Below are 72089 nucleotides of genomic sequence, written 5' to 3'. Positions count from 1 at the left end.
GCTTTTGTTTATATTGGCGCTCCCACAGAGACTGCTAAATGCAAACCCTGTTTTACACGCAGTGTGTTAAAAATTCAGTTTATTCATTGAAGAGACTGGCCAGGTGTACATGTACGCACACTCTCAAGCAATTTCGCTTGCAACCTCAGATGAGCATAGTAGCTGTTGAGACACAAGGGGTGCTTAATTTGTAAAAGGAGGAATTTCAGGTCTTTGAAATCTGTCTAAAAGCCCTCAGCTGAGGTGTATGAGGGCTAGTTGTGATTAGTCATTGGCGAGGCCAATGCACTCTGTACATGCTCAGAAATATGATCATAGCTAAATCTATAGCCAATCTATGGGGATGAGGAAAATGCCCCAGATAATGTTTAAATGGTCAATATAAGTACTGATATTTAAAATACGTTCGGTGTCTGAACTCTAGTCTGCTTTACCTCATAGTCAATGTATGTGTCATTGCTTCTTCACCAGCCTTTGCCTCCCATATAGACACCATTCACTTACTCATTTATTGTAGATTTGTTCTAGAGCATCCAGAGAAATGTTCTCCTAAGCCACTGCATTTTTTGTTTTAAAATCCTCAGGTGCCATCCCATTTTGAAAAATTGCTGGGCTTTAGCATTCTGGGGAGCTTTTATTGAAAGTGTAGTACAATCATTTCAACCTGAATTGGCCTAAAGCTATTGCCTCACCTGGTCTCGAGTGGGTGGCCTGTGATATCATTTGTGATGGGCTGAAAGTTCACCTTCCTCCATTACCTGGCTGACCCTCCACCTTCCTCTACCTGGTGCCTTCCAGATGTGCTAGGTTGATGGGAGTTGTAGACTAGTACATCTTGAGTGCCCCAGGTTGGGGAAGGCTGTTTTACACAGTGCTCCTCTGTTAAAGAGTTCCTGAAACAGAGTTCCACTACAGTTTGGAGATAAAAAATGCGAGAAAATTGATACATGGGTGTTAACTTCAATTGGTTTGGTTTTGCCCTGAAGTTGCTCTTGCTGCAGACCTGGGGGCTACATTTTATTTATTTATTTATTTATTGCATTTTTATACCACCCAATAGCTAAAGCTCTCTGGGCAGTTCACAAAAATTAAAACCATTCAAAGTATAAAACAAACAGTATAAAAGCATGATATAATATACAATATAAAAGCACAACCATAATAAAATCAGCAGCAGTGCAGAAATACAAATTTAAAACACAAAGTTTAAACAGCAAAGTTAAAATTAAGTTTATGGACTATTAAAATTCTGAGAGAATAAAAAGGTCTTCACCTGGCATCTGAAAGAATATAGTGTAGGTGCCAGGCAAACCTCCTTAGGGAGTTCATTCCACAGCCAGGGTGCCACAGCAGAGAAGGCCCTCTATATGCCCTGTATACCCCGTGGTGGCTGCCTAGTAGCGCTGCATAGTTTATACGATGCAGTTGCCAACTCACACCTACCATGGGCTTTCCCGTGGCCCCCGAAACTGTGCACTTAAAACATTGCTGACTTACCACAGCTTTTTCTTTTACTCTGGATTATCTGTCGGCATTGCAAAAAACTCCAGTCTGGAGAAGGAAGCTGTCTCTTGCTGGGATAGGAAAGCATGGGAATGCAGGACAGGGAGCGGGCTTTTCTAGCCAGATAGCCTGTGCGCCCTCCTGTCCCCATCTAGCTTTATCAGGTAACTTCATAGCAGCGATGCTGCAGGCTTTTGATCTGACACCCTTCCAAGGGGGCATTGTATAGACACCCCCTGAAGGCAAGCTTGCTCAGTTTCATTATCGTTACTGCTGGTGCACACACACTGGTTTTAAGCTTCCATATTTTATATTTTATGCTTGTGGTTTTAATTTTTGTGAACCTCCCACAGAGGTCCAGTTATTGGGTGGTTCAGAAATGAAATGAAATGAATAAATAAGTAGTTTATTTATTTATTGCATTTCTATACTGCCCAATAGCTGAAGCTCTCTGGTGTGGGGGAGAGGGAACAAATGTTCTATGAAAAAAGAGTGAGCAGATAAAAATTTCCCAGAAGCAGCTGCAGATGAAAATCCAGTTAAGGGAAGAATGACTTTTCCCGTTCCTAGAGTGGCACCAGCAGCAGTGGTGGCAATGGGCATTCTTTATAGGGAAAAGAATGTTAAGTTCCCACATCAGAAGTGGATACTCTGGTTGAAGTAAACATGTACACCGTCCAGACAGACAGTTCATAGTGCTAACAAATCGTCCTCTGTAAACTACAAGTGGAATGGCAATTGGCTTTCCACACTCTTGGAGGATATTGTGCATTTTCTGTGTGTACACAGTCCACCACGTTCTGTGGGTAGTGACTTATTTGGCAACTGAACCTACCATAACTCAGCGCACATTCCCTATAGTGCCAAAGGCATCAATGCCTGTGGAGATTATGATGTTCTTTCATCCTTCTCAAATAAATAAAGATATTTTTTTAAAAAAAATGCAGGGAGTACTTACAGTTAGCACTGATTCAGGTGTGTGTAGAATAGCAATAGATTTCATTCTGTGTTATCCTCTGGGGGAAGTAAGTGTGTGTGTGTGTGTGTGAGAGAGAGAGAGAGAGAGAGAAGAGAGAGAGAGAGAGAGAGAGAGAGAGAGAGAGAGAGAGAGAGAGAGAGAGAGAGAGTCTATAATCTACAATTCTTAAATATCTGACATCCTTCACCCCATTTAGGCAAATAAGCCATTTTGGGAACAGTTTTTCAAGTCTCATTGCATGAACATGTGGTCGAGGAGAGTCATGGGGGTAATTATACAGATAATTGCTCTCTATGTATTCTTCACCTCCTCATCAGAGAGAGAAGAAGAAACCCAGCAGCAACTCCACAATATTTTGCACTGATGATTCATAGATTAAAGTCCACTGCTACACTAACCATGAGAAACTCTAGGCCCAGATACTGCCCAGCTGTCCAACACAGCCCTGGAGTAAAAATCCTGTCTGTATGGGGCTTGAGGGATTCCTGAATGTTTTTATTTCTTTATTTTTTTTTTTTGAAATAAACATCAGAAGGATCTGAAACAAGATAAATGGACCAGCTCATCCTTGCATGAAGAGCTCGTAGCTGATTGGGAAAGGAAACTTTCCATCAGAATTATGTATTTAATTGTTTTAAAAGGGGCTAAGGTAAGGATTTGCTCCCATCAGTGGAAAAGAGTTAGGGGTGGGAGTTTGTCACATTAGTCAGCTTACTGAGACTCGAGACTTCTCAAAGCCCACATGGGCTCTAGGACAGGATCTACACTACTGTTTCATAATGGTTTATAACTGTATTGGCAACTGTTGGGGTCCAGGACACATTCGATATACCATTTTCAAACCACTTTCAAAGTGTTCTATCCTGCTTTGTGCTGATCCAGTGAAATGGCATTTTGCAGTCCCTGAAATAGCAGGTGCTTCCAGATAAGAGTTTATTCTGGGATCGCCATGACCCATTCATGTCACATTCACAAAACATCCATTTGTAATCTTCCGGTGTCTTCCCAATGCTGCTTCCACCTTTTTTTTTTTTTTCCCTTACTGGAAAATGCCATTAGGGTTGTGGGGTTTTTTTGAGAAGGACAAAACACCATCATAATTTCCACAGCCATAGATGCCCTTAGGACTATAGGGAATGTGTGCTCAGCTATGATAGGTTCAGTTGCTAAATAAGGGGTCATCTACAGCAAGCAGATATTCCACTATGAAAACAGTATATAAAAGGCAGGACCTACACTACTGCTTTAGAGTGGTACTGAAGTGCACTGACAACTGTTGGGGCCCATTAACACATACCATAAAATGGTTTCATACCACTTTCATAGTGTTATATCCTGTGTCATGGGCCCCAACTGTTGTCAGTTCACTTCATTACCACTGTAAAGCAGTAGTGTAGATCTTGCAGTGCACTTCAATATCACCGTAAAGCAGTAGTGTGGCTCCTGCCTCTTATATACCACTTTCATACCACTTTCATAGTGGAATATCCTGCTTGGTGTAGATGAGCCCTAAGTCACCGATCACTGAACGTAGTAGGCAGTACAAACAGAAAATGCATAGTACCTTCCAAGAGTGTGGAAAGCTGAACGTCATTCTGCTTGTAGCTTACACAGGATGATTTATTAACACTACAAACTGTCTGTCTGGAAGTATCCAGTGTTGATATGTTAGGATTGGACAGTTGGAGCAAATCCATGCACTCATTCTTCAAAACAGATCTCCAGGTATTTGGATTGTAAAATGGACTGCCATTTCTTACCTCAGCAATATCTCTTTTCAAGCTGTAAACCTTGTTGTTTTGGAAATTGAAGTGTGTTCATTAAGTCTTTTTTCTAACTCCTTCATTGAAGAAAATGTCTTTAGCAGACTTTACACACACACACACACACACACACACACTTTTTATAGATAGGTATAAGGTTTGGTTTTTTAAGTTCACTGTTATCTATTTCAGTGACCAGTATTGCCATTTTAAAGGATAAAAATGCCACAGTTTAAAAATAATTATATGGTGTTTTCCAAACATACCCATCACAATTATTCCAAACAATTATTCCAAACATACCCGCCACAATTATTGAAAAAGATAATGGAATGACAGCATCTTAACATATAATGGTCTTCTTTGAAACTTAGCTCAGCATTTTGAAATAGTTGAGGAGCATGTCATAAAAAAAGAGTTAGCAAACCTAATGTAGCCCTAACATGACTGAATACACAGGGATTCAAAACTTAAGTTCTTTCCATCCCGAAAATGAAGAAATTGGTGAATTTTGGTAAATTCTTAGCAAAAACAAACTGAAATTCTCATCGATCCTTGTAACAAGCCAATATCTTCCTTCTGTCTGAGAAAGCAGGGAGTAAAGAGCCTGGGCCTTATCGGCAGATACTTTGGATTGGGGCCTCTGGCTAGTGCTGTGCCAAAAATTTCAACCATTCCATTTTTGGAATTTTGTCGGGGGGGGGGACAAAAACTTGGGTGAAAAAGGTTGGGAGGTGAGAATTTTGGAGAATTTTCTCCTTGGGGAGGAGGACAGGGTTTCCATATATCTTTTTAAATGTAGCCAGTTGTTGAGGGATCTTCTTTCTTTTTTTTAAACACCGCAGCATTTTTAGGAGCCCAGGAGTTCTTCCTGAATGTTTATTGGAGAGGGAAAGGACATGGTCTCCAATAGGCATTCACTAAGAACTGCTGGGCTCTTTGAAATGATGAGGGGAAGCGTTGTTGTTAGGAAGAAGACCCCTCAGCAATTGGCTACACTTAAAACAAAAAGGTATGTGGAAACCATCCCCCTCCCCATGGAGAAAATGCTCCGTATTTTCCCCCCTCCCTGTGAAAGAGGCAGGAAAAAATGCCTCTTTCGCAGGAAGAAAGAAAGTTCCCCAAAATAGGGGGCAAGATTCAGCACAGCACTACTCTGGCACTTTGCAATGTCCATCTTGCATGTAGGTGAGCAGAAACAGGTGTTGCTCACTGTAGGGATGATGCCAGCTGTATGGAGAATCACCACCACAATGCCAGCAGATGCCTACTAAAAATGCTGCAATAAAGATGCTCTACATGGTTAGAGCAAGAGAAAACCCAAGGAGATTGGAAGAGGAAATACAGAAATTAGAATCAAAGCAACAAGCTCTATAAGGTTTTGCAAGGCAGGAGTAAAGAGTTAGAAGCAGCAGGAACTTATAACATGTCAGTTGTCTCTCAATATTGCAAGTTCAGTAATATAATTTCTAGACCATTTTGTGGAAGTACTCGTGCAAGTAATCAGGTTCTATTTGTGATCACAGTGATTCCCATAATTGCAGCAGCTTCTTCAAAAGTCTGATTATTGCAAGAATCTCAGCAGTAGTGGCTGGTTTACATTGGGGCTAGTAGGGCAGAGGACAGGGCAAATATTAAATATTCTGTTGAGATTTTTGGAGAAGGGAAGAAGATAATGTGTGGCCATTGACAGCTGCATGATGTGTATTGGATCAAATGTACCTGGTTGTAGGGGGATTTCTGTGCCAGAAATGGGTGGAGGAGAGACAGAGGGTTGCCACTCCATTCACCCCAAATATAGAGCCACCTCTGGCATCGCATGTTAGTCAATACTTATATATTTCCTGTTCCACTGCTACTTCCTCCATGGAACACAAGAGAAGCAAGGCATTCACCTGTCAGAAATGTCACTGCATGTGTAACCTTTGCATGTAACTTTTGAGGCATTCAAGAGGCAGCTGGATAGCCATCTGTCAGGGATGCTTTAAGGTGGATTCCTGCATTGAGCAGGGATGGACTTGATAGCCTTATAGGTCCCTTCCAACTCTACAATTCTATGCTTCTATGCTTCTATACCTCAGAATCAGAACAGAAATGTTGTTTGCAATAAGCCATTGTTGAATAATGTATCTGCTGGAGAGTATTAGAAATATTTTAAGATCTGAAGTTAAGAGGAAAGATAGCAAAAATGTATGTTCTGTTCTCAGTAGTTAGAGTTAAAATTGATCTCGAGATATCCCTGTGACAATTTACGACAGTTGGAAGTGAAGAAATAAAATGATAAAGTCACAGAGGGGACATTTTTATGTTCAAAACGGGGAAGCAAAACAATTTTGCAATGACATCTGCTATTAACATGACCTGTTACACTGTCTCTAGGTGCAGAAGAATGCTTGTAATGCACATTTTTCCTCTTGACATTTGTAAAATATACTAGGGGGTAAATTAAAACTTACCTGACTTGTACGATAAATGCTTTTAGATCTTTATTCACAGGTGAAAAAATTCGCTTCCTTGGTTGTTGGGTTTTTTTCTTGCCATGGGAAATTATCTTCCTTGTCTTGCAGAGTATGTTTTGTCTGAACACACTTGAGACAGAATACAACTGCAAACTTTAAACAGGACCTTTATTTAATATTAACCTGCATAATCTTCTTACAATTAAAGTGGACAAAGTAGGCAAAAGTAAAACCAAAAACCAGCCCCCCAACTCCCTACATGTATTGACCATTTAGTGGTTTTTCAAGCAGTTATTTCTTCCCCCATACAGTAGGTTTGAACTAATGCCTGTTGCATATTCAGCACCTTGATCATTGTTGCAGAATGATTTATTTCTCTGTGATCTAAAGAAGTCTGTGAAAGAAGCATGAGGAGGAAGCAAGACCCTGAAAGAGAAGGAGAGACAGTGAAGAAGTTAAAATAATTCAGATATGGGCAGGATCTACACTACTGCTTTATAATGGTTCGTAAAGGTATTGACAACTGTTTGAGCCCAGGACACGTTCCATATACAGTTTTCAAACTGTTTTCAAAGTGTTATATCTTGCTTGGTGTAGATCTGGCCAGGGTGTTGTGCCTTTATCTCTAATTCAGTCATGTAGACGGAAGCCTCAGATTTGAATTTCTTCCACTTCCCCCAACCCTTTTATAGTTCAGGTGGCTTAGCTAATCAGGCGGCAACCTAGAAACCAGAAAATCAAGTGAATGGATGTAAACATATGTCCGGGATTCCATTTTGCCACAAGAGATCACTTTCACGTTGTGATAAATTGGAGGTTGATAGCTGACCCACCCTGTAGTAATCAAATCCACCTTGCATGAGGTATAATTTTAATTACAGCTCTTGAGAATCATTTCTGTGCTCCAGTTGACATTGCCTATTCTTTGGATTTCATTTTTTTAAATGAAGGTCATGATTAAAATTGTCCTCAGAATTTTTAAGTAAAAGTAGGAACGTAAGTGACTATCTCATTTCTCTCATAACTGAGGAAATTCTCAGCATGGGCTCATCTACACCAAGCAGGATATTGCACTACGAAAGTGGTATATAAAAGGCAGGAGCCACACTACTGCTTTATAGTGGTATTGCACTGACAACTATTGGGGCCCATTGATGCATATCATATACCGGTTTCATACAACTTCCATAGTGTTATATCCTGCTTGGTATAGATGTGTCATGGGCCCCAACAGTCATCAGTGCACTTCAGTACCACTATAAAGCAGTAGTGTAGATCATGCAGTGCTCTTCGATACTGCTCTAAAGCAGTAGTGTGGCTCCTGCCTTTTAAATACCACTTTCATACCACTTTCATAGTGGAATATCCTGCTTGGTGTAGATGAGTCCCATGTCTGCTCTGAAGTAAGCAGCATTAATGGGGCTTCCTTCCAAGTAAGTGGCCATAGGATTGTAGCCTATGGCCTTAGCTAGACCTAAGGATTACCCCAGGCAAATGGAGGGGTCGCCCCTCCCTGCTCCCAGGATCCCCTGTGTGTCATTTGGATGTACAGGGATGATCCCGGGACGATCCTGGGATATAGGCCTGGTCTAGCCATGGCCTAAGTAATGCATATGGTGTATAAAAATGTGTCGAAATGTATTTTATCTTCTCCTGGCTAAGAGAGGCTGTTGCATCAGTGCGATTCATTGTCTCTAATTTGTCTGAATGAATGGAGGAGGAGAATGCCTGAAAATGAGGCACTATAAAAGTTCTATTCTTCAGCTGCATGGGTTAAATGTAAAATAATCTGAGCAATATTTCTAGTCAGGCTGCACAGTTATTTAAAATCTAGAGATACACCACCCTTCTGCTCTCTGAATCAGGCTTTGCTTGCATGAGTAGTGGCAGCTGCATATGGGAGCCTGAAAGGAGTAAAATGAAAGGAACTAAAGGAGGAGGAGCAAGTTCCAGGAGGGGTTCAATATGGCGCTACAATGAGAGTCATGGTAACCTTCATTGCGTAACCAAGAGAACTGGCTGAAAGGGTCTCTGTGCCTCCCTGCTGCATTATTTGTGGATAAAGGAAACACTGCAGACTGTCATTGTGGAGACGTATTGAAGGAAGAATATGATGCTGACGCAAACATATGAAGAACAATCCTCTACTAAACCAGACCTGTGATGCCCCTGGACATGCTGGGAGTTGTAGTCCAACCCTTCTGGAGGATTCCAGGTTGGGGAAAGTTCATCCAGCCCGGGGGTCTCTAAAATGGCACCCATGGACACCTCTCTTGCTGCCTCTTTGGTTTTCTTTCTTTCTTTTTTTTAGAAAAGATTTTTTAAATCATTTTAACTGGGAGGCTGGCATATTGCAAAGAGAAAGGTTGCTTTCCAGCACCATCTTTATTTGGATTGAAAAGTGTGGTTTTGTATTTTGGAGCTCAGGCCACACATATGTCTTGTATGTGGGTTCTTCTTGGGCAAGTTACTTTTCTTTTAGTCTCAACAGTTCGCCAGTTTGAAAAATGAGTATTTTGTGATTGGAAAATGACCATGGCAGTCATGAATGGGCAAGTTCCCCACCTATGGCACCCAATTTGTGAGAGCACCCACAATATTCTCTCAAAACTTCAAATGTGCCCACTGACCTAAAAAGGTTAAAGACCCCTGATTTAGCTCAATACCCTCTGTTCTGGCTGGCAGAAGCTCACCTGATTAATTCACATCCAAATTGAAGCAGATGCAGCAGGAATTATGGAAGAGATTGAGCCCAAGTTCTTTGATATGAAATGCAAATATCAAGAAAGAATGGGGTGGGGGAGAGAGAACCTGTATGTACAGCCTGAAAAACTGACAATCTTGGAGCTTTTCGACACCAGGCTGTGTGGCTGTCTACACTTTCTGGATACCCTGAGGTGGCTCGGTGGTAGCGCTGCATCGATTATACGACACAGCAACTACCTCGAAGCCATCATGGGGTTTTCCAGAGAAGCTCTGCATTTTAAAAGTCGGGGACTTACCCCCAAATTTTCAGGATGGAGCTAGGCAAACACGGCCCTTCTGGCATCTAACCTCGCTCCATCCTCGATGCGGAGCCGTGGCCAGGTGGATGGCGACCTCTGATTGGTCACCGTCTGCCCGAGCAGAGGGCAGGGGGTGTGCCCAGCTGCTGGAAACCCCGCACTTTCGCTGTGCGTCGGGATTAGCCACTGCCACCCTGATGCAGCAAAAGCATGGGATTTTGCTTATCGCTGCAGCAACCTGTATAGGAGGTCCAAATTAATCAGCTGTTAATCCACTGTATCTACTTTTGCTAAATACAGTGGATTAACAGATAATTAACAGCTAAATTGAGACCTTCCATGTCCACTACATGAAGAATGTTTCCTTTCCTGCTTTTCTTCTATGTAACTTCTGGGTGGCACTGTGATATAGCTGAATAGCACAAACACACAACAGGAAACTGTGTTATCTTTCACTGCCAAGACTGCTCTTTAAGACACAGAACGAAACTGGAGGATCATGTCGTCATCTAAAGAACCTGGAAAAACCATGGATAGGGAATGATGAGCACCAGATAAATGCCTCGTGTACAAAAGCCCTTAGTATCTTAGATACTAAGATCAGAGATCCATTCTCCGAGTCTGGATGCTCTTGTAGTCTGAGGATGCCCAGCGGGCTTGACCTATCGACTGAATGCTGGAGTGTGGAAAATGGAAAAAGGGGGAGGGGAAATTAAGTGGAGTATCCTGGAAGTGGACATGGTTAGCTTTGAATGCTGAAAAGGAGCACTACCCACCACAACACTTTGTCGAAGGTCCCACTTATTATTATCATCTATGTACATGCTTTGTTGCAGAGTAATGTAAACAAAACAAAAATACAAGTCCCTTTCCCAAGGAGTTTACAATCTAAATTAAGACAGGAGAAGAAGACAACAGAGGGAGAGGAAGGGAGGAAAACCAGAAGCCAGAGTAGTAAGAGAAGAATAGGCTCAAGCGTTTATACGAAATTGGCTCTGGGTGGTTAAGCTGAATGGAAATTAATGATATTTAATACGTGTCATACTTTTTTTTAAAAAAATAAAGGAATAAATTATGGACTTATCGTGTGAGTTCAGTGACATTTTATCTTTATAACACAGCCCTCTGCAAGGACCCAGGCGGACAGGGTATTTCACAGTTTGGGTGATTCTAGCTATTGAGCAGGGTGGCTTTATTGTATTTTCTTGTCACTAGACTTGCTTAATAAATCGGGCCCTTGGGAGGCAGTCAGTCATTCTCAGATAATGAGCGTGAGCAGCAATAATTTAGGATCCAAATTAATCAAACTGTAAATGTTAATGGTAAAACGAGACAGAGAGATGAGCTCACGCTGTGCCTTATCAGGCAGCCCTTCCAGTGCCAAGCGTTTGATTTGCAAAATCTCCAGATATTGATTCAAGCCACCATTATTGAAATCCCACTTCCCTGTCAAAGTAACAATAAAAAAAGCCATGTTGATCCTATAGATAAGTTGAAGCAATTCGGGGAAAGAAGAGAGGGGATATAATTCCCTGTATTTCCAAATTTAAGAAGGGACTATACTGTCTTATCTAACCAAAATGACGCCATCCATGTGCAATGTGGTCAAATAGTGCAGACCCAGTTAATAATTTTGTGGCCCTGTTTTGGACCAGCTTTAGTTTCTGAACCATTTTTCAATGCAGCCCCACATACGACGCTTTGCAATTGTTCAAATGGGAAGTTGCCAGAGTGTGGGGAGCTATGCTCAAGCTATCTCCACCCAGGTAAGGTCTCAGCTGGCGTATCCGCCGAAGCTGATAAAAGGCGCTTCGAGCTACAGAGGTCACTTGAGCCACCAATGACAATGTTGGGTCAATAAGCATCCCCATGTGAACTGACCTCAGGTGGAGGTCAAGCTACTCAGCTAGATTGCATTTCTGCAGCAACCAAATATTGTACTTAGGAACCTGGGAAAACAACTTCTTTGAGAGAACAGTGTGCAGAGTTTGTGCAATGAAGGGGGAACAAACACACCTTCGAACAAGCATCCGTGATTGTGCAAAAGTCCCAGCACAGCACTACTGCCAGCATACTATATATGTGTAATCAGGGCTGGCCCAAGACACGTTGCTGTCTGAGACAAAGGGTAGGACAGTGCCCCAACCTCCCATTCTATGTCCAAAAGCCAGCTAGACTGGCAGTTAAATCTTTCTTCAAAAATGATGATGGAGCATCCTCCTCCACCACATGTGAAGGCAACAGGCTAGCTTAGGAGGCAAAGGGTAGGCCTCGTAGGACACAGATTGCTTCTCCAAAACCTTGCAGCCACCTCTAAAACAAAGGGAGCAACTGCCTCCCTTTGCCTAATGGTATGTTTTCCTGATATGTTTTCAATGCCAATCCAATACTTCATATTATGCTGAAGCCTGGCACCTTATAGCATTGGACTTTAGATCATTGAGAAAGTAGGGTGACCCTATGAAAAGGAGGACAGGGCTCCTGTATCTTTGACAGCTATATTGAAAAGGAAATTTCAGCAGGTGTCATTTGTATATATGGAGAATCTGGTGCAATTCCCTCTTCATCACAACAGCTAAAGCTGCAGGTGCCTTGCCCTCTTTTAAATCTGGTCACTCTAGTATAGCTCCTGCACCTTTAACTGTTGTGATAAAGAGGGAATTTCACCAGGTTCTCCATATATACAAATGACACCTGCTGAAATTCCCCTTTCTATGCAACTGTTAAAGATACAGGAGCCCTGCCCTCCTTTTCATATGGTCACCCTAGAGAAGGGCAAGCAGAGGTGGAGTGTGAAAATTAATCCGATTTCCCCCACTCCTTATTCCCATTTCATTTCCCCGGCTACATCATTTGTCTGTGGAAGACTGGTGTGAAATACTCTGGCTCCAAGCTTCCCTTTCTCTGTCTATTAAAGAAGTCCATTATGTCAGTACAAATCTGCTAGTTTCTGGACTTTTCTTTTCTTCTTCAGGTCACCTCTAACAGATTACTTTAAATAAAAATAAATACATCCATAAATGGATGAGGACTCATTCTACTAAGTGTGTGTATGTGGACAGGGGGCATAAATGTTTAAACATCATACAGGCCCTTCTCTGTGCCACAGAACAACAATACATTTGCATTGGAGTTTTCCCCATTAGTGGATAGTGGAGATTATGCAGAACAAAACCAACAATTTCCAGTGCAACCTTAAGTATGTCTACTTAGAAGCAAGGCTTGCCAAGTTCAGTGGGGCTTACTCTCAGGGAAGTATATGTAGGATTGCATCCTGAAATACATCTGGCTATATCTGATTGGCTGGAATTTCAGGATGTTTTCATGCTGCCAATGCTGTGACTAGGGTTTATTTTTATTTATTTATTATAGCACTTTTATCCTGCCCTTTAGCCGTAGAAGGCTTTCAAGGCAGTTCACAATAATAATTCTTAAGACAGTCCCTGCCCACAGGCTTACAATCTAAACAGCATGACACAAAAGGAAAGGGGTTGGGAGGGAAGAGGAAAAAAGCAAATTTCGGCACTAGATTCTTAGTTGCAAAGTTCAGAAGGTCATGAACACAATGGAAGGGCTGCTGCTTCCTCTCCCTCTGATGGCCAAAGAGAGACCAAAGTCCAGCACCCTGCCGTCCAGAAGCCCACCAAACTACCACCCAGAAAGCGGCAGGTGCTGAGAAGCAAACTCTACTTTATTCCTGTGATCATGATGATGCTATGATTTTAGAGCTTTTCTACACGAGGCATTTATTGTGTGTGATTCCTTACTGATAGTTGTTCACATGTTCTTTAGATGACATTGGGATCCTGCAGTTTCTCTTGTGTGTTTTTCAGAGCACTTTCTCAGCTTTTTTTTTTTTTTACAGTGGGGAAATTGGGCATTATTATTTTTTAGAATGGAGAAAATGGTGCTGTTTCTCCTTGTGTATTTGACCTAGTCTGCTATATGTAGTGGAAAAGCAGGAAAGGAGAAGCTCTTTGTGTAGAGTTTGGATCTCAATGCTGCAAGAAAACTGAAAATAGATCGATCAATCAACAGCTTCGCGTAGAAAAGCCCTAAGTGTGTTTCAAATGCAAAACTGCACATGTTCCGAGTAATATAGGGTTGGCAGACAGTGTTCTTGTCATTCTAACATTTCAGTTGTAAAGCATAGAAGCGGGGTTATGGAGGGGGGAGAGAAATATTAGTTTAGTGTTTCACAACAGAATAGAATAGAGTTTATTTAAGTAGTCTGAAGGCCATATCAAAGAGCACAAGGTAAAATCCTTTTTTAAATTCCACACGAAAGTAAAACAGATCCATACCTTATTAAAAGAGAACAAATATACATTTTATATTGTATATTAATATACATTTTAAATGGCCACATAAATTTATACATATTACAGCATTAAATATTTGGGTTTTACTAAACAAGATGAGGAATTAAGGTTAGAAGTGTGTTCTAACAGCAATACAATTTAAAATTGAAGAGGTACATACCAGCGTAGCTTTTATAACCTCAAAATTCAGAATCTCTGCCACAGTTAACTAAGATGGGCTCCAAATATCTTTTTCTAAGACTCGAAGCTTTTGCCATAAAGGAAGATGATCTCGGAGTTAAGTGCTGGTTAGTTCCTCATGATAGTATCCTTATTTTTTTTCTTTCACATTCCAATATTTCATTTTCTTTGATAAAAGCTGTAGATAGTATTCTCTGATATTAGAATATAGCCAGCATTTGAAAATATAGTAAGACAAATCTTGCGGTACTGCTGCTGCCCAAAAATGCATCATCTCTCTTTAACTGGTATGTTCTGGAATCTCCCCAATTGAACTATTGATTCCATCTGTTCAAAACAGAGACAGGTAAAATCTTTCTGATATTCTGTTTCTCGGCCTTTGGACTAAGATCAAGTGTTGTGTTTTACACCTGAAGTAATATACATGGCTGTCTAAAGGCCACCACCCCCATAAGATAATTAAATCTAAAATTACCTAGCTGCAGCACTACATGCTGCAAGGCTGTTTTACATATGATAGGAGGCTTCCTTATACCAGATCAGACTATTTCCTCCCGCAAGCCCAGTATTGTCTACTGTCAGCAACAACTCTACCAGAGATCATTATATTTTCCACACAAGGCTGTTAATCGCCTGTAAAAACGTTTGGTTTCATCGCAGAATTGAGAAACAAGCACTATACAAAGAGCATTTCCTTTCCTACTTTTCCACCTCATAACCTCCAGGTGGCACTGTGGCATAGCAGCATAGCACAAATACACAAGAGGAAATAATTCTTTCTTTCACTTTCACAATTACATGCTCCATTTTTTCTGCTCTAAAAAACTTTGTTGAAAGGTTAGACACCAAAGTGAAACTGAAGGGTCTCAGTGTCATCTAAACAACCTGTAAAGAACTATGAGTAGGGAACGATGAGTGCAAGATAAATGCCTCATGTAGAGAAGCCGCATCTCTCCCTTTACTGGCTATCCGATCATTCTATTGATGCCAGGGATTGAATGAACCACAGCCCTCTACCACTCAGCTGTGGTTGTCTCCCAGCGATATGTTTGACTTAATAGGTGTAGCCATGCAGGCTGGGGAAGATGGAAACTTTAATCAAATGTATCTGGAAGGCACCAGCTTGAAGAAGGCTGATTTAGAAGCAAATCGGGAAGAAGAGAGAAATCGTTCAAGGACTGCTGAACTGTGTATGTGGCATTTTGAAATTAAAGCAGATAAAGCTATAGTTACAACAGGTGTAAAGTCAGTAATAATAATAAAAAAGAAAGTTGAAAATACACCATGGAGAAATGCTTTTCAGTGAATTAAATTCACCTCTAGTGGGAAATGCAGGAACATGGAGTTCTAGAAAGGTAGTGAATTGGTTTCTGCTTTCAACGGAATACTAATACTCCCATTCTACATGCATATGAAGAAGTGGGACTGACAAAGAAGACCAGCATTTTATGGTTGACCAGGAATTTCAGTCAAATCCAAAAAAGATCAAAAGCAGCTCCCACCCCACAGATTGCTGTTCCTAGAGTTCTCTGTTGGGAATTCCTCTGGGGTCTGCTTCTTTCTCTAGGTAAATCCATAGGGCCCAGCTGGAAATCTCTCCCTCTGTGTGAAAGAGAACAAATCCATGGTAGGTGTGGGAACTGGAACCAACTCCCTGCCGTAGCTGATCTTCTTGTAGGCCTTTAGCCCAGGCACTTCACACATCCTCACCCACAGCTGGCCTCATTTCTTGGGTCAGAAGAACCCAACTAGGGTGAAAAAGGACCTGAAGCATCAGACTATGAGATCTAGGGCTGGCTCCAGGTTTGAGCGGGTCCTTCCAAGGCCACTTCTCCTGTGTGTGTAAGTGTTTGTGTGTGTGTGTCCCTCTTTTGGTGGGCCCCCATCTGAAAACGTACCTAGTGTCAGCAGCTGGTGAATCTGTGTCGCTACTTTCAATTTCCCACAATGCCCCCTAATTCTTTGACTATGTTTTTACCACGGCTTTTGAAATTGTTTTACTATGTTATGATTTTTATTCTCTGAACCTTTTGTAAAACACCTTGGTTAGCTTCAGAAAGGTGATACACAGGAAGCCAATAAATCAATGAACAATTAACAAACGAACTGCACAACGAGCATAAAATCCAGCAGTCGCAGCTTCCCCCATTGCTGTATCTCTATGCTGAGGAAAGGTTTACCCCTTGAATTCCTTCCTGAGGTGCAGTGGTTGACAGTGCAGCCATTCTGCCAGAATGATGCTACCTGCGAAGGTGAGCTTTTGGTGTCAAACATTCCAGTTTGCACACAAGGTCTCCCATTCAACGTCTCCCGATGTCACTTTTTCACCTCACAGGGAAAGTTAATGCACAAGGATTGCTGCTGAACTGAGGGGAATTTTGTGGTAGTCAGACAGCTGTCAGCATCAACTGTGTATTGCCATAAAATATAATTGTTTAAGTGAGAGGCTCTTTGAGACGTAATATTTGAGTTCTTTGAAAAAGCAGCTTTATCTCTGAATATTACATTGTCTGTCCGTGCCCCCCTGCCGCTAATTCCCACCCACCCCCAGCCTTTTGCACGCCACTTAGCTTTCAAGTGATTTGGCTTCTTTCCAGCTCCCTTTGCTGGAGCCTGTTTTTCGACACAACCTTTGTGTTCCTGTGTGGGTTATGATAATGCAGTGAACATTCAACAGCAACGCCTGGAACAAGCTGTACATTCAAATCTCCGGAAGTTTCCATTTTAAGCACTGATAATATTTATCCTCCCCCACCCTCACCACACCCACATTCTTCTTCATTTTAACAAACCTTATTCTAGTCTTTTGTGTTCAATTATAAAAGGTTTACCTCTGAAAAGGAAGCCATTGATGGTGTTATTATGTGACGCCAATATGACCTGCATTACTTCAGTTCTATTAATAGAAAGCAGAGAAACGGAGTGGCACTCTGGAAAGTTTTCACCCCCCAAAGGTAGATTGCTTTAATTATGGCCTGGGCCTAAGATCCAAAGCTACATTTTCAAAATCCGGTGATTGACTCTGCAGGGATGTAGAGTATCATGTGGGCACACAGGGTGCAGCATTTAGCGATGATGCTAACTTTCTGCCAGTTCATATTACCTGACTGTTCATGCTGTGGAAGTCTTTCCCATTATAGTACAACGCCTCCTTATCTGCAGGTGCCACCATAATCCTGTCAGTTATTTTTAATAACTCACACAGGCTGACATCGGGCAAGCAGCAAGAAAAGAAATAAAGTGGGGATGGATTCTAGAGTGGGGTGGGTGTCTAAAACAGCTGTAGAGTGGTCCCAGTAAGTCGGCATTAAGAAAAAAGAAGACAGCAGTACCACTCACACTTGCTGTGATAATACTCTTCCAAAAAAATAAATAAATTATTCGTTCAGTTATGTATGTACATAATGCCATTCTCTAAGAAAAAATATATCAGTATGATTCACAACAGAGGTTGGAAAAAACCAAACAAATACAATAATAAAAATCTAAAACCCTAAAGGTTCCTCTAAATGAGAGATTTATGGCACGCTTGTGACTGGCCACTCATGGAATTTTGGGGTTGATTTCATGACGTTGTCAACAACCAGGAAGTCTCCCGTGGAATCCTCCAGGGCAGGATCGACACTACTGGTTTATAATGGTTTATAACAGTTTTGACAACTGTTCGGGACCAGGACACACTGAATATACGGATTTCAAACTGTTTTCAAAGTGTTATATCCTGCTTGGTGTAGATTTGGCCCAGAAATCCCTAGGTAAAAAGAACCACTTTTAAAGTGGTAATAGCCAGGAAACATCAGGATCTTCCGCCAGTAGATGACACTATTTCAATAGAACTGAATGAAGGGCAAGTATTCAGTTCAAACCCCTTGACACCCCTCTCCTCCCATATAATGCAGCTCATAACAATTGCACCAAAGAACCAAGAAGCACAAAAGCCCCAGGTAAACAATTTGATTTCCCTTAATGTAGAGACTCTCTAAAATGCCTGCGAAAGGAGAAATATTTTTGTCTAGTGGCGAAAAGACAACAGTGTGGGTATCAGGCAAGCTGGCTTGGGAAGGTCATTCCATAAAAAGAGTTCCACAAATCAGGTGCTGAGTAAGGGGAACAGAAGAAGTAAAGGAGCAATCATTTTAAAACAAAAAGAGACAAGAGGCTCCTTTGGAAGGGGGAAAATCATGTTTCCTTACCGTGGCTCTGCTTCCTGCTTCTCTTCCGCATTTGCAATGACCTGAAATTACACGAGGAAGACAGCAGCAACCATGTAGCTTGTGCAGTTCAATGGGACAGCAACCTCTAGTGGGCATTTTATAGCGCAACTTCACCTGCACACAACAGGAAATCCCAACAAATACCAATATATCTCAGAAGAGTCAAGTTTTCTGAGGTTTATTTTTTATCAGTAAAACTGGGAAATGGAGGGCGAGACATGCACAAGGCTGACATTGTCAACATGTCTGAATTAAACTGACTATGGTAGTTGGAAGCAGCACCTATTCTGTAATGGGGCTTACACATAGTAAGTCCTTGCCCACCAAGACTGGCAGCTCTTAGCACCACCCCCTTAGGCCTCCCTTATGAAAGTTCCTCCTCCTCCCACAACTGTCACCCCCAGCAGCCATTCCAGCAGGCTGAGCTGAGGGAGATGACAGAGGGAAGTAAGGCCATTCCACTAGCCCTGCTGATAGAATTAATTTTGTTTTCCTCTTCCCTCCCCATTCATTTTTCCTTGTAGGTCATGTCTTTTCAGATTGTAAGCCTGCCGGCAGGGACTCTCTCATTCAATTGATTATTTGTAAGCTGCTCTGAGAGCCCTTTTGGCTGAGAAGCAGAATTAAAATACTTCAGATAAATAAATAAATAAATAAATAAATAAATAAATAAATAAATAAATAAATATCCAGTCATTGCTCATCCACTGTAACCAGCATGTGAAATTGCAATTGACTTCTGAGTGTGAATTCTGCTATGCTCGGTGCACATGAGTGGGAATAGCATAGCCATGTGGGTGGAGAAGGAAGAAAAGTATCCCATTTTTAATCAGTTTCCCCTCCCCCCATTACTTCATTTATTTAATTTGCATTAAAGCAGTTTATTTTTATTTAGGTGCTACTGTGCAATTACAATGACTTTTTTAAAAACAGGTTAAGAGTGCAATCTAACATTTGTGTTATATTATCATCAATCTAGAGGTATTAAGAGACTGGGAAATTATGGCTTGGATCCAGATTTAGGCACGTGCAATTGGGCTGGCAGAAGCAGACTCCCGCTTCCCCATCCCATCTGCCCCTGGTAGCCCTTACAGCCCCCTAAAAATGTTACACAGAGGGCAAGGGGACCCTGATGAATGGGGTAAGCTGTGGGGTGTGGACCAAAAAGCAAGTGGAGGTGCCTTCTGTGAGCTGAAGGCAGATCCTGGATCCAACGCATGAACAGAAGGCAGATCCTGGATCCAACCCAATGACTTCCAAATTCTGTTCGCTGCTTGAAACACCCTTATTTGTATGTGAAGTTATATTTATATCTATTTTGTTAAATTCTGAGTAAACCTTGACTCCTTATGGTGGGTGGAGGGGAACCAGATGAAGTCAAAATAAGGAAATGTGTTGTGGGCTTGTTTTTCTCAGTTTTGAACCTCCTGCCAATCAATTTCTTTGGTTGGCTCCCAAATACTAGTATTATGAGTGGGGGGGGATCTATTCACTAATCAGAATTTTATAAATCTATAATGTCTCCCCTCATTTATCTTTTCTCTAAGCTAAACAATCCGAGATGTTGTAACTTTTCCTTATAGGGGAATTGCTCCACTCCAGCCCCTTGAACATTTTAATCGCCTCTTTCTGCACCTTTCCCAGCTCTGCAATATCCTCTGTAATATATTCTTATTAATGCCAGCCTGAAATGAAATTCTCACTCATCCCTAGCGGTCCTCAGACCGAAGATTTCATCAGAACACACATTTCCAGTGTTGCTGGGATTGCATTTCCAGGCAATCCCAGACTGAGCCTGAACAGAGCTGCAGCTTCATTTGAAGGCCTACAGTGGGAAGAGTTACAGCAGTCTAGCCTGCTTTAAGAGCCATTGACTCTGGTCTTAGCTAGACTTACCAGTCTAGCGGGATGGAGGGGTGAAGATCTCACGATGTTTTTATCATAAGATCTCCTCCTCTGTTCACACACAGCACAATGACCTCAGAGGGAGAGGTGTCGTACCCGCCATTTTGTTTTTTCGTAAAGAAGAAGATGCGCATGAGCACTCGTGCGCAAAGGGTATTTTTTTTAAAAAAAAATTCCCCACTCACCCCACCCCACCCCCGATGGGTGCAGTGCTCCTGAGGAGCTCTGCACCCCGTGCGCAGCTCCCGGCTCCTCGCAAGGAACCACGAGGAACTGGGACAAACTGCGACACCTGCACACACGTTCCACGGTCTCGGGCTCAGCCTGTGGATGCACAGGGACGATCCCAGGGATCGCCCCGGGATTTTTCCCCATCTAGCTAAGGCCTCTGACAGAACAGGGGAACCATCTTCTGCTGAGGCTTCAGGACTGGTGTCCTTGGAGTTAGAGGAGGACAACGCAACCTCCTCAGCCAGAGAAATGCTGGCACAATGGGCTCCTCTTGTGCTCGTGCTTGTCCGCTAGGAGGGACTGTGGCGTTACACCCCACAAGTCAGTTCCCAAATGTATGTCTGCAGTTTGTAAGTATGTGGTTTTTAGAATGTTGGCCTGAGTGGGCGGAGTTAGAATGTCTGGGGAGGGGCAAGGAGTGATATATAAGGGAATGACTGAGGGGATTGGGAGAGACTTTTTAGGTACTCTTAGAGTTTTTAGCTCTTTCTGCTTTAGCTCTCTGTGTTTAGAGTACTTAAGTTCTGGGAAATTAGAGGTTCAGTGTAGAGAGTGGTGTCTTTGGAGTGTGGTGTGCACATAGTTGATGTATATTAATCAATACAGATAATAAAGAAAGCTCAAGAGTGATTGCATGAGAGAAAGGAAAGCGCGTATGTGAATGAGTGAAAGGATTGGATGAAAGGTTTCAAAAAGGTTTTTAAATGTTTTATTTGAAACAAAGCTTGTGAACTTTTTAAAATAAATTTTAATTATTTTGTTTTTAACTGCCACAAAAATCCCACGTGTCTGTTTGCCATTTATCATCTGAAGTTTACACATTTAGCACCCACTCTGACAATAATTCACCTCAGCACATATAACTCACAGTGTTTTATTTTATATATTGAAATCCTTCTCCATTTAACCCCTTTCTCCACATAGTTTGGAGGAAGGTGGTTTTTATCCCTTGCCTCAGGCGTATCAAGCAGTGGTGCTTGGCTTGAGCAGGGAGCAGCCGCGGCCAGGCCTGGTGTTCAGAGCCTGTGTAATGGCAGGGACATCCATGGTTGGCTCTGAAGGCAACTCCTCCAGATCCACTGCTTTCTCCCACAAAGCTAGGGGGTTAGACCTATGGATCATGACACACTCACACAAACCTGATTTCTCATCCTCCTAGCTGAATTTGGCTCTAAGAACATGCATGGATTTCACTTTCATAGCACTTCATTCGCTCAAGGAACCTTGCATGCAGATGAGTTGTGGAATGTGGTCTTCTGTCTGCAACAGCCTTCCTCAACCTGGTGCTCTCCAGATGAGATGAACTATAACTCCAATCATCCCCTGGCCAGCATGGCCATTGCCTCTCTGAGAATGTTGGAATATCTAAGTGGCAGAGAATGAGACCTTGACATGGCTCCTTTCTATGATAGCTTTGCTTCCGCTTCCCAGAAAGCACTTAGAAGGTCCACGGCCCTGGGAAACACCCCTGCCAGCAGAGTAGCACACCTGGAAAGGCTCTATGTTGTAAGCTGTTGCAATATTATGGGGGCAGTATGAGAAGGTCTCGCTCTGCAGAGGCTCCCACAGGACTACGGCAATGTCTTGAAGGCACTATGTTATTTCCTCTCTTTTCAGTACTCTTAAGGCTGCAATTCTAATCATACTTGAAGGGACTAACTCGCAGTGAGCTCAATAGGTAAACATACATAAGATTGTGCTATAATGAGGTTGTTGGATTGCTATTCAGTTGCTCCCTTAATAGTAATCCAATAACTAGATTGTGCTGATGCAAGTCATGGCACAGGGGTGGATATGATGTTACTCTGGTTTATGTCAACTCCTTCAGTTATTATTATTATTATTTATATAGCACCAGCAATGTACATGGTGCTGTACAGAGTAAAACAGTAAATAGCAAGACCCTGCCGCATAGGCTTACATTCTAATAAAATCATAATAAAACAATAAGGAGGGGAAGAGAATGCAAACAGGCACAGGGTAGGGTAAACAGGCACTGGGTAGGGTAAAACTAACAGTATAAAGTCAGAACAAAATCAAGTTTTTAAAGCTATAGGAAAAAGAAAAGTTTTTAGCTGAGCTTTAAAAGCTGCAGTTGAACTTGTAGTTCTCAAATGTTCTGGAAGAGCGTTCCAGGCATAAGGGGCAGCAGAAGAAAATGGACGAAGCCAAGCAAGGGAAGTAGAGACCCTTGGGCAGGTGAGAAACATGGCATCAGAGGAGCGAAGAGCACGAGCGGGGCAATAGTGTGAGAGGAGAGAGGAGAGGTAGGAAGGAGCTAGACAGTGAAAAGCTTTGAAGGTCAACAGGAGAAGTTTATATTGGATTCTGAAGTGAATTGGAAGCCAATGAAGAGATTTCAGAAGTGGAGTTACATGGTCAGAGCGGCGAGCCAAGAAGATGATCTTAGCAGCAGAGTGGTGAACAGAAACAAACGGACTGATGTGAGAAGAAGGAAGGCCAGTGAGAAGAAGGTTGCAGTAGTCCAACCGAGAAATAACCAATGCATGAACAGGAGTCTTGGCAGAAGAGAAAGACAAAAATGATCGAATCCTGGCAATATTATACAGGAAAAAATGACAGGATTTAGCTACTGCCTCAATATGAGGAATAAAGGAGAGCGAGGAATCAAATATAAAGCCAAGACTACGAGCTTCCTTGACTGGAGTAAGAGTAACATCATTGACAGTAAGAGAGAATGAGAGATGAGGAGAAGGTTTAGGAGGAAAAACAAGCAATTCAGTCTTTGCCATATTAAGTTTCAAACAACGATGAAGCAACCAAGCTGAGATATCTGAAAGACATGCCGAGATACGAGACATGCCGAGATACGATTCAGTTGAGCCAGGGATTAATTTTGCCATTATTAAGAAGAAACTGAAGTCGACTATGTTCAGCTACTAAATTAGCGCATATAATCCTTCATTTCCACAGCAATAAGAGCTGCATAAAGTCGATTGAATCATTTCTCATTCCAAATCAGTGTGCATCCTCTTCCAGCACTGTAACTAATCATACAATTTATCTCTTCAAATTTCCATTGTACTAAACAATATATGGAATACTTTTCTTTTGCCTGAACAAATAAGTGAAACCGTATGCACACTAATTTAGGAGGAAGCTTCATTGAACTCTGTATAGGACTGGCGTGTAAATGGATACACTCTTTCTTTCATAAGTGGGTAAATTTCACGTGTTGCCCTGTTTTCCCTTGGTGGGAACATTTAGCATTTAAAAATGGGGAAGAAAGAACAAAAGTAACAAAGATTCAGCTATTCACAGTATGGTTTAAATTTCAGAAGGATCAAGAAGATTGTTGCAAAACTCAGAATGACCTGGACTAGTTTCCCCATTAATGCCAGAGTTTAATGGGAGCCATGATCTGAACCTTGAATGCAAGAACTACTTCTTTATTTAATGTATGTCTTCCCTTTCCACTATAAATGGTGCTCAAGGAAACTAGCAACAATAAAATACAAGATAAAATAAAAATATATAATCAAAACATAAAAGTAAATCAATTAAAAACACATCATTAAAGAAATCAACAACACCCACCAATCAAAACCCATTTTTAGCAAAACTGAAGTTCAATTTAAAGCTCAAACACCTGTATGAAATATATTTGTCTGCTGGAGGAAGGCCATCAAAGATGGCGCTAACTTGGCCTTCCATGGCAAGGAGTTGCAGAGCCTAGGAGCAGCTACCAAGAAGTACAGAGCACTACTGGGGATGCTCAGTGTGTATTTTGGATGAGCTCCTGTTAGTCAGGTCACTGGGTTTGATCAGCCTTCCCCAACCGGATGGCTCACCATATTGGATAATTTCCAGCCAGTCTCTGGTACTCCTTACTTGGGCAAAGGGCTCAAGTGTGTGGCACTGAGATTAAACTTGCTATGCATTTTGGGAAGCAATAGCAAAGGATGGTCTCCATCTCTACTTCCCAAAATGGATTGCTCTGTGTAACTGTGGTACTTGTCACATCTAGTACTGGCTAATTCAGTCAGACTGCAAATCTCTATTTTGAGATAGGATCTATTTATACTCCAGACTTCGTGGCCACAACACCTGGCCAATTTGGGGGACTTTTTTCTTTCCCTATTCTTTGCTCTCTCCCCCCCCCCCTTTTTTTTTTTTTTTTGCCTGATGAAGAGTTCTGGGGAATTGAAAGCTGGCACAATTTCGTGGAATTTTGGTTGGTCCTAATAAACATATTGTCCAACTGTGGATTTTAAAAAAAATTCTTCTTTTCATGGACCAACACAGCTACCTCACTTATCAAGTAACTGTTTGATGATCCTTAGGGATATAGTTTGCTTCATGCTTGAAATATGACTGTCCCTTTCATTTTTCTGAAGATGAAACAATAATCATTAGCAATAATTGTTAAATCTTTGCCTGCTTTTCTTCATTCCACAGTAATAAGGTTTTTATTCACCCATCTTAATCTCTTCCGCCTGACAGTTCTGTGCCTCACCTCCACTGTTCTTTTACCACGTTAATTAACAGTTAAGCCACCAATATTATCTACATCTTCATGACAACCCCCTAAAGGGCTGGAAGCAATTAGCACAAGATAAAACTATGATAGAGAGCAGGCACTGAAAAAGATAGGCAGATTAGCTATAAGAGAGGGAATAATACTGACAAGTTTCATTTAATATTTAAACTTATGATCTAAGCTGGAGGAGGCAGAAGGTACATCTGAATCTCCTCGTAGATCCCTGGGCAATTTGAAGTGGATTGGCAAGGATTTCTGACTCTCATTAGTTTAACAATACTTTATAAAAGCAGTAGCAAAGAACAGATAAAATTATGCTAATTACAAAATTACAGTCTTTTAGATGACTCCAGAGTCAGGATATTATGCCAATTTCAAACCAAGTCTTAATATTCTGGCTTGTTCCAAAGCTGTTAGTCAAGGGCCTAATCTTCACCAAGTAGGATATTGCACTATGAAAGTGATATGAAAGCGTTATAGAAAAGGCAGGAGCCAGACTACTGCTTTATAGCGGTATTGAAGTGCACTGACAACTGCTGGGGCCCACTGACACATACCACTTTCATATCACTTTCATATACTATATCCTGCTTGGTGTAGATGTGTCATAGGCCCCAACAGTTGTCAGTGCACTTTCTTCAACACCACTATAAAGCAGTAGAGTGGCTCCTGCCTTATATACCACTGTCATCCCACTTTCATAGTGCTATATTCTGCTTGGTGTGCCTCCTGCCATTTATATACCACTTCCATACTGCTTTCATATTGCAATATCCTGCTTGTTGTAGATTAGGCCATAGTATTTATTTATTTGTTTATTTATTTATTATTGCATTTGTATACCGTCTCATAGCCGAAGCTCTCTGGGCAGTTCACATAAGATAAAAACACTTAAAACCAATATACAAAAAATAAAAACCGCAAAAACATGCAAAATGCGCATACATTTAAAACCACTATAACAACTTTACAAATGATGAGCCCCAAAACAGACCCAGGCTCATTACATAAATGCCTGGGAGGACAGAAAAGTCTTGACCTGGCGCCAAAAAGATGACAATGTCGGCACCAGACGGGCCTCATCTGGGAGATTGTTCCACAGTTGGGGGGGGGGCATCACAGAGAAGACCACCCTCCGAGGTTCTTGGTTGGGATGAAGTGGAAGCTATGGTTAATGAAAGACATCTGGCTCATGTGAAGGGAGGAGTGAAGGGGCTCTGTGTGAAGCCCAAAGGCTTGTTCATATCTTTGCTTATTCAGCTGACAAATGCTAATCTGAACATCTCTTCTGGGTGAGAGGGGAAGCTCTAGAACTTCCAGCATTTCCCAGCCAGCCATGCTCTCTGGGGTATGCTGGCAGTTGTGGGACTCTTTTTTCTGTCTAAACATACTCAGGATTGCACCCTAAGAAAAGGAAAGGAAAGGAACCTCTCGTGCAAGCACTGAGTCATTACTGACTCTTGGAGGGACGCCAGCTTTCTCTGACGTTTTCTTGGCAGGCCTTATAGCGGGGTGGTTTGCCGTTGCCTTTCCTGGCTGTTATTACCTTTCCCCCAGCTAACTGGGTACTCATTTTACCAACCTTGAGGATGGAAGGCTGAGTTGACCCGAGCCGGCTGCCTGAAACCAGCTTCCGGTGGGATCGAATTCAGGCCATGGGGAGAGTTTCAGCTGCAGAAACTGCTGCTTTACCGCTCTGTGCCACACGAGGCTCTGCCTAAGAACAGTAATATAAAAGCCCAGATCTATATGGTTCTTGCAGTCCAAGCCCATACATGCCTACTCAGAAGTAAGTCCCATTGGGTTCAATGGGACATACTCCTAGATAAGTGTGCATATGCTTGCAGCCTAAGCCAGCTAGCAGTTGTTGAGCATAAATCTACGCCATGTTTTACATGCATACTACATGCTGAAAGATCTGAAGCAAACCAGGGTACAGACAATCCTACCTTCCCTTTCCTATCTCTTTGTGGGAAAAGACAAAAACTTAGAGGGGGGAAAGGTATCTCCTGCTATATCCCCAGCAGGCTTGGAGCACTTTCCCTGACAAGGTAGAAACAGTAGAAGCAGGATCTAGCTCTTTCATTGTTCACTCCATGTGTGGACAAGGCATGGAGCATGTAATTGTCGAATTGTATTGGGGGAAACTATCGTTGATCTCCTGTACTACATGTAATCCGTTTCACTAATAAATAATACAGGGATTCCTATGGTTCTCCGGTTCAAATTGTGCTGTAACTTCAGAAGCCGTCTCTCAAAAGCCATTTAACATAGCGCTGAAATAAATGTCTGTAGCAAACTTCAAAGTGGATGAATTTCATGCATTTGCAATTGTGCAAATAAGAATTAGAGCATTTGGCAAAGGAAATGACTATGCAGAAATTATTTGTGCATATGAAAAGCAGGGTTTATTTCTTTCCTAATTTAATGAAAGCCATGGCTGAGTGGGTACAGAAAATCATCAGCCTTTTCTTGCAGGACCTACATATATGAAGACACTTGGAGCATGATCTGGTCAGAATGAAGCACTCTTAAATCTCATTGTGTTCAGTGGGTGAGTTAAACATGTGTTTAGCTCTTTCCTATAAAGATTTTTGGATTGTTGGATTTTTATTACATTACTGTGATGCTTAACCAACCTTGCAATTTGTACGAGACCTTGAGAATTTGTTTTATAAAGTGTCTAAGCAACATAATAAATAAATAACTGATAACAGTGGGAAATGCTTAATGTTGGCTAGACCATGCCCCAATATATTTTTTCATCTAATTCTCCTTGCGCAGTGAGTTTCTTGAGCACTTTAAAAGGCCCATTATTGCTAGTGCTTCATTTGCCTAACAACATTGTTCCAGTCATGTTCTTTGACATTATTTTGGTTGTGGTATGTTCCCCCTCCCCCGCCGCCGCCCACCCCCGCCCTGTTTGAGCCATTCCCACTATCACCCAACCATCCCCTTCTGCAGGAGAAATTTATCTGAGCCTGACCTTTTTGATGCAGAGATCAAAAAGCAATGAGAATAAAAATACCATTGGCTTCTTTGTGCAATAAAAGCAGCCATTGTCACAGAAATGACATCTGTGGCGTACAGAATTCCAAACCACTGCCCTAATGTATCATTAAAATTCAGATGCTTGTATTGTGTAGTCTTGCAGAAACTGGGGCTGAAAATATCCAATCTTTAAGGCTACATTTGGTGTAAAGTGCTCTGTAATGACTTGTGCTTTTCAAAACCCCTTTCCCCACTAAGTGAAAAGAGGGTGGAGAATGCTGTTGTTTGAGCCACAGCTGCTCTGATATTTTGAGAAAAATGAAAAGTGCCATTATGGTTAAAATACTGTGTTATCAGCATTTTCTCCCTAGCCCGCCCCTCAGCCCAGTCCCATTGTGAGCTTTCTTATAAGGCCTGATCTGTTTTCTTGGTTAGTAATTATACAGCATTGCTAGTGTGTTCTAATTGTAACGGGTTTTCTTTCTTTTTTACTCTTCGTTTTATTCAGGTTTTAAAGGTTAAAAACACATAAAACGATCTAAAAAAAATTAACACTGCATTCCTGTATATATTTACTCAGAGGTAAATCACATTGGTCAGCAGGACTTATCCCTACTAACGCCTTTCTAGATGGGGTTTTATCCCAGGGCGATTCCTGGGATTGTTCCTGTGCATCCACATGATGCACAAGGGATTCCGGGATCGGGGAGGGATACTCCCTCCTTTGCTCCAGGATCTCACCCTCTACTTTAGGCCCAGTTTTTCTGTAGTCTTGGGCTGAGACCATGACCGCGGAACATGTGGCCGGGCGTCGCGGTTTGTGCCGGCTCCTTGTGGTTCCTCTCGAAGAGCCGGGACCTGCGCACGGGGTGCAGAGCTCCTCAGGAGCTCTGTGCCCACTGAGGGTGGGGTGGGGGGGAGCCCGGATTTTTTTTTTAAAAAAAGAAAGGACTTACCTTTTGCGCACAAGCGCTCGTGCGCATCTTCTGTGTCTTTAATAAAAACTAAATGGCAGGTGTGACGCCTCTCCCTCTGAGGTCATCGTGTGCCACATGTGAACAGAGGGGGAGATCTTGTGATAAAAGTATCGCGGGATCTTCACACCTCCATCACGCTAGACTGTTAGGTCTAGCTGAGGCCTGTGTGTGTTTAAGATTGCAACCAAACAGTGCACTCCTATACATGCCTGCTCAGAACTAAGTCCCACTTAGCTCAATACATTTACTCCCAGATAGGTGGGTATAGAAATGCAGCCTAAAAGTATTTTTTTAAAAAAAACAAAAAACAAAAAAAAACAGCAGTTCCATGTTTTCTCCCTGTTTTTTCTCATGGAGATTAGCCTGAATATTACAATATGAAAGGCAAATGGGGATATAATGCTGGAAATGAGTTAAGATGTAAATACAAATTGCATGATATTTTGATGGTCTGTCATCATTTATTTTTAATTATTTCTTATTTATTTATTAAAACATTTGCATTCCGCCTATATCATTGGGAACTCAGGGCAGCGTACAGATAACATCAATCCAGGCAGTGTAAAACAATAAATATTTTGCACAGCTAAAACATATTAAACCATTAGCAGGCTAATACCAGTAAAACACTTAAAACAATAAAACTATGAGCATTGGAATCTTAAGCTACATCTTTCTTTGTTTTGTATTCCGTAAAGTTACAATCCCATGCTGTTCTATAGAATTTGACCTCTTGTGATTTCAGGTGGAGTCCATCTTTCTGTCTTTCTTTCCTTTTTAGAAAAGGTATAGCAGATATTTTCTAACGTAAAATAATAGCAATCACAATGAACAGGAATCATGATTTATTTATATAGTGCAGCGGGGGCATAGGTTGGGTTAGCTGAATAATTTATTTCACATTTGGCTGCTTGGGGCAGAGCCCAAATGGTGTCCCATCCTCTGAGAGGACCAACACTTTGAAAAGCCTTGCTGTATCATCCAGACACCAATTTTTACCTTTATCTATCCTGCCTACCACCTTAATGGTGCCGCCTGAAGCAGTTTGCTTCACCCTGCTGCATGCCAGGGCCATCCTTCATTTCACAAAATGAGCTGAGTGGGCATCTTGTCATGGCAACATTACTTTCTTAATTAGACATTTAAGTGTTCAGGAAGTATTTATAACTATGTGATTGGGAAGAATCTCATAAACAGTCATGAAAATGCTACCTATAAAAAGAAAGTATCTACATTGTACAGTTCTTGTGTAAGTGCTTTAGACTTTGTGCTCTAGCCAGAGAACCCAGGCTCCATCCTAATACACCTTTGGTTGTAATCCTAAATATATCTACTAGGAGTAAGCCACAATGAACTCACTGGCACTTACTTTCAAGTAAGCATGCTTAGGACTGTGGTGTTAATTATTCTCAAAATCATTGAGCTGAACTCTCATTATGTGTCACTGAACATCTTAAAAGAAGCATATGGTTATTTATAAAGAGTCTTCTTGCTGGAGACAAGCGTGACGGACCATTTTTGCAAAAATGAAGCCCTTTCAAATCCCACTGATTTCAACAGGACAGACTCAAGCACATGATTAACTATACTACTGAAATAAGTGGTGTCACAATCTTACTGTGCTAACTTCATAGTGTAGGTATTGGAGTAGGTGCTCATTCTTTCACTAACTGTTACCCAAAGCTAACAACAGGCAGAGTGTTTATTTGAGGAAAAATGGAAACAAATTCACAATAAACTGAATTCTGGGATGAACACTATTAGAACTAAGCCCTATTCTTGCATTTGGTGAACACATGTGTCATGGCATGATACCATTAGTTATTTTATTTATTATTTATTTGTTACACTTATATCTTACCTTTTCCTTCAAAGAGCCCAAGGAGGCATACATGATCCTCCTCCACCTCTCTGTCTTATCCTCACAACAATCCTGTGAGGTAGGTTAGGCTGAGGGTCAATGGCTGAGGTTAGACTGAGGGTCAGTAGGCTAGGCTGAGGGTCAGTAGGTTAGGCTGAGGGTCAGTGAGCTTTATGCCTCAGTGGAGACTTGAACCCAGATCTCCCCAATCTCAATCCACATTCTAGCCACTACATACTGGATAGCCAGCATGGTTCTTCATTAAATGGAAATTAAGAAGGAGAAATGGAATTCAGTAAAGGAGCAGCTATCTCTTCCGGTAGAAGCACATGCAGTTTCTTCTCCAACGCGGCTCTGATTTTTCTTTCATATTCTCCACATATAAATAAAGGGAGGAGGAGGAGGGCACACACATGTCAAACTGGTTTTCTCTTCTGAAGAGGGATTCTAAGCACACTCAGTTGAATGTGCTTAGAATCCCTGGTAGGTGGAGCCAACATGTGCAGAGATATTGAGGGCAGGGCTTACATGCACACTCCACCCCATTCCCACTTTAAGCCCATATGCTCTCACCCAAACATATGCATAGGTCCCTTAAAACCATTCCCACCCAGTTAGCTCTCATTGCCATCTCTTTCTTCTATCTAGCAACAGACAGAATTCACACTGCAGCTGTCAAATCATGCCCCCCTCCTGCTCTGCCCTCTGTCCCATTCTGTAGTTCCTTGAGACTCACAGGGGAAGGTGGTAGCATCTCATTGCAGTGAGATCAAGGCAGGAAAAAAAATAGGACCTTGGATAGCTCCAAGGGGTTCCTACCGGTGAGACCTCTCTCCTACTAGAATCATCAGACAATGTTGTCTCACCGAGGAGGACCCACTTGGAGCCTTATGTGGGCAGATAAGACCTGTAGTGTGGTCAGCTCCATCCTTCCTGGAGTGTTAAAGGGCGCTCAGCTGATTTTGTGGCCAGAGACTTCTGCGAGGCTGGGAAGATGAACGTTTTGTAGGAGACACATTCTATGAGCCAGAGGACGGTGCCAGGGTTGTGTCCTCTGGCTGGGAGGGGTCTGAATAAGGCACTGACTGCCTTACCCCAAAGAAGTAGCCTGTTTCTTGTCCACATCAGAATCCTCTACTGCACACTGGAAGGTCTGGGTGTCATGACACCCTCCCACTTCCCTTAACTCTAAGCAATCTCCTTCCCTCTAAACACAAAACCCAAACATGGTTCATTGCAGCATGGGACTTAGAAGTGCTTAACTTGGACCCATTGTTTGCAGGAATGGAACATCATGGTTCAGCTGCTGTACTGACTCTTATTGAACCGCTTTTGTCTTTAGTATGCCGCGCACATAGCATAGGGCAACCTGGAAAACACTCCAACTGTGCAAATCTTTCTCCTTGAAACAGATATCTATAAAGCTAATCAAGGCTGTGTAGGGTATATGATGGAAATGAGCACAGACAGCATGGCAGTTGAACTGGAAACGTGGGCATCCTTCTAATTAAAATGCTTTGATTGTGATAGATGGGACGCAGAGAGAGTGTGTTCTTGGAAAAGGTGCCTGGAGCAGGATCTGTTCATGGCCCAAACAGGGGAGGTTCTGTGGGCATTGCTGTAGCTTCCGAGACAGAGGAAGTTGCCGTGCCATCTGCAGAAGCAAACGTTGTGCCTGCCAGTGTGCTAAAGGGGTGGTGGTGGAAGGGAGCTGGTCTGACTCAGTGCAAGAGAGGAAAAGGCATATTGTATTCTTCTCATTATGAAAGCATCGCCTTAATTATTAAGGTCAAAAGCAGAATCCCAGAGACAACTGCACAATAGCTGTTTCAGTCTGTCAGTGCCGAAATGAATTGCTTCAAATTAATTACTCTGAAAGCAAGCCACTTGTTTTTTGTTTGGGTTTTTTTTTTTTTTTTTTTAATTGCAAACAAACATGTTTCGTATAGACAGCATGCCCTGGAGTGGTATAAAATCCGTTGTGATTCTCCTCTTTTGTGATATATAAATTTAAAATGTTTGGCAGGAGAAATGCTCTTGAACCCTTACACGCAGGGCAGACGTTGGGCAGTTTCCTGTGCCTTCCTTTTTAGCATGGCCACAGAGTGCCCATGCAAAAGCATTACACGACAGGAAGGCAAAGCCACCTGCAACAAAATGAAGTGTGGACTGGCCGTGTTCAGCGTTCCAGCCACTCCGCTCCATTTTATTCCTCCTCCCGCAAAGAGTTTTCCAACCACCACCCCCAGTCTGTCAGCATTCTGCAGCAACTGAGCATGCTCAGTCCCCACTGGACTGCTTTGAGTCCTTTCCCTTAGGGCACAGTCCTATGCATGTTTAGTCAGTAAAAGTCCTACAAGTCCCAGCATTTCCCAGTACCCTTAGCATCTTTTTTCTAAAGATGTTTTGTTCTTCTGGAAATCTTGTGGTTCCCCAAGCCTGCTGATAAATGCACTATAAATCAAATACATAAAATTAATTAAAAAGCATATAAAACCAATACAATATAAAAATAATAATCAAGACATCTTAAAATTATTGATTTAAAATGCATCTGGGTAGGCCTGCCAGAAGAGGCTAGTCTTTATAGCTATCTTATACTCAGAGAGAGTATTAAGCTGACGAGTTTCCACCAGCAGGCCATTCCACAGTCTGGGGGCGACAGAAGAAAAGGTCCTCTGGGTAACAGTTGTCAGCCTAGTTTTGGCTGACTGGAGTAAGTTCTCCCCAGAGGAACTGAGTGTGTGGGGCAGATTGTACGGGGGAAAGCAATCCTGCAGGTAACCTGGACCCAAACCATATAGGGCTTTAAAGGTAATGAACAACACTTTGTACTTTGCCCGAAAACTAATTGGCAGCCAGTGAAGTGATTTTAATGTTGGGGTAATATGCTCACCCCTAGGTGTACCAGTGACCAACCCGGCTGCCACATTTTGAACTAAATGAAGGTTCCAAACTAGGTACAATGGTAGCCCCACGTAGAGCGCATTGCAGAAGTCGGGTCTCAAATAATTACCAGCGTGTGCACTACCATCTTTAGGTCATCCAACTCTAGGAAACGGTGCAGCTGATGCAACAGCCGAAGCTGATAGTAGGCACTCCTGATTGTCACATCTATCTGGGCTGTCATTTGGAGCACTGGATCCAGGAGCACCCCCAAGCTGTGAACACAGACTTTCAGGGGGAGTGTAGTCCCATTCAGCACTGGTTGACACACCTCCAAACCAAGGTCAGGGCCCTTGACAGCAAGCATCTCTGTCTTGTCTGGATCCAGCTTCAGTTTGTTTTTCCTCATCCAGCCCATTACCAGCTCCAAGCATTCATTCAGAGGAAACACACTATCCTTAGCTGATGCTGTTATTGAAGGCATAGAGAAATATATTTGGGTGTCATCGGCATATTGATAGTACCCCATTCCATGCCTCTGGATGATCTCTCCCAGCGGTTTCATGTCAATATTAAACAGCATTGACGATAGGATGGTGCTTTGTGGTATGCCATACAACAGCTCCTTTTCTGAGGAGCAACTATCCCCAAGCATCACCATCTGGAACCTACCCAAGAGGTAGGACTGGAACCACTGGAGCACAGCACCCCCAATTACCAAATATCTCAGGCATTCCAGAAGGAAACCATGGTCGATGGTATTGAAATTACCAGCAGAGACACACTCCCCCTGTCAATATTCAGGTGGAGATCATCCACTAAGATGACCATAGCTGTCTCAACTCCATATCCCACTCTAAAGCTTGGGAGAAAAACAAAAGTGCAAAATATCCAGACATTATGCTCCTAATTACTGTATTATTCCATTTTGTCCTACCTTTCTTCCTCAAGGAAAGTCCTCAAGGCAGCTTACATTATTCACATCCTCTCCCTGTTTATTTTGTCTCCCAGTGGTATAGAAAAGGCTTAGAGAAAATGACTGCCCTAAAGTGGCCCAATGATCCTCATAGCTGAGCATGGATTTGAACCCTCAGTATACTGATACGTGGTGTCCTCTGCAGACCAAGGGTCCACCTGGTCCACCACTCTGTTCACACAGTGGCCAACCAGCTGTTGATCAGGAACCCACAAGCAGGATGTGAGTACTGCCTCTGATACTGGAGGTAGTCTCACTGTTCCAGGTACAATATTCTACCCATACACCATACTGGCTCTCCCTTTTATGATGAATAATTTGTCCTTTCCCAGGTGATTTTGGAACTATCTTTGTACAGAAAACCCCTCCAGTCCTCTTCAGCTTCTTTCCTTTCTTTTTCCCCTTTCTGCTTGCTTCACTGTTTCCTTCCATATTCTCCTTCAATCACTTTTTCCCCTATGGTGGACTTTCAATTATGGGCACAATCCTAGACATGTTTAGGCAGAAAGAAAGCCGACAACTCCCAGCATTCCCCAACTAAATGTGTGTTAATTTTCAGCACCTTGATGCACCTGTGGCAATTTGTATTGGACCAGTGTGAAATTTAGCACATCCATAAGCCTCATCCAGTGAATCATGCATAATAATAATAATAATAATAATAATAATAATAATAATAATAATAATAATATATTTCTTACCTGCCTCTCCACTTGGATCAAGGCGGGGAACAACAGTGAATATAAAACACATAAAAACTGATTAAAACGTAGTATACATGATTAAAACATCTTTAAAACATCCTAAAACATTCTAAACATTCTAGATTGCATGATCATGTTATTAGCTCACCAAATGCCATTTTTATAAGCAGTACCATTTTGAAGCTTATAATGGCCTTTTCTCTCTCTTTTTTCTTTTTAACTAAAGGGAGACTCTGGCACCCCCTTAATGCTGTAAAATAAACAAGTAGAACAATCCCCAGAATTCTACACAATACTCATGAATCCCATGGCAGAAGCACATGAATTGTCAACAGACAAATGAATGCAAAATAGTTACCATGAAGAAAACCACTACTATAACCTGTATATTCCTTTTTGTTGTTTAACTAGATCACCGCCATTAAATATTTCATACATTGCCATCATGTATCATTTGCAGCTGGCTGCTTTCTGTTTGATAGAGCTGTCAGTGTAAATCAATCTTGACCACACACAAAAAAAATTCAGCTTGAAGGAGATTTATAGTTCACATATTTTTGGAAAGTACCAATTATATTTTGACAGGAGCAGGCAGCTTTCCCTCACCACAGAGTGCTGACCACAGAGGTGAAGGGTTCAGAAGCCAAAAGGATATTGAACACTTTAAATTGGTTTGGAAATCGGAGTGCATAGAATGGCTTTCTGCTGACATACTGAGGCCAAAAGGTGTTCTAATCTCTCAATAACTCAGTTCAAAGTCTTCCATCTTAGCTCACAGAATCAGAGTAAATCACCCACATAAACAACAACAACAACAAGGAGCACTTCAGCACAGAATCACCAAATGAACACTTTCTGTTCAGAAAGAAAAATGGAAAATACTTTTCTATTCATCTTGGCTTATAAATATAAAGTACTTTTTAAAATTAAAAAACAATTATTATTAAGAATTTGCACACTACTTCAGCTTTACTTCAGCTTAGACCTCCTTATTGCATCCCCGCACAACAACCTTGTGATATTATTGCAATATTGTTGCAATTTAAGACGTAGAAATCTAAGTCTGAAAGATGTAGATTTGCTGAAGACGCTGCAATACCTTCATGATTCCACTAGGGATGTCCTTCACATGGAAATCTGACCCCCTTTGGGGCTCGTTGGGTTTCCACAGCATCCCAGGCTCAACTTGCATTTGCAAGCCAAGCCTCAGGCTTAGGGTGACCATATGAAAAGGAGGACCGGGCTCCTGTATCTTTAACAGTTGCATAGAAAAGGGAATTTCATCAGGTGTCATTTGTATATATGTGGAACCTGGTGAAATTCCCTCTTCATCACAACAGTTAAAGCTGCAGGAGCTATACTAGAGTGACCAGATTTAAAAGAGGGCAGGGCACCTGCAGCTTTAACTGTTGTGTCGAAGAGGAAATTTCACCAGGTTCTCCATGTATACAAATGACACCTGCTGAAATTTCCTTTTCAATACAACTGTTAAAGACACAGGAGCCCTGTCCTCCTTTTCATATGGTCACCCTATGCAGGCTCCCCCCACCCCCGAAATCAAGGAACTTCTCTCAATCCCCCCCTCCCCTGAATATAGCAACTTCTGCAAATTTGTGTAATTTGTATAAATTTCAGCTGAAACTTGCACAAATTACGACCAAGATCGTACAACTACAATTTGTGCAAGTTGCTATTTACAAAAAAATAGGAAAATCCGCAAGCCAGCTCGACTCAATGTGATCAAGTCAGGCCAGCTCAGAGGGAGGCAAACTGAAGTCCAGGGAGCCAAGCTGCTGAAAGCTTGACAGACACCCTGCCTGTGTGATGGACCTCTCTGGCATCTCTACATTCCACTGAGCTTGGACTCCACATATAAGCCTGGTTCAGATATATTCCTAAACTATGCTTTAGTATGCATGAGCCTGAGGCTCATTAACTCCCTCCCCTCCTTGCCCTGAAGAAGAGATTGAAGCGTCCATTTCCACTTTTAACTCACTGGCATAGGTGAGAAATCCCTAACGATAATTACAGAAATGCCATAGTTTTACCATGATAGCCTTCGTGAATCAAAAGCAGCCCTTTTTAAAATGTCCAGTAGGATTTATATCAACCAACTCCATGACTTGTGAAATAAAATGATGCATAAATTAGGCAAACAATGAGTACTTAAGAGTCAGTATCTGTGAAAAAGTAAGTAATCCCCTGATTACATCAGCTCAATTAAAAAGTATAATTACAATCAATATTTAAGTAATTAGGTAGATCTTCAGGGGTGAGTTTGGGAGGCCCCACCCTATAAAAGGATCCAAAACTTTGTAAGTTTGGTCTTCACCATACAGTTGTGTGGGAACATGTCATGCCATGAGGACCTCAGAAAAGCAGTTATTGCTGCTCGTCAGTCTAGAAAGCATTACAAAACCATTTCTAAGGATTTGGAGCTACACTAATTCACTGTCCACTCTACAAATAGAGAGGGTTCAAGACCACAGTCACTCTACTGAGGAGTGGTCATCCTACCAAAATCTCTCCAAGAACAAATGAGAGCATCATCCAGGGAGTCAAAAAGAACCCCACAGTAACATCCAAGGAACTGCAGGCCACTCTCGATTTGGCTAATGTGAATGTTCATGACTCAGTGATCAGAAAAAGACTCGACAAGAATAGTGTTCATGGGAGGATAGCCAGGATGAAACCACTGCTCTCTAAAAAAGGACATTGCTGTCCATCTCAAGTTCACTAAAGATCATATAGATGATCCCTAAGACTTCTGGAACAATGTTCGCTGGACAGACAAGTCAAAGATAGAACTTTTTGGCTTCCATGTGAAACATTACATTTGGCAAAAAACAATCTTGAGTTCAAACATAAGAATGAAGGCTGTGCACCAGCTCGGATCTGAACCCCAAATCCGAAGCAGGTTGGGGTGGTTCAGACCCTTCCGAACTGGATCCGAGGTGGTTTAGGCGAAGGATGAGGTGGTCCTTCAGAGCCACCCTCCACCCATCTCACGGCCTACACCCTTTCATTTCCGGCAGCACCAGAAGCTGCCAGAAGAAAGTTGGCAACGGAGGCAGCAGGTAAGCTGCCCCTTCCCCACTTACCTGCATCCGCCGCCACCACTGGCTTGCGTCCGGCAGCTTCAACTCGAGGATGCTGAATGCCAGAAGCAATTATATTTTTCATTGTAGTACCTTATCCTATCATTTTCTATGGAGCTGAAGTTTCCCTTCCTATGTATTTCTGCAATTTTTATCCTCAACAACTTTGTGAGGTAGGTTAGGCTGAGAGGTAGTGACAGGCTCATGGTTAGCCAGTGAGATTCATTGTTGGACCTGGAGATTTCTACCTGAGTCCCCTTCCATCCTCGTCTGACACTAACCATTGTACCACGCTGAGAAAACCACCTTCTTAGATGCTAAAACAGTGTGGGTACAAATACTATATACATAGCAGATAAGGATACTGGAGAAAACCACAATCGAATCAAATCATTTTGAATTTCTATGAATCCAACCCACCGATTCTGCATCAGACCGGCTTTTCCTGAGTTGTATTGATTCTGTGGACTTGTTTTCTTTACTTCCGGAATTTTATGCAAATTTAATTGTAGAAAAAATGTTGTTGTTGTTGTTGTTTTAAAAAAGCACCAAACCACTGTTGGGAAATGTGCATTTCCCTTATAGGCTGAAATATGAAAATGCACATTTGGGGAGTGGGGTTGCGCATTTGATAGGGAGATTTGTTCATTTTCCAAGTGCAAATTTGCACAAATGTACACGTTTGAAAGTTCCCTTCAAGGAATCTCTGTGTAGAAGGGTCAGGAAATGGAGGAGGAGCACAATGACAAAAAGAATGCTACTGTGCGTTATTGTAATGAGCCATGAATTCAAAATTGCTCATTTCCTTAGTAATGGCGCTCGTAAGAATTATAAATTATTAACAACTCCTTTGTAGCACAGATTTTATTGTTGATTACAGCTGGAAGGAAGCCTCGTTATGATCTATAAACAAAACCATCTGGTTTGCATGGAAATATGTATTAAATTAAAATGAGACTGGGAAACTAATGGGATTCCTCTCCCATGGACTGATATCTGATATCATACTGAGGCCACAACTAGAGGCCAGCAAGAGCACATGTACCTTAGGAGATAACAGATTCTCAACTAGGTTTATTTATTTCTTGCCTTCAGATATCCCCGTGACAATTGACCAGAAACTTGATTTAAAATGAAATAAAATGCTGTAACTCATTGCCAGCTCCAGGTTTTTTCAAGGCTCTTGGGCAAGACACCCTCAATGGCCCCTCCCTCAATGGGCCCCTCCCTCAATGGGCCCCTCCCTCAGTACCTTCTCACCACCATTATCACTAGCCGCTATTGTGCCTCCTCCTCCTCCTCTTAAGAACACGGAAGGCGGTGCAAACTTTCACATTCTCCAGAACTCTTTATCAGACCAGGTCAGAGGCGGGCAACTTTGAGAGATCTGGAGAATTTTCAACCCCAGACACACGCACTCACCAGTCACAGATTGCCAGGTGACCCTAAAAAAAAAAAGTTTGTTTGTTACCAACAAAAAACAGGGGTACCTGGAGCACCAAAAAGGTCAAATCTAGCTTCTTTGGAAGCTAAATCTTACTCTTTTAGGGTTCCGTAGCTGCTGTGGAGCTCTAGAAGGGTTAAATCTCACCTGCAAACAAGTGAGATTTGACATTTTTGGTGTCCTGTAGTGCTCTGGATGCTATTCTTTTAATTAAAATTGTTTTTAACTTTTTGGGGTGAGGGAGGGGGCAGTGGGGCCATATTAAGGGGTAGAAGGGGCCACAGAAGCCCCATGCAACTGGTGGGCCATATCTTGCCCACCCCTGTCCTAAGTGATAGAAGAGGCAGTCAGTGATAGGTGCTGCAGATATCAGATAACAATTAGCATTTTGGGACAAACAAACAATGTCTGACCCCCATTTCTGAAAACATGAAGCCTGGGGGCTGGCTTGACAATGGAGCATTGGTGCCGCAAGCCCCCCCCCCAAACCCTGTGGTTTCACTCCTGTGGGGTTGCACAACATTATCCCCACACCAAGGAGCGAATGCAGGAATCATGGGGCTGGGGGGAGGAGCCCATCCCTCCCTTGCTTTTTCCCCTTTACCTTGTAGGGATTGAAGCCAAGGGAAGGGAGAACTTTTCCCCCAGCCAAAGGGAGGCTCTTCTCCCCAGCTGGAGGCAACACAGGGGCATTCCAGTGGCCATTCAGCTCACCAATCCACCACCACCCCACCCAGGCGGACGGCGACCAAGCATGGCGACAGGTGTTGATGCGCTGTCCTCACCGCACTCTAGACAAAAAAAAGTCAGGGCAAGTTCCATGTTTTTTGTTTCGGAGCTTCAGGTGGAAGCCCCCGGATGGCTGCGCGGTGGGTTCTGCGTCATATAATCGACGCTGCACCACTTCACACCCATCCTGGGGCTTTCATCCTGTATAGACAGCCCCCTGGCTGTAACTCAGATCTGCATATTCTTGACCATTTTTTTGTGTGGTGGCCACCATTCCCACCCACGCTCAATGCCATGGAATGACACCAGATGGAGAATCTGAGCTTTATCACACCAGCATTATACTGTGCAATCACTGCAAATTGCATGCAAAGGACTCAGAAGTTTTCCACCTTATAATCTGCTTTGACTGTGAAGTACTCCCATGCATCCTGCCTTAATTGTGCAATAAAGCAAAAAGATTCGCCGTATTTAGCCCCTACATTTTGAGCGTATCTTCCCAGCTGCCGCTGGGGCGCAGGAGCAGGCTTTTAAAGAAATGCTTACATCTGCGTAAGCTTTAAAGATAAAGACACCAAAATTGGCACAGTAATAGATATTAGGGAGAGCTTTAAGCATACCAAATTTGAATTGAATTGGGTCATCTGTTGATTTTTAATGGTTTTTCACATTTCCCCCTTAAACTCACTTCCTGGTATGCAAAGGATCGCTGTCGCCCAGTAGCAAAAACAACAACAACCGTGAAAGCTTAGCGCTACGGGGATAATCCGAGGGAAGCAGGTACATGGGATGAAGCTATCTGAAATCCTGGCCAAGCAACCCACACAGTTGCTGCTGCTGCTGCAGCCACTTGCAACATTAGCAACAATCAAAACAAAAACTAGCCTTTGGGGAGAAAGAAAATAACTGTGCTACTGTCACTGCTAATGGTGAGCCCCAGCACACGCACACCCAGGAAACTTTTGCAGAATTTCCTCCCAGCTATAGAAATTAAGTGAAATGGTGGCCCCAATTTCTATACCCACAAATACAATGGTGAATTTTCAGACACTTTTAGCACACAGCTCTAGAATATACACCGCCGAAGAGCCCTTCCTGATGTTCCTTCTTGTTGTTAAAGGGTGCCCTGTCACTATGAATCGACACATCTAATTAAATGACAGTGTGATCAGACTCAGCAGGCTTTGCATCAGCGAGTTTTGCATATGATGTTTTATTCAACCACTAAACGCTTCCCCATGGACCGGAGAACAAGCCCAGATAATGAGAAATCTGCTTTATAGGGAGGCTTTAAAATGTCTTGCTAGTAAACCCATGACAAGAAGAATGATGTTGAATTGTGGGAACTGAGGGACTTACAGCAACCAGAAGCCGATTTTATAGTAGGCATTTTTATAAAGGTATGGCTTATATAGAGATAAGCAGCGACCACCTGATCCATGCAAGAGAGCAGGAATTAAAGACTGTATCTTACAGGAGTTTTACTAAATAGTAACATTCTGGAAACAGAATAGTCTTCATGATAGAGGCATTTTTTCCTGTACTGTATATAGACACACACACACACACACACATTTTTTCTTTCCTTTTTCACTGGTCGAACCAGTAGGCATAACTAACTAATACAAAGCCCATTCATTCTTTTATATAACTAATGTTGTATAATGGTTTCCCCTAACCTGATGAACAATGGCCAGCAAGGCCATTGGCCATGAATTTTCCATTCATCCCATTGGCTATGATGGCTCAGAGTGTTAAGAGTTGCAATTCAACACATCTGGAGGGCACTAGGTTGAGGAAGACTGGCACATAACTAGCGATCTGAGCACATGTACATGGGCTACTAAGGAATAAAAACATGTGGTCTGAAATATGAAAGGAAGGGCCCCCAATGTCTTCCTCCCTCTTAACAGGAAGCTAAAGATAGCTTTCCAAAACATAGTAATGGCCCTGCAGTTAAGTCATATGCTAGCAAGTCAAAGGTGTTTTGCCTGTCTTAGGGTGCCTTCTCCTATCAGAGGTTAGCTATCATTACAGCTATTTTTGTTTTTGACGCCCCAGCTCTAAATTATTGTATAGAAGTACAGCTATACCATTCCCTCAAGTTCATTGACCATGACGTTCTTTCGTCTTCTTCCCACTGATCTTTTTCTTTTGATTTTCCCTTTCATAATAAGCATGGTGTCTTTTTCTCCTCTGATAATATGACCAAGATATTGTAATTTTCTTCCTTTGATGGTATTTGCTAATTCCATTTTGCCTGTCCCTGTTCTAAAACTATATATGAATAGAATTAATTTTAGGAGCATTTAGGGGGGGAAATCCTTCAGGATTCAGTGTGTTTTTATTTTTGAAAGCCTAACTTATTCCATGTCTCATTCATTCGTAATTTTTTTTTTGTTTCATTAATCATGTCTTTCTTGGGGTGTTTTTTCTTTTTATTTATTTTTAATTGATAGATTGGTTGATTTTGCTGATGCCTGTGGAAGAGATAGAACAGACATTGATAGCTCCTACTGGTTTTGTTTTGTTTTTCCAACAATGTCTAGATATAGGATTGTTCTGGGGTATTTTGGTGGGTAGAATGGCCAGTGACACCCAAAATATGGTGAGCCAGTATTAGAGAGATGATTTATTTTTTCTCCAAAATTCTCCAAACAATGATGTATCTGGGCATTCTTAATGGGGAGCAAGGTGGGGTGGTATCGAGGGTAGTTTTTAGACATGGCCAACAATGGCCCTGTTCAGAAGACACCTTAAACCATGGCTTTAACCATGGTGAATAAAGCAAAAAGCCTTATTTGCTGTGGTTAAGGCCTTCATTTAAGGTGTCTTCTGAGCATGGCCTGGCTTTCTGGCTTAACCACCATGGTTAAAGCCATGGTTTAAGGTGTCTTCTGAATGGGCCCAATGTCTGCTCGTGCTGTCACCAAAGAAAGCTAACACTTCCTACACACACACAACACACACACACACACACTTCTTGAATGCTGTAAGTGGAACAAAATAGTTCTTTTTAGTTCTTAAATGCATACCAAGGCAGGATCTACACTACTGCTTTAAAGCGCTTTATAACAGTTTTGACAACTGTCGTGGCGCAGGACACACTGCATATATAGTTGTCAAAACTGTAATAAAGCATTTTAAAGCAGTAGTGTAGATCCAGCCTAGATATACATATAAAAGTTCTATCCATGCCATCAGGAATTTGGGTTTTCAATTGTGTGTACAGTACCTCTGCATATATACAGCTTATGATGGATGTGCTTAGATCTTAAATGCTATATATAAACTTTATATCTAGTGAACTGAGTTCACTAAGAGTTACAAGATGAAGCAAGTGGGGGTCATTGCAAAACCCTCCCCATGCACATTTAGTCGACACGGCTAGGATTTTAGAAAGGGAGTTCCCCAGATAGAAAGTTTATATATAGCATTTCTGAATAGTTGTCTCAAAATATCCAGTGACACATCTCCACCATTTGCACACACGCACAGAGCCAAAAAGACATCCAGACAAGGTCGCAGCCCACGGTAACATTACCTTGGGGTAACTTCACAAATGCCTAGATGTCATTCCGCTTAGCCAGCAGTAACAGGGCAATCGCCCCATGGAAGAGAAATGTTCAGCATGTCAGAACACATTCTCAACATGATGACATGGTCAAGATTTGAAAATGTCATTGAAATTTTATCAAAATCTCAAAAGAACGTAGCACTTCATTTTTTCATCTGAAACAAGTTGCAAACTAGGAATTAAGCATGATCCCTCTTTGGTTGTGTGTCTCTTTTGGCAGCCCCTTTGATAAAATATAGAAGAAACAATTAAGCACAGTTTAAAATCTCTTGCTTGGCTTACTCATTGTTTTCATGTAGAGAGTGCTTTTTTTGGCTATCACAGCTTCACGCACATTTGAACCAGTAGGAGAGATTTCCTATTATCTCTTGCCTTTGGAATCTTTCAGTCCAAATTCTCATCAATGTTATTAATATCAAAGGAAAAAGTATTTGACAGATGGGTTGATGAACCTCACTTTGATTAATTTCACTTTGCCATAGACACACTTCCATTTCCCCACCCACACTCAGTTTTGTGTTGCTGCTGTGAGACAGTCAGTAAAGAAGTAGCTTCATTATCCCAGGTGTCTTTCAATTCTCATTCCACTGTGATGTTTTTTTTCTTTATCATAGCTGCACTTCTAACTATCTTCTGGAATAGACAGCCCTGATGCTATTCTGTTCCAGCAGGGTCAGGCTTAAGGCTATGCAAATGCAGGAACAATTCCATATAGGGAAGTCAATAGGGATGGCATGAGAGTCCGTCCAGGGCTCAAACTCCAGCAAACACCCCTTGTCTCAGACCCCTGAACTGGAGTTCATGGACTGCCCCATTCACCCAGCTCAACTCATCTCTTGCAAGCTAGCCTGTGGACTTCTGTTGTCCAAAATGGCAGGCTTCTGCATATTTTTGTTCTGTGGTGTGGCCCAACTTGGCCGGCTGCCAGCTTGTTGTTGTTGTTGTTCCAGGCACATTTGATGTTGCACATTTTTACACACTTTGCAATATCTGCACATTTGCCTATGGGTTATAGCCTCGTGTGGCGCAGAGTGGTAAAGCAGCAGTTTCTGCAGCTGAAACTCTCCCCACAGCCTGAGTTCGATCCCAGCGGAAGCTGGTTTCAGGCAGCCGGCTTGTGTCGACTCAGCCTTCCATCCTCCCGAGGTCGGTAAAATGAGTACCCAGTTAGCTGGGGGAAAGGGAATAACGGCTGGGGAAGGCAACGGCAAACCACCCCGCTATTAGGCCTGCCAAGAAAATGTCAGCGAAAGCTGGCATCCCTCCAAGAGTCAGTAATGACTCAGTGCTTGCACGAGAGGTTCCTTTCCTTCCTGCAACATATACTTGCCTTGCTCTGAACTTAGTGTGCGTATTGTGGCTAGCCCGCCCGCCAGCATGCCCCTTTCTCGATCTCTTTCTCAGTATCATTCTCATCCCTTCCTTAGTCCATTTATCCTCTCAACCCAAGCAAAACTTTACTGCAAGTCAATTAAACAGGCTAATGGTTAAGCACAAGGTTTCAGTCCAGAAAAGGAATCGGCTAAGGCAAGAGTGGTCAAGATACAGGCGATGACCAAGCACAGTTTTATCGGATATGGAGTTGTTTTCCAGAGGCGAGGCATGAGACGCAAACAGTCTCAAAACGTGGGAGAGCTGTTAAATAGAAACACAAGGCAATAAGCAGAGTCAGGAGCCAGGAGTCAGGAGCTTGGAGAATCAAGCACACAGCAAGGTCAGGGGGAAATCAAAATACCTACGTCTAGGGATGTATGCATAGTATAAAAACCATGTATATACAAACATATAAACAGACAGCATCCACATATATTTAAGAAATTTAAACAATCAACAATACGAAAAATCCAGGACCTGATTAATACCTCATCATATGCTGCCAAATGCCTGAGAGAAGAGGAAGGTCTCCACTCAATGCAGAAAAGATGAAGTAGGCCTCATTGGAGAGCATTCTATAATTGGGGGCCACCACTATAAAAGCCCTTGTTGCTGTCTTCTGAGCTGCCTCAGAGAAGGCACCTGGAGGAGGGACTCACATGATAGGAAAAAATGCAACTGCAGAGGGCTATAGATAGGGACTGCATGAAATGGAGCTTAAATCTTGTTCTCACACCATTTTCATGCTGAAACGTACCACGCCCAAAGATGCTGTTTGTTCCCCATTTGCTAAAAGAAGCAAATAACAGCTTTTAGAGGGGGAAGTGATTTTCATCAGGAAAACAGCATGGGGGAAAGGATTAAGCCTCCCTCATCCTTTGGGCCTAGGAACCCAGTCTAGATTGTGAAGTCTTCATAGCTACTTTAAAAAAGAAAGGGTGAGGGGATCCCAAGCACGGGACTGAAAAATACATTTAAATTAATCTGTCATTTGACTAAGAGTGTCATCACACAGGGGGAAATCACGTTTGCTTACCATCGCTTCTCCACCCGTGCGTTTGTCCCTCATTACTTCCTCTTTTGTAAAAGGAAGTAAACAGCTTGCACATGGCCCATTCAGTGGGCTGTTTTGACCCCGCTGCTTCTCCTGCAGACAGCAGGAGATAGCAGTAACTTCCATCTCAAAACATAAGTCGGACTTACTGGGGTGTTTTTTGTCACACAAAGAAGGCTAGAAGGGGTGGGAGGGGTGTAGGTGGCAGACGACGTCATGAGAGGGACCCACAAAAATCTGTGAGTAACGATCGTGCAATAAAATGCTCATCTGATGGCGCTCTAAGATGCTTACCTTTGCTCTGCTCCCATCTTACATTTGCTATGTTCCCAGCTCTGTGAGCCTTTACCAGCTATGATCGCGAAGAAGGGCTTTGACTTTGATTGGAGCTGGGGCCAACAAGTAGTTTCTAAAAATAGGATTTCTGCTTCTGGATTTGCTTCTGGAATGGTTTAAGTCCCAGTAATATAACGTGTAGCCATATGGATGCTGCATATAAATTCATCCCTGATCTATTAGAAACTGTGTGTGTGCCTGCATGTTTCCATTGGAGAAAACTCCCTTACTAAAAGAAATTTTATTTTAACAAGCTAGTGGAAGTTCAAATCACAGATGGTCCTTGAATGTTAAAAAAAACCCCAAACCATCAAGGTTTGTTGCTTTTTATTCCTTTTTCTTTGCTTCTCCCCCCCCCCCTTTCTTGCTTTCTTTTTTTACACAGCTTGGAAACAAAATGCTTTTGATTTTTTTAGACTTTCAACCATGGGAGACAGCAGAAACAATTAATCATACGAGTACTCAACAGATGCACTCAGAGGGGAGGGCCTAGTCCTTGCCCAAAGCTTCAGAGCATGCTTGGAAATGGGATTTATTTTGCAGTTAGCACAACATAGTGCCCCATATTATGACAGTTTAGTACTAAATTAATTTGGACAATACACAAAATACCAAAGAATGCTGTGGATGTGGGCAAATAATGTATGGTCTTGCTCTTCTACAGCAGAGGTGCAGAATGTCAGGACCATAGCACAAATCCAGCCTGCCTAGGGTCCCAATCCAGACAGGAGCACCTTGAATAGCTCCTTCGACTTCTGACTGGTCTGACTAAAACCTGGAACAGATTCGCTGCCCCACTGACATCAGAGCCACCAGCCTCCACTGGTTCACCCGCCCCACATTCTAATACGTTGAAATACCTCTCCTAGGGCAGTAAGAGCTTTAAGTTACAGTATGCTGGCATTTGGAGTATTTTGGCCCCGTGCCTTTGGCCACCACCCACCACTGGAATGTGGCCCTAGAGACCTTCTCCAGAACTCAATTCTGCCCTGTTCTATGGGGTGATTTACACAACAGGACAAGCCCCAGGTAGCAAAGATCCCTTTGGAACCCACAGTAATGTCCAGAGTAACATGTACTGCTAGATTTTCATTTATTGTGTGCTTGGCAATTCTGGTTTTTTGTTTGTATTTTGTCCAGGGGGGCAGGGAAGCAAACCACACAGAAAGCCACTGTCCAAGAAAGAAACTCTGCATGAGACTGTGCCATTTCATCGCTAAAACAGATGTGGGACTTGACCCTAAGAGCATGTCCAGAACGGCAACTTTCTGTGACTCACTAAACTGGAAGCATGGGAAGTGATATGTGGAAAAAACTAACCGACTGTCCAACATACAATGGCCCATAGGGTTTTTTAGAACAAACTTTCCCCTTAGAGCCTTTGTACATGAGGCTTTTATGGTGTTCTTGTGCTTCTTTCCTCAAGGTCCTTTATACAACATCCTCATCATCCTTGACGGCCTACCAGCATCACATTTTTTTTCTTAACCGGGAAAGTCTGGTACATCCTGAATGTGTAATTGTGCAATTCCGCTATGTCATAGCACCATCTACTGGCTGTATAATGAAACATATAGAAAGGGAATGAAAGAACGCCCCCTACCCCCATCCCCACAAAAAAAAAGTATATGTAAATGTGCCAATCTTAATCCCACAAAGAATCTGGAAGCAGAAGCCCCAGTAAAGGTGTAGGATAAAAGCCTCATGTAGAAATGCCCTCTGTTTGTGTTACTTGTGTTTGTTGCAGTCTTCCACTGGGGGGTGGGGGGAAATCTGGAAGGTTGATCTTGTGGAGAGGGAGATATCTTTTAAGTTACTCTACCCTGAATTCCTTTTAGTATGCCATACACAAAATCAAACGGACACAAAGGTGGGTTCTCTTTCCTTCTCAAAGCAGTTGTGTGATAAAAGATTTCAAAGATCATATTTAAGAAAACGTCCCAAATCCATATCACACTAATACTTCCTTTAGGACAAGTCAAAGGTCACAAAATACTTTCGAACTCTTCACTAGGTAAGATGGTAAATAAAGTAAAAGGAGAGAGGGTGGTGTCCAAGTCATGGAGTCTGATTTTGGGTGTAATCTTAAAATGGAAAGCTGCAGACAGTGATATGAAGTTCTACCAGGCACAGGGTTGGTTGCCCATCAATTGACAGAAAAAAGAAACAAACAAATGCCATTGATCTACGTGATCAGAAAAGCATATTTTTGGATGTGTTTGAATGGCCCTGCCTATTAAAAACACAACCCAAACCAACACTCCTTGCCTGAAAAGGTAGTGTATCAAGAACTATAATTTAGAAAGCCTTTTTAAAATAATAATTATTATTATCACCTCAATAATTCAGACAACACCCTTTAAGATTGGTCAGTATTATTATCCCCTTCTTGCAATGGGGAGCTCAAATAGTGTGTGTATTGTGGGGGCTACCCAGTTTACTTCCCTGAGGTATACCTGAGTCTAGCTTTCCCCTTGATTTTCTTGCTTTCTCAGTGCTGGGAGTGCTCCCACACTAGGTTTTTACTCTGAAATATCCACATCTTGTTTATTCACGTTTTACAGGGCATAGACATGATGTCATCATCTAATCATTCTGCTGTGTTTTCCCTATACCACCACAACGGAGGAGGAGGAGGCCATGGCTAGATGAGGGGTTCAGAGGGCGATGCTCTCTCGATTTTATAATCGTGAGATCATCGCCCTCGTCTACATGTGGCGCGTAACATCGCGGCCACCATTTTGTTTTTTGTTTTTTAAAGGAGAAGGCATGCACAAGTGCTCATCTGAAAACCATAAGTTTTTTTAAAAAACAACCACCACCTCACCCTCACCCCACCCCACGCCCGGCTCCTCATGGTTACTCACGAGGAGCCAGGACAACCTGCGATGCCCAGCCACACGTTCCATGGTCTCAGGATCATCGTTCCCCTTTCCAGTTGGTGCCATTGGATCAGTGTGTTAATGTTTTAATTGATATTTTAATTTGTTCTAAAACACTTATTTTAATTATTAAGATTTCACATAATAGCACCTGAATGAAAAAGAATCCTAGCGTAAATTAAAATACAGATTTTTTAAAAAAAAATTAAACAGCAACACCAACATTGTTCTGCCTTTTCTGGTCCAGTTGGTTGATACCATTTTAGCACCAGGCTCTTTCCTTACATAATCTTCTACTTTGTCCTAAAACACTTATAAACTTTTTTAAGCTGTTAAAGTAATTATGCAATAGGAGTTAAACAGAAAAAAAACATTTTTGCATGCATTGATGTTTCAAAAGTTGATTTTATAAATGGATTAAGAAATGGCCATGCTCGGGTGAATTGACCCTTCCCTGCCCACAGGGCTCTGTCAATGCTCAGCAGTGTGGGTGGAACATTGAGGGATGTACACACACAAAATGCTCTCCACCCTCTGGTGGGTGGAAAGTCAACTGCAAATTCATATGTACGGTTGCATCCAAATTGATTCAGATCAGAACCGAAATCAATGACACTTCAGTTAGTCAAGACATCAATTTCTATTAATAATTCTTCTCTAAGTGTGACTAACTCTATGCTGCATCCAATGTTAGAGTACATAGAGTAGAGACCTGTTGAAGTTAGGGAGACTTAACCTAGGACATGTCTACATGAGGGGTTATCCCGGGGATCGGCCCGGGATCATCCCTGTGCGTCCACATGATGCACAGGGGTCCCGGAGACAGGGAGGGATAATCCCTCCATTTTCCTGGGTTAACCAGGACGGCTTTAATCCCAACTTTTCCCACAGTCTCAGGATCATCCTGAGACTGTGGGATGTGTGGGCAGCTGTCCTGGTTTTGTCCCTGTTCCTCGCGAATAAATGCGAGGAGCCAGGAACTGAGCATGGGGCACAGAGCTCTTTAGGATCTTTCGAGGGGAGTGGAATGGAGTGGGGAGCAGGATCTTTTTTTAAAAAAAAACCCCACCTTACCTCTTTGATAGAGCACTCATGTGCCCACCTTCAATTAAAAAACAATGGTGGGAGCGACGTCCTCTTCCTCCCGAATGTTACACACTGTGTGTGGACTGAGGGGGAGGATCTCATGATCACCATATTGTAAGCTCCTCCCCCTCCCTTCCCTAGGTCCCTAGATTTACATTGGATACAACCCCCTGGACCCATTGCTTTCAATTAAAGAACATGGGTAGTGCTAGGAGCCAATCTGGAGACAACCCCCACCTCCAGGAAGAAGCATTCAGAATGGTGATTTACAGTTTGTATGCTGAAGAGATACAGTCCTAGGAGGGCTGCACCAGATTCTTTTTAAGAAGCATCATCTCTTTGCTACCCCATATTCCTGAGTGGCAGGGTAACAGCTCTGCACACTCAAAGTCTCAAAGCTTACAAGTGAGATGTAAGCTGCTAGCAAAGAAACATCTCCAAGTAAGCTGAAGGTGTCCAACAAATGTCAAGGTCAATGAGGCTAATATGTGAAGTAGGAGCAGCAAAATGCAGCGGCGAAGCAATTTGACATGAAGCTAAGATAATGGACTCAAATGGACTGGAAAAGAGGAGATGTGGGACTGTAAGTGGGGCATAACTAGTAAACCTGTCATTTTATAAGCATCAGTGAGGGGTCAAAAAGAGTTTCCCCCCCCCCAGTCTTGTTTAGTGCTAAAAGACACATATCTTGTGGGATAGTGAAACACCCATTTCAAAACAGATGTTGTGATGCTTGATTCACAATGGAGAGGATTTCAGGTGCTGTGTACCTGGCATGACCTGCTTCAAATTCTCAGGGAGAATAACCATTAAATATTAGACATTTGATATTACATGTTTACATTTGATATCCATATTTATATTTGACATCCAGCACATGAAATGGGTAGCCTTTTTTGCGGGGTGCTACGACTCTAGTAAAATTATTAGCCATGATGGCCATCAATAATGAGTAGCTTTCACTGTAAAGACACCTTAATTGCGTAAAGAAAAGATAGGCAAAAATACATAATACTTGTTTGGGATTGGAAGATTGACACTTTTTGCCCAGTTAGGAGTACCTCATATATTTAATCCAGATGGCAATTATTACCCCCTTTTCAGACCAGTGACCCATGGACTACTGCCTGTATATTAAGGTCTTCAGAAGAGGCCTTTCTCCAAGTATGTACCATCAATGGAGGAAATACATTCTGCACTTATACAAGAGAGGTCTTTGTCTATGGTGGCATTCCAACTTTGAAATGCCCTTCCAAGTGAGGTACAATTGGTGCCGACCTTACTTTCTTTTGGGGGTCAAATCAAAATATTCCTTTTTGCTGAAATATTAAATAAATGTAATTGGTTATTTTATGCCTCTTGCTTTGCAATTTTGTTGTTGTTGTTACATAGCATTTGTCCTTATACAACAGAGGTAGGCAGCTTATGGCCCTCACTAGAGGTTTTTGGCCTACAACTCCCATCAACCATCACTATTGACTATACTAGCTAAGTCTGATGGGAGTTGCAGGCCAAAACATTTGGAAGACCACAAGTTGCCTATCTCTGTAATACAAAGACAAATACTATGTAACAACAACAAAATTGGCTGATACAGTCCCCAAACCAAACCTGAACCCAGAATGAAATAGGTCTAGATAATCCGTTTCATTGAAGAATGCTTTCACTTGCCTGGTGCTCCACCACAGGTGTCTCAATCACCTTCCCTAAAAAAGGAGTGTTCGTAACTGGGTGATATTTGTTACAAATCCTTGGATCCAGGGTGGGCCTCTTCGGGAGTGGTTACATTAATGTCTTCTTCAACACATCAGGCACCACTCCTTCACCCAACCAGGCATTAGCCCCACCCTGGGGCCACCAGCCATGCCACTCACCCTAGTGAAGGGTAGCTTTAATTAGCCATTAGGGGTAGAGATCAAGAGGGCATGTGGTTGGTCGCATGAGATGGTTCCATTTTTCCTAACTCAGGCAGTCAACAAAAAGCTATTGAGTGTCTTCTGCATAAATTAGCTTCTTTCAAATGTTGATATTTTCCTAAGGGATTCATGCAGACATGTATTTTTCTAGAGAAAAAATATTTGACTTCAGTGAGCTCCCCTAATTGAAAAACGTCTAGTATTTTGATTTTCTTTTTATGCTCCCTGGCTCCTCCCCACCGCCTCATTCTTTTTAGCCATCTTTTCACTTGCTGTCTGACAGGTTGTGTTGCTAATAATTAGCATTTATATAGAGCTTCATCTCTGAAGCATATCATAAACATTAGCCAATTTAATCTGAGGAGCTATTTGTGTGTGTTGTACAGAGAGAGGAATGAGGCTGGCCAGATATCTGACAGTTCTATAATTGGAATCAATAGCAGAAAAGCCCCCTTACCTTTGAGGAGGGAGTTGCACTGGTTTTAGATTTATAGTCCAGCTGATCTTGATGGGTGTGTGTAACCCGTCGCTTCCAGTACTATGACTTCTGCAATTTAGAAGTGTGGGAAATAGTGTCCCTGGTGCAGAGAGAGTGGTTCAAAGTTGGGGCAATTCAGTATTCAGTATTCCGATTGTGTTCTGCATGCTGATCCCACTAATCCCCCTGTCTGGTATTTGCACATCAGGGATCAAAATGAGGATCAACACATCCCCTGAAGGACTTGGTGGTGTTGGTTACACTGAAGCAAAAAGCAGGCAGCAACGACAGCCAGAAAAAGGAGAGGGGCTCCCATCAGTGTGTGTGTGTGTGTGAGAGAGAGAGAGAGAGGGGGGGGGCCTTGCTAGACCTACCTGATAATCCGGTGGGGAGTCGGGGCGAGGCCACGCTGCAGCTAGCGCGCGCCGTCGCCCCTAGCTAGACGTAAACACGCGACAAGATAAGGGAAAGCCCCGTCGTGTCCTCCAGTTTTTTTCATCTTAAAGGGCCATATGCGCAGGAGCGCACCAATGGAAAAGTAAGTAGTTTTTTTAAAAAAATAAAGGGTTCCCCGCTCCCCCTGCCCCTGATTTCCCCCCCCAATGTCTGATGCCCCCCTGCCCACTTGCTCACCCGTCCTCCCCCCGCTCGCCATGCCCTGTCCCCGTCTGCCATGCCCATCCCCGTTCTTTCCCCCCTCCGCCATGCCCTGTCCCCGTCCGCCATGCCCGTCCCCGTTCTTCTTCCCCCCATCTCTCCTGCCGGGTCCGCTCTTTCCCCCAGCCCCCATCTCCCCCCCCCATGATTCCCCCCCACTCGATGGGCACAGTGCTCCTATGGAATGCTGTGCCCAGTGTGTGGCTTCTCCCGGCTACTCGCGAGTAAGACTTTCCGCAGCCCCAGCCTCAGCCCAGGGCTGCGGAAAAGCCAGGCCATAAGCGGATCTGCCTATGCCGGGTCAAGGGAGGACTTAGCCCGGCCTGACCCCGGGATCCCCTGTGCGTCATCTGGATGCACAGCAGGGAGACCGGGCCTCACACCGGGCTAAGTCCTCGTCTAGCAACAGCCAGAGTCTTTAAATGAGTGAGTAGCCACTCGTTACTGGCTATTCACAGATCTTCATGGGTCCTTTTGATGACGCAGTCAACCTCCTACACGTTTCCCACACCTTTTCTGTTTTTCCGTCACAAAATAAACCTCAGAAAACCCAACTCTTCTGAGATTGCACTATAAAATGCCCACTAGAAGGCACAGTCCCATTGAAAAGTACAGGTCACATGGTCGCTGCTTTCTTTTCTGTGTAATTGTGCTTGATTCAAATGCAGAAGAGAACAGGAAGAGACCAACGGTAAGGAAACGCAATTTCCCCCCTGTCTGAAGAGACCCAGAGGGAGAGAGAGAGAGAGATCTGTCTCCTAGCTCACTATCTTAAATGCTACACACTATGCCTGTGTTTTCTCTGCCATCTGCTCATGGGAATAATCATCCTCAGTGTTCCCCAGCTGTAGAATGGGTTGATGTTACTTAGATGCTTAGTTACTAAATCCTACAATGCACGGGTGGGCAACACGTAGCCTGGAGGTCCCATGCAGCCCCCCACCTCTGGTATAGCCCCCCCCTGCCCACCACTACCCATCCTGCACCACCAAAAGTCTTTTAAAAATGCACCAAAAATGGTGGCAAACCTCTATGAAGTCTAAAAAGTGACAAATCTAGCTTGAAAATAAACTAAATTTGGCCCTTGTAAGCCTCTGTAGTGGGTTGGTACCAAAATTTGGCAGCAAAGTTCCAGTACTTTTGTTGGGTATTTTGCTGCTGCCACTACACCGCTGAATTTTGGCAGTGGCAGCAGTGCAGCTGGGAAGGGTAAAGTGATCCACAGATACACTCCCCCACGAAGTTGCTTAACCCAGATGTAAAGCATATGGGTAACTTGACCTGTAGTTTGTGCCTGGGATGATTTCCTTGAATAGTTTTGCTCTGCCTGTTGGTTATTTTGTGCTTTTGATTGTGGTACAGTTTTGCAGTCCAACACATATGAAGGAAAGGGCGCACATTAGGAAAGGATGCTCTAAACCATCAATGCCCTTAGTTACCATTACTGGTTTGCTAGTGCAGAATTCAAGTTGCTTAACTTCTGGTGTTGTTATGCCTTTGTCTTCTTTTCTGTTATTTTTTTTTAAAAAAAGCTCCAGATGTTGTTAAAGAGCCTTTAGGGGATGTGTGTAGATTTTTTTTCTCCTGTGAAATGCCTCAGAGCATTAACAGAGGTGGGTTTATGTGAGCATGAACACCTGCCAGTTATTGAATGCAAGCAGGCACAGCTGCTCATGTGTGGAGATCATTGGAGTGGAAAAGGAGACTTACTGGAAGGTTTGGTTTTGTTTTCTTCGGCTTCTCCATTAGAGTCATATTTTTTAACCTGGCTCCTTACCCCCGCCGTGCATTCCCAAAGACCTCTTTAAAAGCAAACAAGAAAAATGAAAAAAGAAAATGTTTGCGAGTCAAATGTAAGGATAGGATAAGGCTAGACGAGGAATATTTTGTAGAAGCAGCCAACAAATGATAGAAAAATAATGAGAAAGTTTACAGGTTGGCGGTGGCCCTGTGGCATGTTCTGGCCCAAACACTCGAAGACACTTTCCAGTGCAACACAACTTTTTATTGGATCAAAGGAATCACTGCAGCGGAGAGACAAAGGGGCAACTTAGTGAAGATGCCCAAAACTCTCTCTCTCTCTGCCCCAATATTAGAAACAATCAGCTTTTATTAGCAAGTTTGGCAGAAGCTGTTTGTTTACTAAAATGGAAATTCTAGCTGACCCCAACTCTCCTGCAGCAGACCTGTTACCAAGGCGACTAGGGAGGAAAGAGGAAAACTGCCTCACCATAGACTCTTATTTCGCAGAAGCGAGATACCAGTGGATGTAGGTTTCACAGAAGCAAACAGGTGGATGTGGGTGGAGGTCATGAAATGCAGACAATTTTTAAAAGCTGCTGCTCAGCTAGTCAGACATCATGTTTCATCAAATTGATCAAACATGGCATCACTTATGTCAAGACGTGGCTGTGACAGGCATATACAGTCACCGCAACCCTTTTGCAATTGCAGTTGCTAGCTTTCATATGCCCACATGTGCACCTAGGTGTAGTTGGGACATTCCAGAAGACCATTGTGATCACAAGGAGGGTGACAGTGGTGTATGCTCAAATCTCTAGGCCCGAGTCTTCTCTTTCGTTCATCCTTTGTCCCTGAACTTTTTCCTGGCTCCCAGAAGAGAATTTAGGGAGGACATTCCAGACAAGATAGTCAGGCATAAGAGATAAACTAATCTGTGGGAATGTAACAGAAGCGCAGGAGTAGCTGAAAGTTAATTAGTGACGTGAGCATGGGTTGACAAAATGCATTGAAGCCTATGATAGTGATACAATATAAAAACCTCAAAAGAACTCATAATGAGAACCTCTCCATGGGCAAGGATTGCGATTTGCACCTTGCCTGGAGTATGTCTGTTACTGTAGTGGAGTTCCCCGTAACTGAAGGGATGTATGTTTTCTGTACTTGTCTTTTCCTTTCCATGTTTCTTTTGCTTTTATTATCTTATCTCTCCCTCTAAATAAAATCTGGGAAAGGAACAAACTTCCGTCCCTGGCAGAACACTAGGTAGGAAGGGAGAGGGGCTTGTGAGGGCAACCTAGGCCTAATCTACACTAAGCAGGATATTGCACTATGAAAGCGGTATGAAAACAATATATAAAAGGCAGGAGACACAACAAGCAGGATATAGCGGTATGAAAGTGGTATATGGTATATATCAATGGGCTCCAACAGTTGTCAGTGCACTTCAGTAAAGCAGTAATGTGGCTCCTGCATCTTATATACTGCTTTCATACCGCAATGTCCTGCTTGGTGTTGATTAGGCCATAGTGGCCAAGAAGAGGAGATTAATCTTCCAGGTCCCTGTCTACATCCACCAAGAACAGTCACCACTTCTAGGAGCTTTGTCTGCATGGCTCCGTTGCCCAATGACAGTGGTGCATCTTCAAAATATCGGATCTAGAGGAGCCTGTATATGAAATGGCTACATGGCTGACTTCATTTCCCTGCGCGTTGCAGAGGACCAAGGAGCCTCGACGCAGTAATTGTGGCAGAAAAGGGAATGTTCCTTCAGCAATCAATAAGCTGTTACAGGATGATAAATAGGATGTAGTCGTGAATAGATGCTTTTCATGACCCAGAAGAGAATGAGATGAGACGACTCTTTGGAAGGCAAAGTGCTGTGTGCGTGTTTCCACACGTTTAAAGGGCACATGTTGTAAACCCCGATGTAAAAATAAAACCATGCATCACTTGTGATGGAATTACTGCCCTCATCAAAAATGTAAATGGGTTGCTGAAAACTAAAGCTGCCCTTTTTCAGTGGGGGTTCTCTTTAATATTTTATCCAAATCCAGCACGGGAAGAACCAGCACATGCTTTTTTTTAATTTGGGAGGATGGTGTTTTCCAAAGTATTATAAGGCAGTTGCAAATGCTTCTGGAATGTAAATGTCTACATAGTCCAGAGCCAACTCACCATTTCCGTCATGAGACAGGTTTGGACTTTGTTTTAAAGCCCAACAAAAGTTATTGCTTATGTCAAAAGTTAGATTTTGGAAAAGTCATTTGGAGTCGTCCCCCCCTCAAAAAAAAAAATACTGGAGGATTGGTCATCTCCTGCCCTTTCCTAGCCTCCTGGCATCAGAAACCACCATAACTACAGGTGGGGCCAGTGTAAAGATTTAGACTGTGGGGTTATTAGTTTTGGTTTTTTTAAGTGCCTCACCTGACTTTGGCTTCTATCGTTGCTCCACGCGCATTAACCAGGGATGGGGAAATTGATAAGCTGGGCTGGTATAAAAAGATATGGTGCCATATAGATGGTGTTTGTTTCACATTCAGGGCTTTTGCTTCACATGGGTTGCCATCTTGAAGGCATTTTTCCCATCGGTTTTCTTATAGATGCTCATAAGTTTGGCATGGGGCGAACACCCTTGCTTTCTCCTGTGAAATGTGCCTTGTTTCAGCTGCTGCAGCTCTGCGGATTGGTAGGCTAAGCTATTTTTGTGCCTTTGCGAGTCTCTCACACCGCTCATTTTGTTTGCCTCTGATCTGTATTTCTGGTATATTCTCAGCAGGACCTTGCGGGGTTAATCTCAAGACCAGCATATGGTGCATCTGTGGGTTAATATGTGGAATATTCTGCCTTGAGGCTGAGTTTTGACCAGGTCACTGATTTTTAAAATGGGGGCCTGTCTTGACAAAGGGTTTGCCCTGGGGTGGATTTGGAGTGGCGGTGGGTCCTCTATATGACACAGCCACCCTCCTGAAGCCATCCAGGGGCAAACCTTCTAAACTCTGCTCCAAAAAATTCGGGCACTTCCCCTGACTGTTTTGGACATGGAGGCATGCCGCAGCCAATGGCGACCACTGATTGGTCACCATCGGCTGGAGGAAGTCAGGTTCCCTTCCCTTTTAATTTTTTTATTATCTATATATGTGATCCTTCGCATCTACAGTAAAAGATAAAAATGAATAAGGGGTCGGGAAGAGGAACGGGACAGCTAGAGGGGTAGGAAGATAAGGACGTGAACTGGCTCTCTTCCCTCTGACCTCCCGTTCACTGCCTGGTTCCTTCTGCACACACACTTTGTTTTTTTAATCTATAGATGCGATCCTTTGCATCTATAGATAAAAAAAAACTGGGTGGGGGGAGGGACAGGGCAGCAAGAGGGAAGTCAGAGGGAGGAGAGCCGGTTCATGTCCTTGTCTTCCTCCCCCTCTCGCTGCCCCGTTCCTCCCCAGTGCTCAGCAAACCAGGGCAGCATGACTTGTTGGAGGAGGAACCAACCCTCAAATAACCCAACAACAGCCCATGGCTTATTTGAGGGTTATTTTTTTCCTCCAACAAGCTATGCCACCTGGCTTAAGTAGGTAAGGGACCTAAATTGGGCTGAAAAGCACAGTGGTGGTGTAGTACCTTTTGAAGCGCTGTTGCTCATCATGATGGTTCACACAGCCACATCTCCAAGAAGACGCCAAAAATGCAGGCAGCTGTGTCGATCCATATGAATGATGAGAAACACCGTGGGGAAAGCATCTCTCACCCCCATCTCTAACACAAACACACAGAGACGTTCCTCCATTCTCCTGCCAGTTTTGATATTTTCAGAGAGAAACACGCTTCACCTGAGGAAGCACCAGAAATGGTGCAAAGCAGACCCACTTGGCTCGATCTTTGGACCTTGGCCAAATGTGATGCCTGCACATCGTCAGTGTCTTTTAAATGGTGCCAACCTTGGGAAGCTTCCTCCATCTCCTCCACCACACCCTGCTTTGTTACTTGAGCCTTCAGAAGGTTGCTGCCTTCGCTGTCTTCCTCTCTCTAATCTTTTTCCTCCCACAGAAGAAAGTCATTAGCACGCCAGGGAGGGTTTTAGAACTTCTGTGCCAATGTTTCACAGGTGTAAATTGGAAGATAAGTGAGACATCACAAGGTTTGTGTGGGTTTCTTTTACGCTGAAATGGCAGCTCATTTGAACTAGATGTAGAAAAAATCCACCACCTTAATATGTCATCTCCTGTTGCCCTACAGCTAATTTTGTTTTTGCTAAACTCTCCATTTTTAAGAATTAAATTTCACAGATTTCAGTGAAACTTTTGGGTCAGGCTTTGTTAGTGAGCTCCTTTGGTCACCATGGTTGACAACTATCTTCTGGAGACAGATGGGCGGAGTGGGAGCCTGTTGATTCTCCTGGATCTCTCAGAGACTTTTGATACCTTTGATCGTGGAATACTTCTGGATTGTCTGATGGGGTTGGAATTTGGGGTACTGTACTGGGTCTCTCATGAGGCAGGATAAGGCCCTTGCCTCAGGGGGTTGATTCATGGGGACTGCCTGATCAACAGCCCCCACTTCACTTGTAGCCAGCCCCTCACTCCAGCCATTTTCCTACCTGCCCAAGAATGCCACCAGAGTGGGAGCTGGCTTTCTCCACTGCTTAGGAGAGATGCTGACAGCGCATTGCCAGGGTTTTTTAAAAACAGTGTTTCCCATGTGGGAAATTGACAGCACTGGTGCTCCTAGACAGCTGATTGTGCCTTCTCAGATCTCGCCCCCAATGTCTTGCTCTCTGAGGAAAGCCATCTACACATCCTTTCTCAGAGAGTGAGGCACTGAGGCAACGAGGGCCTCCCAAACAGATTCAGCCATAGGAGTGTTGCCATATTGCCTTGCTGCAGTGGGGAAACCTGTTTTTAAAAGCAGGCCTTTTTCCTGCCCTGGTATAGTGCTGGTGACCGGGCTCCGACAGCTGAGTCTGGTGCCCTCAGATCTCACCCCCAATATCTCGCTCCATGTTTACAGTGTAGGCTGGTGGCTCTGATTTCGGCAGGGATGTGAATCCATTCTGGGTTTCAGTCAGAACCAGCCAGAACTCTAAAGGAGCTCTGCAGGGTGCTGAACCCTGTCCTCCAAATAGAAGCACCTCATGTTCACCACTTTGAGCGCCTTGGAGGATAGGGTGGGAGAAAAATTTAAGAAATAAAATAAATTGAAACTATGGGCTCATCTACACCAAGCAGCATATTCCACTATGAAAGCAGTATATAAAAGTCAGGAGCCACACCAAGCAGAATATAGTGGTATGAAAGTGGTAGATGGTATGTGTCCATGGGCCCCAACAGTTGTCAATGCACTTCAATACCATTATAAAGCAGTAGTGTGGCTCCTGCCTTTTTATGAGGCGGGATACAAATAATAATAATAATAATAATAATAATAATAATAATAATAATAATAATATACTGCTTTCATAGTGCAATATCCTGCTTGGTGTAGATGAGCCCTATATCTCAGTTTATGGGTGTACACAGAGAAGGTCCTGTATTGTTTCACTTAACTGGAAAGATGGCAAGAGATACATCGTCGATAGAGGAGCTGTGATTCCTGCGTAAGGATTTTCCTGCAAGAGCAGGGATCCTGTGATGTAATAATAATGAAAGGGTTTCTCTGAGAGTATGCAGGGTGCATTTCCATCACCAATGAGTAACCATAGACAATCCTCACATAGGAGCCCCTGTGGGTCAGGGCTTCCAGGTGAGAGGAATGACATGTCATTTTTACAAAGGGAATTCAGTCAAGAATATTTGACAATGTCCCTGTTCAGATGACATGCTAAGCCATGGTGGTTAAGCATTTTGAGCTAAACATTATGCTTAGTGTGTCGTGTGAACCACTCCTAACCATGGTGGCTACATAACCACGGTTTAAACACGCTCACTAACCAATTGCTGAAAAGGGGTTAGCGGTCTAACCAAGGGTTAGTGTCTGAACAGGCCCAATGTTTTATTACATTCTTGTCGTGAGGAAATAACCTGGTGCTTAATTAATCAATATGACTAGCCTGGCAAGCGCTTCTACCCAGTTAGCATAGCAAGCACTCACAAACTCCCACTTCTTGCCGTAGCAACAAGGGAAAGAATGCCACGAGATTTCTGAAACCATTTGCCTGGAGCCTCACCCTCAAACCCTGCTTTGTGTGCAGAGCAACCAGAAATCAGCCCCAGGATGAATACATTTCTTATTGACTGCAAACCTATTAATATGCCTTCCTCAGGCTAGTGCTAGCTGGCAGCACCCTTAGGCAGCTGCTGCAGCCCTGGCGCCCTGGCAGGACCCTCTGCTGACTCCTTTGAGAAAAATATCCAACACTCTGAATCTGCACCAGGTGGCTGGCAGTCACCATCAGGGGCAGTGCGAGAGGAGGGGCAGGGGGGCTTCCCCCCCCACCGCTGAACTCCTGTCATTACTTGAAGGAAAAGCACTTTTCACATATATGAGTGCATTCCTGTATTATCATCAGATGCAACTCTCGAGCCAACAAAGGCTACGCGTTTTGCAGCTACTGACATACTCTTCAGGATGGCAATAGACCAGTGGCAACCCCCTGAGGGGAAAGGAGAAGCATCTGACAACCAGGAGAGAGGATTAACTTAATTTATTATTTATATATGGGATGCCTAACAGTAAAAAAGAAGAAAAAAGAAAGAAATTCTAAGTTTTTTTTTTCAAAATTAAAATGAACTTCCCCCTCTGTGGTGTAAGCCTAAAGTACCCCTTTCCACATTTATTTTAGAAATAATAGGTTTAAGATGGAAGTTATAATGTGACATATACCATCTTAACACATGGGACACATCTCAGCCACCTAGAAATATACTTTGCCCCTTCTATTCCCCCTCCATTTTTTTCTGGTGCTGCTACTGGCTACCATCTTAATTCCTCACAATGCTCTAGTGCAACACTAGGTTTGGGGCATTGTGGGAAATTAAAATGGCAGTTCCCAGCTGCCTGGCATTGATTCAGGGTGCTACTGCCACCACCAGGCAAGCCCGCTACATAGGTGACCACCTACCAAACAACATTTGATAAGGGCACTGCCCAACCTCAAACCCATCCTGACCCTCCCACCGTCACCATGAGGGGCAGTCTGCATGGTGTGTCACCTGTTTTTTTTCTTGTAAAGAGCCATCTTGGATGTGGCTTTGTAATTTAGGATTGCCATAAGGACAGCTCTTCCTTCAAAAGAGCAGACAACGCACCATGCTGATTCCCCACACAGGGAAGAGGAGAAAGGCAATCAGTCTCTCTGCAGAAGTTTGGCATTGATAAGTAGTTCTTCATGACTTTTGGGTGAAAACAGCATAATATTTTAAGAGTAGCAGAGGCGGACTGGTCGTGGTCCCACTGCTCTGTGCAGAAACATTTTTTCTCTCCTGGGGTGAGCTCTGGTTCTTCAAACTCTTGGAATGATTCAACTTAAAAGGAGAAAAACCGTCTTTGGGTTATGTGCATTGGCTAGTATCTGTGGTGTCATTGACACAGTTTAATTTCTTCCTTGTCCCTCAAATGTTTGGGACAGGGGTTGTAAGGTGAGGATGAACACACACACACACACACACAATTTTATTTAAGTGGAGAACATGCTAGAAGCAACAGGGAAGGGCCAACCCAGATGTCAATTTGCTAGTCTGATTTTTTTGTAATCCAAGTTGTGAAGTAAGCCTCACACCTTGGGTGAAGGTTCCACCATAACTGCTCTTAAATTCCTATGTCTGTCTTCACTGTCCAAATGCACTATTCCTTCAGCTTGGTCAAAATGTCTTCGCTACCTCCCACCATTGCATTGTTAACTTCAAAGTGATTGCCATTACACAAAGGGGTCATATTAGTTTCCCCCCCCCCAAGCAGAGAGCCATAATATTTTGTGACCAGATGATCATCACCCTTCCAATTTTATGGAGCATGGGGTTTATGCATTGCGTTTGACTGTGATCCTAATTGGCTCATTTTCATGCACCTTCTGTCATAGTCACACACAGTACCACTCCAATTAGCCCTGGGGAAGTACCATAAAAATTGCACTTAATACCTCAGGAATTAAACTCTGCCAAAGAGAAATACTTAGTGATCATTTGCTTTTTCGAGACAGTCTTCTGCAACCAGGTGCAACTGCCAGTTTAGACCTTTTCCATCTTATAGACTTTTACTATTCATTAGGAAGTTTTAAAATATATTGTTATGGATTGGGGATTGGTGTGAATGTCATTCCAGAGATCCCTTACGGCTAGAGAGATCAAGAGAATCTGTTTGGGGAAGGGAGTTCAATGAGCTTTTGTCGGCTCAGTCCCCCAGATTCTGTTCCATCTTTCATCAGCTGGCTCAACTCAGTCCACAGCCATCTGGCCAGCTAGTGGATTTTTGTATTTTAAAGAAATTGCATTTGTGCGGATTGCAGTGCAATTTGCATTATTTGCAAAATTTTCATCCACTGTTTGTGCAATTTGCACAAATGTCTAATTTATTTGGCGGGGGGGGGGGGGAGTTTAAAGTCCCAAAGAAGTTCCTTGATTTCTGGAAGAGTCTAGGGCTTGGCTCGCAAATGCAAGTCAAATCAGGGATGCCATGGAAATCTGGCAAGCCCAAAAAAGGCTGGATTGGAGTCCCTACTTACAGCCCAGCATCTATGAATTCAACGGGCTTCAGGATTCCTTCTAACTCTGTACTTTACAGTAAGATGTCTTGTGGGTGCCTTGAGTCAATACCTCTTAAAGGACAGTTGATAGCCAACAATATTCCAGTGATGTGTTTCAGTGGGAGCTAGGATGGCTTGGGAAGGATAGGAGATGGTGAACATGACTCAGTTTCCTTCCCCCACTAGACAAGGGGAGGAGGCGAGTGAGATCTCTCTGTGTGTGTGTGTGTAACATGAAGTGATGAAACTGAGTCTGAATAGGAGGAAGACAGCTGACATGTTATTGCTGTACTGCATGAACCTGACTGCACCTCTCTCCAGGCTAATCTACACCTACAGCCCTTTCATAACAGAGGAGGGACAATTGCGAAGGTTCCTAGCTTCTGTGATTGGCGCTTACGGAGCACACAGCACCAATGTTTCCCACAAGTGAAGAAGAGCCATTGCAGGATAACGTGTGCCCCGTGATGGCGGTTCCAAATGTGTGCCACATGATGGCAGTTCTGAACATATAATGGCAGAAGTGGGCAGGACTAAGCAGATGGGTATGGGGGAAATATTTTTTTAATAACTCCTGAGAGATGCACAAGCACATAGCAACACAACAGGGGATAGGTACTGTGTCAAAAATACGCTGCTGCACAGAGATATAGTTGTTTAAATAATTAAAAAACACACTTGGCGCTGAAACATGCCAATGCCCATTCACATGCACCTGACAGTGGGTCGGCTGTTCACTGAACCAGGAGCTCGCACCGAACAGCAATAACTTTGCAAAGGGGGGGGGGAGGGCACACCAGCTATAGCTGCAAAAAAAGCAAATGCTATTTTGGGCTGCATTAATAGAAGTATAGCTTCCAAATCATGCGAGGTACTGGTTCCCCTCTATTCAGCATGGGTTAGGCCTCATCTTGAGTATTGTGTCCAGTTCTGGGCTCCTCACTTCAAGAAGGATGCGGACAAACTGGAGCTTGTTCAGAGGAGGGCAACGAGGATGATCAGGGGTCTGGAAACTAAGCCATATGAGGAGAGACTGAAAGAACTGGGCATGTTTAGCCTGGAGAAGAGAAGATTGAGGAGAGAGATGATAGCACTCTTCAAATACTTGAAAGGTTGTCACACAGAGGAGGACCAGGATCTCTTCTCGATCCTCCCAGAGTGAAGGACACTGAATAATGGGCTCAAGTTACAGGAAGCCAGACTCCAGCTGGACATCAGGAAAAAAATCCTGACTGTTAGAGCAGTACGACAATGGAACCAATTACCTAGGGAGGTTGTGGGCTCTCCCACACTAGAGGCCTTCAAGAGGCAGCTGTACAGCCATCTGTCAGGGATGCTTTAGGGTGGATTTCTGCATTGAGCAGGGGGTTGGACTCGATGGCCTTGTAGGTCCCTTCCAACTCTACTATTCTATGATTCAGCCACAGACTTCGGGATTGTAGCGAGAGAGCCAAAAAACGGTGACAAAAGCAGTCAGTGATATTCCTGAATAACTGAGGGGTCGACCCAAGATCACATGTGGCCTGGTAGGGATGACTTTGATATTATCCTGGAATAAATGGCTGGTGTAGACACGGCCTCGGACATCTGATAGGAATTGTACTAGGAAGTGGAAAGAACCTGTCCACCAGTTAAGAACCAGAATCAGAGGCCCTATGCTCAGTCCTACCCTAATGTATGTTCAGACAGGGTAGTACCAAGTTTATAGAATACCCTCTCCACTTTTATTATTTTTATTTCAGTTTTCAGAGGGGTTGCTGTTTTGTCTGTTGCAGTAAAAACAATACAGTCTTGTGGCACCCTAAAGAAAAACACTATTATTTATTCTGACATAAGATTTCATGAGAACTGTCAATTTCATCAGCTATACATTGGCAGATTTATGTACACTTGCCTTGTGGTCAAAGGAAATTGAAATGCAAGAAGTACAGATAGTGATAATTACCTTAACAGGTCCTAGTCGCAAAACATTGGGTGATAACACAGACATCATTGCAGTGAGGAGCAGGTTAACATAAAGAAGAAGAAGAAGAAGAAGAAGAAGAAGAAGAAGAAGAAGAAGAAGAAGAAGAAGAAGAAGAAGAAGAAGAAGAAGAAGAAGATCATCATAATCTTCTTCTTCTTCTTCTTCTTCTTCTTCTTCTTCTTCTTCTTCTTCCTCCTCCTCCTCCTCCTCCTCCTCCTCCTCCTCCTCCTCCTCCTCCTCTTCCTTTGTCCAGTTGTGTCAAAATAAATTTGTTAGGGTTTAAGGTGTTATAGGATTCTTGGTTGTTTTTATTTCAGCATGCTTTTAGCGTCAAATTGTAGTTTGCTAAATTGCAGTTTCTTCTGCGTTTCATCTGACTATTGTTTTAAAATGACTGCTTTATGAGTGTTTGTATTGTATGGGAAGGTGTTTTACAGATTTAATATGTGTGTGGATTTAAAACTGCAAGGCACTTAAGAAGAGTGGATGATGATGACGATGACGATGATATGCCAACTGCGCCCCTTCCTAGAGTCGGAAGACCTAAAGACGGTTGTGCATGCGCTGGTAACTTCGAGGTTCGACTTCTGCAATGCGCTCTACATAGGGCTACCTTTGTGCCTAGTCCAGAAACTTCAACTAGTTCAAAATATGGCAGCCAGGTTGGTCACCAGTATACCTAGGGGTGACCACATCACACCAGTCTTAAAATCTCTTCACTGCTGCCAATTAGTTTCTGGGCGAAGTATAAAGTGTTGGTTATCACCTTTAAAGCCCTACATGGTTTGGGTCCAGGCTACCTACAGGATTGCCTTCTCCTGTATAATCCGGCCTGCACACTCCTTATACCTGTATTTAGAAGTGACAGAGGATATAGGTTTGTTCTCCTGTGTGGGACTATATGAACTCTGATCACTTGAAACTAGACATACAAACACACACTCTGATCAAACGATTAGAGTTTAAATACACAGAGAATATACTGTAAGCGGGAATGATAGGTTTCTGCAGAAAAACCTGTCCTGCCAGTTTATGCTATTGACATCACCCTAGAGTTCGCTTATGCTAGCCCTGTGTTAATTGCTAAGTGGAGTGTCGGTGTTGGATACTACCCCATAAGATTTCCTTCAGAGAAGCAATCAGTACTGAACTAAATGTGGATATTGACTTTAAAGGGACTGCTCTAATATAGTTAGAATCATCTTCTTCCATTCTTTTTAAGACACGTAGTTTGCACCTCTTAGGTGGAACACATACACAGAGATACTTGCACCTCTTAGGCGGAATACACACAGAGACACATTTTCTTAGGAAGTTAGTGACATTAAAATTGATGAATTCTTGCATATTTTAAACACAGTTTAAAATAGGTACGCAGGTGGTGGAATGTTTGGTCGTGATTCAGAAGCTTTTCATAAACAACAGGGACAGAATAGTTGCTGTTCTACAGCACATATTTTTGGCTCAAAAAAATTGCTACCATGTCACTTAATAGTAACCATCTTAGCCAAAAATAACGACATCACTTTTTCATTTTTAATTGCGGCATCTGTCTTCCCATTTAGACTTGCCTACTAAGACAACGGCTTTATGGCAAAACATGCTTAGCACATGCTCTCTGGGGGCTCAGACACTCATTCAACAGACTCTAATAAGTGAAGCACACATCTACTGGAAGTTTTTTTTTATGAGGATAGTATGTGTACCCTGACATTTGCTGTTGAATTATGCTAAGCCCCAGCCCCACATCAGTTTCCCAGGGGCCCATATCTATTCCCCAGAAACCTGAGTGTCCATTGATGCCAATGGAAAGATTTTCCTTAGCTGAGTTGCCATGCAGAGAGGGAATTTTCAAGCACGTTTGCAGCAGGGGAGGGAAGGGTTAACTTTCCCCTCCCCACATGCTGCAGCGCACACATTCCAAATTTCTCCCAGCATGGCAATTAAGCTTAGTGGGGGGTGGACTTTCCCCATTGACTTGGGATGATCTGGGACAGGCTGAAAATTCACTGAAGAATTTATTTTATTCAAGATTATTCGTATGAGAAATTAATTGGCTGGCTTTGCCTCCTGTCAAATTAAAATAAATCCTAGTAATTGTTTCTACATTTGGATGTATAAATATAAATCAACATATGCAGATGTGTTGCCTATCAACCCAAGGCCCAAATCTTTTAAATACCTATCAACTGCAACACCCCTGATATGAGGGTTTTCTATTTAAAGTGACATTGAGGGTCAGATTCTTGCTCCTCAGATTCTGACAAGCCTTCAATATTCAGCTTGAGCATTTCAAGTTGAGATCTTGCTACCTTGTGAGTGGAGAATACGTGAAGTCTTGCTGTCCTTGTGGGTTATTCGTTTCACAGGATCACCGCGTTGTTGAATGTTAGCTCTGCAGAGTTGTTCAGTGAAGAAGTTAAAAGATTTTCTTCTGTTGAGGGTCTCAGGACTCAAGTCTTGGCAAAGTTGCACCGTGGTGCCCCCTATTAACAGGGGAGGCTTGTTTCTTGCAGCTTTGAAAATGGCATCTCTTAGTGCTTCATTTGACAGTGTGGCTCTATGATCTCCTTTCCCTCAGCTGATTCTGTAACTGAATTCCGAGGTTAGCACGTCTGTTGGGTTCTCCAGAGATTCTCTCTTTTGGCTTAGCTCTTCATTTACCAAAGTCAGTTTTTAAAACTGCTTCTGGTGTTTCAGCCCCAATTCCAGGGCACTGTAGCTTCTAGCTGACCTTCTTTAGGAAGGCTCTTCCAACAGAGTCTTCCTCTTGCTCTGGCCACTTCTCTCCTCCTGCCGCGTCTTCTTCTGGTTCTTCTCTTGTAATGTTCTCCAAACCCTTATTTACTTCTAGTGCAACAACCCACCTGGTTCTCCATCGCTCAAAGTGGAGTCCTTGAAGTCTGTTCTTGGGTTTGAACCCAGCATTTCCTTGCTCAGGGTTTGGCAAACCTGGAGGCTGCTCTGTATACAGTTCTTCTGTTACATCTTAATGTCTCCAGGTGCCTGGCTTGCCTCTTCCTGGGCGTTGCTGGCTTCAGGAATGTTCCGATGCTGCTGCATTTCACAACCGGGCCAACAATTTCATGGATGTCTTCTCCATGCTTTTGCACAAATCCTTGGGACACTCGTTCCACCTTGAGGTGTTCTGCTTCACCTTCCACACTTCCTTTTCTCTTGAACGCCCAATGACATCTCCTGGCATTCTTGCCTGGCGGTCGTTTTATCAGGATCGACGTCTGGCTCCTGTGCAGGGCCTCTCTTTCCTCTTGGGCTGCTCCCTCCATCAGCTGCTCCAGCCTTCAGCCTTTCTTCCGTTACTTCACTGGGAGGTGTCCAGACATCTTGACCTCAAAGGTCCTCAATGATGACGGCCTCTGGATGAAAGGGAAGAAAAGAAGAGCTTCAGAGCCTGAAAGCAAGCGGAACTGCAGAGGTCGCACTGAAAAGCGACAGTCCTTGGGGGTGTTTTAGTGAGATTGGGGAAAGAGGTTGTTCAGCCTCATTGGAGGAATCTCTCTCCTCAAAACTGGAGGCTGTGGGGTGCTAGGGGCAAATATTGATCAACTGTCTTGAGACAGGGAAGGCTACGGTTCCTTCTTTCCCTCTGGACCTCAGGTAGCCTAGAACAGAGCCTCTTCCATGCTCCTGCTCTGCATCTCCTCCTCCTCTGTTGCCAACTTACCCCTTTGGCAATGGAGGAGCTCTTGATAGGCCAGGAGGGCTTCGCTGGCCTGCTGCCGGATCTCATCCCTCTCATGAGAGAGTAGCCCTCCAACTTCCCCCAGGAGCCTCCGAATGGTGGATTCTTCCCCTAACATCTAGGGGGAAAGAAAACAAGACAGATCTCTACCCACACTTCTCTCTCGGGTGGACCCTTAGCCTCACGGGGCCTCTGTAGAAAAGGCCCTCCATGGGAGCTGTAAGGGGACCTGGCAATGGGATGGGGGTTAACCCTTTGCCCCCTGACAGTGGCCCTGGTTTGGTGGCCCCCAGCCCTGCTCCTTCCATGGAGGAGACAGCTCCCTTTCCTCCAAGAGCAGCTTGGGTCCACTGCTTTGGATTCTCCTACGGTCCCAGTCCAGGGCTCCAGCCATGCCAGCAAGTATTGCTACTCACATCCAAATTCTGCATCTTCTGAGCAAATTGGAGGAGGGCTGTCCCACATGTCAGGGCCCTCCACCTCTCGACGTCATCCACGGACTGGGCCCAGTAATGGATGTGCTGTGGAGAGAAGCAGGAGCTCAGAATCCAGGCAGGACCTTCCCATTTGCATTCGGAACTTTGAATTGGGCATCCTCACATGCCTTGTGAGCAAAATCAAAGTCCTCCTGCAACCCCACTCACCTCCAGAATGAATAGTAAATGGCCGACGGTTGGCTCTCCGGTCAGCAAGCCCCTCAGCATGAACTCAGCATTTTCAAATCCATATGATTTGAAGAGGCGCTAAAAGGAAAGCGAGCATTAGACCAGAGTGTAGGCACTGAAGTCCCTTCCTGCCATTTGCCCATGAGTCTCCCTTCTTCCGTCCGTACAAGGTCAAGGGAGCAATGCTATTCCTTTGTCTTTGACAGAGGTGGGCGAAAGCGCGCCCTGCTGGAAAAGGGCCTGAGAGCGGAAGAAGCTCGTGCCACACCAAGGAACTTTGGGGCATGACAGTCTCCTCCCTCCAGCCACGTTCCGGCCAGGAACCCCTTTCCCCCTCTCTCTGGAGGTCAAGGAGAGGCGACGGAGACACAACATCATCAGAGGGGCCTGCAGGCCTGAAGGTTTGGCCTCCCCCCAGGCCGCAGAAAGCCCTGTGACTCCACTTCTCCAAGGAACCCACCTTCCTCTAACAGTTCCCTGGGCAGATGCTGCAGCTAAGGAACGTGGGGGCCCTTCCCACTTTCCCTCTGGAACAGACACCTGACCCTGAGCCTATAGCAGACGGCCACAACTTCTGTTCCAGAGGGGAGCCAAAGCTCCGGAAACGGCCTCTGCCCAGCATCAAAGCCTTTGGGGAGGATTTACCTGTGGCCGAGGGGCTGCTCCAGGCCTTGGATGGCGGAGGACCTCATGGAGAACCAACTGCAAGACATGGGACTCCAGCTCCCGGTTGTAGTGTCCCCAGATTTGGCTGGGAGGAGAAAAGAGAAAGGAATTGGCTGTTATTCAGGCTTGTCCAAGGACCATCGTTCGGATATACCCCCAGCCCCACTCACGCACACAGCCATGTCCTTCGGAGAGGCCTTCCATGCTGGCAGAGAGTACTGCCTGAAAAGCTCTCCTCCCTCCTTGACCAAAGCCGCCAGAGGGGTGAGGGTGAAGAGACCAATCCATGACCCCCTGCAGACCCCATCAGCCGTCGTCGTACCTGAGCCCGTAAATGGCTTTTGTGGCACATGCCAGGAGGCAGTGTGGCAGCCATTGTCCTGGCCTGGTTTCCCTGGCCACCTGGGAGAGATGTTGACAGGGAGAAGGCAAAAGAGGAGATTCAAGGCCCTCTCAAGCCCCAGGCTGCCCCAGGAGGGAGATTTCACCACCCTTCCCAATGGCGGTCAGGGGCTGCATCGCACTCACCGCTATGGCCTCCACCAATTCCTCCATGGAGCAGGGGAACGCCAGAGCCCTCCCCC

The sequence above is a fragment of the Elgaria multicarinata genome, chromosome 9, assembly GCF_023053635.1.
Source record: "Elgaria multicarinata webbii isolate HBS135686 ecotype San Diego chromosome 9, rElgMul1.1.pri, whole genome shotgun sequence".
In the NCBI taxonomy this organism is placed as follows: Eukaryota; Metazoa; Chordata; class Lepidosauria; order Squamata; family Anguidae; genus Elgaria; species Elgaria multicarinata.
The sequence above is the reverse complement of the archived record's forward strand: the minus strand, read 5'-3'. Positions refer to the sequence as shown.